General features: G+C 47.8%; 3 protein-coding genes across 3 annotated transcripts; 1 reads left to right on the top strand and 2 right to left on the bottom strand.

Annotated features, from left to right (window-relative positions):
- The first annotated feature begins 11,874 nt into the window (after window positions 1–11,874).
- LOC148473781 (zona pellucida sperm-binding protein 3-like) lies at window positions 11,875–17,656 on the top strand. The gene is made up of 8 exons (XM_088459546.1): window positions 11,875–12,421; window positions 13,452–13,567; window positions 15,889–15,992; window positions 16,061–16,238; window positions 16,313–16,433; window positions 16,568–16,659; window positions 16,738–16,856; window positions 17,392–17,656. The coding sequence occupies exons 1-8, from the start codon at window positions 11,906–11,908 to the stop codon at window positions 17,628–17,630; spliced, it is 1,485 nt and encodes a 494-aa protein (XP_088315672.1). The 5' UTR covers window positions 11,875–11,905; the 3' UTR covers window positions 17,631–17,656.
- Window positions 17,657–29,936: 12,280 nt separating this feature from the next.
- LOC148473780 (zona pellucida sperm-binding protein 3-like) lies at window positions 29,937–36,289 on the bottom strand. The gene is made up of 8 exons (XM_088459506.1): window positions 35,775–36,289; window positions 34,641–34,759; window positions 33,471–33,574; window positions 33,225–33,402; window positions 33,030–33,150; window positions 30,920–31,011; window positions 30,710–30,843; window positions 29,937–30,202 (listed from the first exon to the last, which is right to left on the bottom strand). The coding sequence occupies exons 1-8, from the start codon at window positions 36,255–36,257 to the stop codon at window positions 29,961–29,963; spliced, it is 1,473 nt and encodes a 490-aa protein (XP_088315632.1). The 5' UTR covers window positions 36,258–36,289; the 3' UTR covers window positions 29,937–29,960.
- Window positions 36,290–50,078: 13,789 nt separating this feature from the next.
- On the bottom strand, window positions 50,079–56,383 carry LOC148473779 (zona pellucida sperm-binding protein 3-like). The gene is made up of 8 exons (XM_088459541.1): window positions 55,869–56,383; window positions 54,753–54,871; window positions 53,593–53,696; window positions 53,347–53,524; window positions 53,152–53,272; window positions 51,050–51,141; window positions 50,840–50,973; window positions 50,079–50,331 (listed from the first exon to the last, which is right to left on the bottom strand). Exons 2-8 carry the CDS (start codon window positions 54,869–54,871, stop codon window positions 50,090–50,092), a joined length of 990 nt encoding a protein of 329 aa, XP_088315667.1. The 5' UTR covers window positions 55,869–56,383; the 3' UTR covers window positions 50,079–50,089.
- Window positions 56,384–72,089: the final 15,706 nt, after the last annotated feature.

Genomic DNA, 72,089 nt, shown 5'->3' with positions numbered 1-72,089 from the left:
CGGAATATGTGTGCGCTATATAAATAACTGGTAATAAATAAAATAAAATAAATAAATCAACCGCATACCTTTCTATAACAGTTTGTTATCCACTGTGTGTTTTTCACTTCCAACACTAGATGGTGATAGAACCCTTCTTCCAGTGACGAAAGGAATCTTGTCAAAGGGGATCTATAGTGGATAGATCCCCTTCAGTATTTGTACCCTGACGTCATCAGTTACTGTCCAAAGTCATTCCTTACTATCCGCGTGGACATAGATTGTGAATATAAACAAATTTCTTCTATAAGAAACCCAATTCCTATTTACAAATATAATAATTACCCTCTGATGAGTTCAACAGCGCATATCATCCCCGTCTGGGAAACAGTTGATAAATCCAATAGTATATGCACATATATATATAAAAAAAAAAAGTATGACAGTGCAATTCTGATATAAAAAGATTTATTCACATATCGCATATAAAAGAATGCCCTAAAATCGATCCCAGTGGCATAGCCCACCTACCAGATGTACGTAGTAATGTACGTACGTAAAGTCCCGGAAACCACAAGTCCAAAAACTCCACAAGGTGCCCCCTGGTGTGGAGGATCGGTTACCTCCTAGGTGCCGCTATCAACTAAAAATGTGCTGGTTCGGTTTTTCTGAAATACGAACACACCCAAACTTAGGGGTTCCGAGCTGAATCGAGTGGCAGTTCGGAATCACTTTGGGGTTCTGAGTGGCCCGGGTCTGCTGTCAGTTCTGATCGCTGATTTAAAAAAACTGAACTCGGGTTTTGGATCGCATGTAAACATCCAAATTACATTATTTTAGCTGTTTTATTGATTTTTAAGGAATTTAAAATCAAACCAAAATCAAATCCGAAACCTCAACCCTTGAGGGTGGTTTTGACAAAACGAAAAGATAATGATGAATTTGAACCAAAACACTGGGTTCCACGCAGGTCTCTACTATCAAAGCATTTCAGTTCCATCTGTCAATGATGCGGGTGGTCTTCTGTGAATAGAATGCAGCATTTATCCCTAACAGACCACAAATCAGCGCTTTGCCTTCCACAAGTCAGATGACGTAATTTCTGGTCACAGCGCTCCAGTGACAAAATTAGTATTCCTCATGCACCATTCATCCGTACAGAAGTTCTGGTGCGCCAGGAGCTCCAAATGTCCGATGGCACCCGATATGACGTATTTATGCGTTCCAAAGTCCCGGAAATAAATGAAAACAGCGTTCCAGCCTGTAACAATAGAAAATACAATAAGTTAGGATTTTAAACACGAAAAAGCCTTCAGCTCAAAGTCTGCATTAAGGGCCTGATTCAGAGCCGCTCGTAAGCGGCCGCTCGTTCGTTCTGACCGATATTCGCACATCTGCGCATGCGTACGGATTGTAATACGCATGCGCGAACCAGTCAGTGCGGCCAAAAATCGTTTGTTCGCTATATAGCGAATGCCTGCTATTTTGAGTGACAGGAGGAGGCGTATGTGGGTGGTAACAGGGGAAGGTGCTTGAAAACGGGGGTGTGGAATTAGATCGCAGGCGTGCTTAAAGGTCAAAACGGGCGTTTTAAGGGAGTTAATAATTAATACAGCAGTGTCATTGACCACGTCACTTGTTTTTTTTTAACCCCGAAATGCTCGCAAAATAGCGGTTGAAAAAACCAGCCACAAGAATAGCGAGTAGTTCATACGCTGTTCAATGTGCTCGATTAATCTAATAAATAGCGGATATGACGTAGGATGCGAGCGGCCAGGGGGCGTATTTTTCAAAATTACAACCGCACGTTTTGCTCGCTCGTTCAGACTTAGAGGCGTGAACAGACCGCAATTAGCGAACGGTTAATTTGAATAACCACCCCTTGTTTTAGAACGAACGACCGCAAATAGCGAGCGGCTCTAAATCAGACCCTAAGACCTCTGGGTGTTAAAGTTTGTAGGTCACAAACCCACTTTATTTCTCTCCTAGGGCTCTATTTATTAACATTATTTTGACTAAAATAAAGTGAAAAAGGCTGTTTTGTGTTTTCACACCCTTTTCACATTATTTTAGTATCACCTGTAGTTATTACAGGGCAATTGGAGTAGAATTCGTAAAATTCTACTCCAACCCCTAAGTATCACTTATTTTTAGTAATCAGATCGAATTTCCCATAATTGTAATGGGAAATGTGATCTGGCCACAGTTACTAAAAATAAATTGTAAAAAAATATCGGTGAAAGCCCTGTGATAATAACGCCACCCAGTGGCGGGCTGGGCCGGGGGGCAGGGTGCCATGTGCCCCCCGGGCCGCGACGTCATGCGGGACGCGGACGGTGCAGTCTGTGTCACTGTGACACAGACTGCACCGCGTGTGTAGCGCTGACCGGATGGAGTCTATTAATTAAGTCTCTCTCTCTACTGGGGGGGGGCTACTGGGGGCACTATCAAGGGGGGGGATTACTATGGGGGCACTACCAGGGGGGGATTACTATGGGGGCACTACCAGGGGGGGGATTTCTATGGTGGCACTACCAGGGGGGGATTACTACTGGGGGCACTACCAGGGGGGGTGGACTACTACTGGGGGCACTACAAGGGGGGGACTACTACTACTACTGGGGTCACTGCATAGGGGGGAGGGGACTACTACTAGGGGCACTACATAGGGGGAGGGGACTAGCACTGGGGGCACTGCGAGGGACCACTGCTGGGGGCTCTATATAAAGGGCAATACTGGGGGTACTGCATAGGGGGGAGACTATAACTGGGGCCACTATTTAAGGGACATTGCATAAGGGTTACCACTATTGGGGGCACTGCATGGGGGGATGGACTGCTACTGGGGGCACTGCATAGGGGGTACCACTATTGGGGGCACTATATAAGGGGCTTACTACTGGGGGCACAAGGGGCACTGAACAGGGGGGACCACTACTGGGGGCACAAGGGGCACTGCATAGGAGGGGATCACTACTGGGGGCACTACTGGAGGCCTGCATAAGGGTGTTATCTCCTGTGGCACTGCATATGGGCACTACGACAGGGGGCTGCCCCTAATCTTTATTTTTACCTTACATTAATCCCATATGGACCCGCCTCCTCCCTGAAACACTTGAGGGGGGGCGGCGCCGAAGCACGCACGTTCTTCCGACACCCTGGCTACACGCTACTCCTCTGCCAGGGCCGCCTGCATGCATTTACCCCCCAAGCTAAAAGTTGGCAGCCAGCCCCTGACGCCACCTGGAGGTGGCGTCATCCAGGGTCTCCCCCGGTTACCGGACTCCTACTCTGCTCTAACGGGGAGAGCAGAGCCCGGAGCTGGCCCCAGTGATCAGCTGTGTGGTCTAGAAAAAAAATAGTCAATAAAAAATTCACTTATCTGACTCCAGGGACTGGTGATAGGGGCTCCGGTGATGTCCTCACTCCGGTCAGCTGGTCTCCCATACTGCACTGCGGCCCGGTCATCAGGTGATCGAGTCCCAGTGCAGTATGGGATATCAGCTGACCGGAAACATGGAAGACATCACCGGAGCACCGATGACTGCAGGTACTGTAAGTGCTATTAAAGAAGGGGGGTTGCGGGGGGGGGGGGGCGCGATCGTAGGGGGTGGGGCTTAATGACGGGGCAGGGCTTAGCGCCGGGGGGTAGCAGCGACGGTCGGTCGGCTCATACGCGGGGCACTAGTCACGGTATTTTTTTCCGAAAATACCGCGACTAGAGTGCGGATGGGATCCGCAGGGACAGAGCTTTATCACAAACTCTGTCCCTGCAAGGGATTTGTAGTAAATCCCTGTGATATTGCCTGAATTCGCAATGCGAATTCAGTCGATAATATCACACTACAATCCGCATTCAATATGCGGATTGTCGTAAATAGAGCCCCTAGACATACAATTAGCTGCGAAAAATTTTCGGACGCAAAAGATTCTTTTTTTTTTGCTGTTTTTATTGTATTTTCACTGTCGCGATAGGGAGGCAGGCGAAACAAAATCGCCAATATGTGCCGGCATCGGGGCTAATTGGATAGCCCCGGCCGAGGTAATTAGCCGCGGTAGTTTACAGCGGCTAATTGGATACCGGCCTAAGGGATTGATTCAGCAGTGTACGCAAGTGCACTGCTGAACGCAGATCCTTGATTATCGGGAATCTGCGCGTACACAGGACCCATTCTGCAAGTGTGCAGAATGGGGCCTGATCAATCGCACGCAAGCCCTTGAATGCCTTCGCCTGATTGACAGACAGAGGCATTTAAGGGGCAGTGCGGGGGCGTGGTCAGCCGGCAGCTTCGCAATTCCGTCATTGTAATTATGCAAATGCAGTGGGAGGTGTATGACACCCCCTGCTGATTTGCGATCCCAGCACTGCGACAGAGGTCGCAAGCTGATTTTACCGAACATCAGTGGTTGATGATTGTGATGGTGGACGACGCCAGGCCGCTGGGCAGCTGTGTAAGTCTCAGCTTACTCAGACTTGCCGGGCTTGCAAGGCCAGGAAGCTGCGTCGTTCGACGCAGTCCCTGGCCTTGCCACTCCCTGGAAATGGGTCGAACGTGCCCCCATTTCCGGGAACGGCGGCCGACCCCCGCACCGTCCCTTAAATGCCTCTGTCTGTCAATCAGCCAGAGTCACAGAAGGGGCTGCGTGCGATTACGCATGACCCATTCTGCACGCGCAGATTCCCGGTAATTGTGAATCTGCGTTCAAGGCTGAATCAGCCCCAGAGTAGGGTTTGGAAATGGGAAGACAAAGGGTGATAGACAAGCAGATCCTGTACGCAGTAAAAATAGTTGGAACCATTGGCGGCTCCAGAGCTCAAAATCCAAACAGGGGAACCACACCAACTGCCACCCCAAACGTTAGACTCACTGGCAGTTGGTGTGGTTCCCTTATTTGAAGTTTGGACTGGGCTGCAGCCCCTCCACTGGTTGGAAGTGTGTGCCCAAATTGGGGTTCTGGCAGTTGAGTTGTGTACACACCAGTGGATATACATAAAGAACCCAAGCAGCCAGTCCAATGGTACTTAACCAGGGTGTGTAGTTTATATGTGTACAGCAGTACTCACTGTAACACTGGTTATGTCCAAGCATGAGGCGGAGCCGGCGGCTCACCAGCCAGTGACTGTCTCATATGCTGCGGTCACGGTGCAGGCGCTTTAACAGCGGAGATGGCGGTTTCTGGTCTCAGGAGATAATTGGAGGACAGCTGTCCTCCACTGTGTCGCTCATACACAAGATGGCGCAGTGCGTGTGCATATAATACCCCGTTATGTGAGGTATTATGTCAGACACTGTGCATCGCGCTGCTTGTGTATTCCTATGAGCGGTGAAGTCTAACCCAGTTTGCCTGGTGTAGCTGTATATGTGACTTTTATTACCCAAACTGTCTGAAAAATAGTTTCTTTGAATTAAATAAGTTCAGTTGAAATGAAGGGTACAATCACGTGTGCCTGAATCAATCCTCCTTAGCTCTCTGGTGGAATAAGAAGAAGATAACTTAGCACACCTATACTCCACCCGGCGGGGCATCACACGCTGCTAGGGTATCAGCGGCCACCTTGGAAAGTGTCCCTTGAGCGGCCATGTTACTGGAGGCTGTGCAGGAGTGCACTCCACTTCTAGCAAAAATGGCTTCGTCGTCTCAGCTCCCGAGGCCATTCCGGCATAGAGTTATTCAGAGGCCCAATATTCGACTGATCTACGACGGATGCTCCGGCTTTGTACCCAGCCGCTTGGATTTGCGAAGCCGCCGCTGGGGCCTTTCAATACAAACTCAGACGGCCGTGACATTTGCATATTTCTGCACGACCGATACGTACAAATTTGCAGCTGTGGCGGCATTAGCACAAATGTCTGCATCAAGCCCATTATCCAGTCCACAAAGTAAGCGAGTCTGTGGCGGCTTCAGTATCCACACTGGCACCACTAGAATTACTAGTAGAGCCGGCGGATGGGGAGGGCATGTATCAGCCCCGATCTTAACCATCTTGGCACGCACGCTGTACAGGAAGGATTCGGAGTCCGCATATAGCAGCTGCTGCACCCATAGGACGGCAGGGAGGAGAAGACATGAGGGTGGCGGAGGAGGGTGCGCTCAGGAGGAAATGTCTCCCCATAGGTGCCGGCTGCTGTGGCTGGGGTTATGTGGGCGGGGCGCCTCCTGCAGATCACATAGCCCCGCCCATAGCAACTGGCACCAATGGGGAGAGACTTCCTCCTGAGTGCACATGCCCCCTGTCTTCACGTACCCTCCTCCTAGCCGCTGTACAGGGGGCATGGTGGCCGCCAAGGTGTACAGAGCCCCCCTTAGCAGCTGAGCCAGGCCCCCGCTGGGTCCTTCTAACAGTCCTGGGAAGGGTAATACGTACCCAACACCCCTTCCTCTCGTGCCCCTGTCTACATATTCTATAGAACCCTTGTTAGAGAGTTGGCAGTCGCTTCTGTAACATGATGTGGGTCCTTACTAGTTATTATCTGCGATTACCACAAAATAATACTCTGCACTACAGAACGTTAGGAAATCCAGCGATGGGGGGTTCTAATGCCCAAATCCCCCCCATCCAGGCACAGAGGGGTCCTCTCAATTGATGCGTTAGTTGCCTATTTTTGTAATTTATTATTATTCCTCCTACACAATTTAAACCTGGATAATAAAATGGAAATTAATTATTGTTTCCAAGGGCAGATTTTATCATGAAAACCTGAGTGTGAAATCCTTTTTTTTTTGTAATTTCATTTGCTGATTTGGATAAGTGGATTCATGCTGAAGCCTGAGGCGCGGGGCATTTATTGGTGCTGGTTGGAAAGAAAAATGCGCACATTTGCTAATATGTCACTTTCTTGTAAGTTACATGAAAGAAGCAGTCTTTGACCCTTATGGCTAGTGTGCCTTTGTCGTGTGAGGAGAATTAAGTAGAGATGTGTGCCGATCCCTTTGTTTTGGATCTGTATCTCCTTGTGTTTTGGATATGGATTTGGTTTTGCCAGAACAGCCCCTTGGGTGTTTTGGTTTTGGATCTGGATTTTTTTTCAAAAATTTATAAAATCTGATAAAATCACATAATTTTTTTTTTTTGTTCCTGCAGTACTATTAACCTCAATAACATTCATTTCCACTCATTTCCAGTCAATTTTGACCACTTCACAGCTCACAATATTGTTTTCATGCAGTTTAGGCCCAAAATGTGCACCAAGCTAGCTGGCTGACTAAGCTAAGCTGCAGCAGTGGGCGGCACAAACACGTGGCAGTTCAACTTCCAATATGGCATTGGAAAACAAATGTTTTTATTATTCAAGAGGCCTGAGGGAGTTGGAGTATGTATGTAGTTGAAGGCAGGGACAGGAAGGGTTGATTGGTAGTAAATTTTATAAAATTTTTTGTTTCCGAAGCAAATTCATGAGGGAGGAGGGGAGGCATTTACAAAAAATATTTTTCTCATTCACATCAGTCCTTGCCCCAGAAGAATCCTTGAGTGCTATGCCTGCTGCTGCTGGGAGTGGATTTTCATCCCAGAAGGGGACCAGGAAGACTACTAGTAGTGCTTTCAAAAAACAATTTACTGTTAATCAATCCTTTGCAAAGATTCCACTTCACTATGCTGTTGAACCTACTGTCTACTCAACCACAGATATGTGGACAAGAAGAACAGAGAAAATGCAAGATTTAAGGTTTAAGTCTTACGTTGTGTCTTTCTTGAGAATCCTTGAGCGCTATGCCTGCTGCTGCTGGGAGTGGATTTTCATCCCAGAAGGGATGAAGACATTGTGTCTTTCTTTCCAATAGACACAGATCTGAAGAGATGCAAACAGCTGTTTGTAAGCAAATTGTCAGCTCAAGTGGCACATGATGCTGCAGTGGCTTCTTCAGTTTCTCGAGCAAGTGCATCTGCCGAGAAGAAACAAAACTTTCCCAAAAAACCCACTGGTGATGCAGATGAGTCAACACAACCAAGTTTTTTTGTCTTGTGCCCAGGCATGACAATAGGCTTTTCCTTATCATGGGCAACAACTGTGTCATCCACTGGTGCCTAAATAACACAAACAACATCCTCATCATCAACATCCTCATTAGCGTCAGCTACACAAATATCATGCTCATCCTGGTGCACTTCCACAGAAGCATGTTCACTTGTGTTTACATCATCATCATAAGAGGCAGAACCACCAGTCATAAATAAAGGCCAAGGCCTTAGCCTTTCCTTTCCACTTCATGTTGTGAAACTGGCATATTGCCAATTTTATGTCTTTCTGCAGCTAACTTTCCTTTTGATGTTTTCTTTACCACTGTAAAAGATTGGATCTTGATTTTAGATGCCCTGACTTAAGCCCTGTATGCCCTTGGGCATCGGCTTTAGTAGATGATGTTGATGGACTAGTATCGTCATGACAGGTGGCACTGACAGCAGCCCCAGCACTAGTATGTAGTTCCTGCTCTCCTCTCAAATCTCAACTGATCATTCTCCATATCAACAAACACGCATGAAGTGGGGTACAGCACACACGTAAATTTGTGCCAATTTTAAATATTATACTGTGGTATCAATGACCTACATTGTCACAAGCTTTTTTTATGAATAAGAATAGAATAACACACTACGCTGCCACTTACAGTGTCACAAGATTATTTATGGATAAGAATAACACACTGCGCTACCACTTAGTGTCACAAGATTAATTATTTATTAATAAGAATAACAAATTGCGCTAACACTTACAGTGTCACAAGATTAATTATTTATGAATAAGAATAACACACTGTGCTACCACTTACAGTGATGTCATTATGTTTTATATATACAGTAACGCATGTTATTTAGCACTTTGTTGTGGTCTTGTAGTCGGCGTGTAGAGTAATCATTTATTCACAATTGAGGACAGAAGTGAAAAGTTGAATATTAGACTGCGCCACCACTTACAGTGTCACAAGATTTATGAATAATAAAAACACACTGCGCTACCACTTACAGTGTCACAAGATTAATTATTTATGGATAAGAATAACACACTGCGCTACCACTTAGTGTCACAAGATTAATTATTTATTAATAAGAATAACAAATTTCGCTAACACTTACAGTGTCACAAGATTAATTATTTATGAATAAGAATAACACACTGTGCTACCACTTACAGTGATGTCATTATGTTTTATATATACAGTAACGCATGTTATTTAGCACTTTGTTGTGGTCTTGTAGTCGGCGTGTAGAGAAATCATTTATTCACAATTGAGGACAGAAGTGAAAAGTTGAATATTAGACTGCACCACCACTTACAGTGTCACAAGATTTATGAATAATAAAAACACACTGCGCTACCACTTACAGTGTCACAAGATTAATTATTTATGAATAAGAATAACACACTGCGCTACCACTTAGTGTCACAAGATTAATTATTTATTAATAAGAATAACAAATTGCGCTAACACTTACAGTGTCACAAGATTAATTATTTATGAATAAGAATAACACACTGTGCTACCACTTACAGTGATGTCATTATGTTTTATATATACAGTAACGCATGTTATTTAGCACTTTGTTGTGGTCTTGTAGTCGGCGTGTAGAGAAATCATTTATTCACAATTGAGGACAGAAGTGAAAAGTTGAATATTAGACTGCGCTACCACTTACAGTGTCACAAGACTTATGAATAATAAAAACACACTGCACTACCACTTACAGTGTCACAAGATTAATTATTTATGAATAAGAATAACACACTGCGCTACGACTTATAGTGTCACAATACGTGGACGATAAACTGCGGTCTGGCCGGCAGTGTCACCAAACAGTAATAGCGCAGCTAAGTTGCTAACGCACACACAAAAAAAAGCACTTTATGTTTTTTTACACTGGGGAAGAGCACCCCTGATTGATAGAGCGCCCCCCCCCCCCTGGACAACACAGAATCCCTATATGGACTGCAGCCCTAGCCTGATGGACAGGAAAACAACACAGCAGCAGCCCCTTGATTGACAGGACAAGTGACACAGCAGCTGCAGCACCCACTGAAGCCCCCCTTTATATACTGCAGCCCTAGTCCCTTTATGGACAATACAGCAGCAGCCTTCAGCCCAGGGGCGTCTTAAGAGAGGAGGGGGCTCGTGTGCATTCTACTTGCAGGGCCCCCTCCTCTCTCCACCGCAGAAGCAGTAGACTCTGGGCACTAGAGTGTGCCCGCAGTCTACTGCCCATGTGCAGAATGCAGGAAAGATGGCCGCGGCGGCCATTTTCGGTGTTCTGTGCAGCGCTGACACCTGACGCGGGACCACGGACAGGTGAGTTGTAAATTATATGGGTGCAGGGTGTGCGTTGCGGGACCCCCCTGGATCCGAACACCCTGCACCCATTATAGATACGCCCCTGCTTCATCCCCATATCCCGACAGGACAAGTTGGTCAACGCACTGACACAGACAATGACAGCAACACGTTTGTTCAGTTCACCATCCATGCCCGGAGTGAAAATGGCGCCGATCACCGGGACCTTTATAGAATTCAAAACCCGCGAGATTCCAACAGCGGGAGGATGACGTTTTGCCTCGTTTTTGAGATTCGAGTCAGACGGGAAAATCCGAGCCTAGCTCGGTTCTCGCCTCGGATTTGGAAGTTCGGGTGGGTCCGGTTCTCTGAGAACCGGACCCGCTCAGCTCTAGAAATAAGCAAACTAGTGCTCCGGTATTGTCTGGAAAAAGTTATCTTTAAAAAAAAAATTTAAATTAAAAAAAATGTATCATTTGGGCGGGCACTGCATAAATAACATGATGTTAATGTTGGAATGTGACAAGCCCAAAAAGTGCCAAAATAGGCTCAGCGATGAAAGGGTTAACAGTACCCGCTTACGGCACAATCTGAATGTTGTTTATGGAAGTAAGTTAGGTATACCTTTTTGGCATCGATTGCACCCGGCTCTAAATGAGCTCCTGGGTCAGCCGTGAAAATCAGTGTTATTTTGCCAGGGACTAATTCGGCATGGATCGCAACTGCTAAAGCGCACACAGACGGCCGATTGTTGTGTGCTGCGTATGCTATCACGCAGACCACGGAGAGAGTGATTGATGTATACGCAGCTTATGTACTTACTGCGTGCAACGAGGTTACCAATTTCTAAGTAAGGTCAGGGCTGATGTAATTCTATATGAGGAACCGATGGTACTCGATGTTATCGATGTATACACAGGACTGCCAGTATTACGGATGTGAGATAGTGGTAGTGGGAGGCAGTGGGCGTCTCTATGCTGGCAAAGCGACAGCAATCATTAGCATATTTTCGCAGCAGACCTGCGTGCAATTACGGAGCTGCGATCGCAATCAGGCCCTTGCACACTACTTCTATTCAATTAGAAGTGAAAAGTCCCGTACTTTTTGCCTGCCGGGCTTTTCGCCGACATTGCTGGTTATGCATGCGAAAAAGTATCGCGTGCGTCCCCGTATTCAAAAGTTGCACTGACATGAGAGATCACTATGGATACCCCCGACTAGGCCCGCTGAAGGTATTTGAGCTACTCTCAATAGCTGCTAATTAGCGTCTTTGCACACGTGGTGAAGAATAGCATTTAGAAGGTTTTTTTTGCCAAAAATAAGTAGTCCCAGCAAATTTGGGAAATTTGGGTTACATGAAAATGGGTGCTAGAGTGGTTAAAAATTGCTAAAGTGAGGTCTTAAAAAGCGTTAAAAACGCACCTTCAACAAGCACCTGCTAATAATTTCACTTGTGATTCTGTGAAGAGATCTGGAAAACATGCACTGTTTGGGGACCTGAAGACCGAGTTTGAGAACCTGTGCTCTAAATTATCACCTGTGTTTAAGTAGGAAGGAATGTGATCATTATCTGCCCCAGGTGGGGGTATTAGCAGCTGATGGGAGGGGTATAAAGGGCTGATCCCTGCACTCCTGTCCTTGTGCTGTGTGTCCTGCAGGCAGAATGGGGATGTGGGTGAGGTGGAGTTGGCTGCTGGTGGTTGTGCTGGTTTATGGATCAGGATTTGCCAGTGCTGGGGAGCATGTCTTGGTTAGGCGCCAGTCAGACAGTTGGTGGAGGCATTACCAGCCCTCTGTGGGGGGATCTCCTAGAGGGTCTCATGTAGGGGCTGCTCAGCCTGTTTCTGGCTTGGGGTCTTCCAGATGGGGTGCTCAGCCTGTCTCTGGCCTGGGGTCTCCCAGATGGGGGGCTCCATCTGTGTCAGGATGGGGGTCCCCTGTTAGGTTTGTTGGTGGGCCTGATCAGTCTAGAGAGCTGCCACCACCCCAGAGCTCTCCTATCAGAGTGCAGTGTGGTGAGGACACAATGGTGGTGACTGTGATGAGAGACCTGTATGGGAATGGGATGCTGGTGAGAGATGCAGAGCTGAGCCTTGGACCTTGCAAGCCTGGCCCTCAGAGCACTGATACTGTCATGGTGTTTAAAAATAAAGTGCAAGACTGTAGGAGCGAGTTACAGGTAAGTGGGGGTAGGACTTGTCTCTCTCAGGAATATTGACTATTTTCAGTTGTACTGTATTCCGTCATCTCCTGGCTTATATGCTGTAGACTTCAATAGGGAGAATTTACCTTTATATTTCCTCACTTAGCACCTGTGTATGAGGAGGAACTTGATGATAAATAGCCAATTGCAATCCTCTTCCTCCCAGTTAATGGGGCCTCCCTTTATGGTGACCAGTTACTGTACTCGCTCTGCTATAGAGGCCCCTGTGCTAATGATGTGACACAGAGGGGGGGTATATTAACGTGGAGATGTTGCCCATAGCTACCAATCACCTTCTAGATAACTTCTAGAAGGTGCTAGATAAATGTTAAGTAGAATCTGGTTGCTATGGGCAACATCACCACTTCTAAAAACCTGCACTTTAGCAAATATATACCCGCTAGAGTGGTATTACAAGCCGTGCCTGATCCTCAGCCAGTGAGGCTGCATCTACAGATGATTACTTTAGCAGTGTCTGCTCTTTTAAATGTCTCTTGGAAAACTGTACTTGGTGTCAGACACAAGGAGACACTTAGGAGTTTTATGGATTTGCAGATTGGTATCAGCTTCCCCCTGGGTATAAATGCACATAAACTGGAGCCTATAATTTGGTTAGTGATTTGGCCAGAAACTAGCACAATCTGGAGGTTATGGTACATTGGTACTAGGCAGATATTTGACTGATCTCCTGTGATGAGACCCATAAGAGACTGGCAGATGTCAGCATATTGACTCTACTTGATCACCTGAGACTAGTAACATGGCACCCGGTCCCTGCCCACCCCTCCCATACAGTGCTGTACACTGCTGGTTTATAATCTTCCTATTGCCTAATCTTCTAGAGAAGACCCCCCTACAATACTAAGACCAGAGCATCAAAGCTTGGGGGTGGGAATGTGCTTGTGCCTGTAAGGGTTCACCTAGTTACTGGGTAAGTAACGTTCTAACTGGACAAATGTTCCCAAACAGGGTAATAAAGCCTCCTCACTACTACCTTCCTTCACAGGTGACTCCAAACTGGCTGATCTATATAACCAGCTTGGTCTACAACCCAGTTTCCGGCAGCTCAGTCATCATAAGAGCCAACCCTGCTGTGGTTCCCATCCAGTGCTACTACCCCCGGTGAGTACACGCCAGTAGTGTTGAGCCGGCAATACAAGGAGCTATATGGTTTCGCTACAAGGAGTCTACCTTAGTGATGGGTGTTGTCCATTGAATATATTACACTCCAGATGGTGATATTGCTAAGTAGGAGTTGCTATAGATGAAAACCTTTTGCCCTTAGTGTCCATAGTCTGTTATCAGTCTCCTGAACCAAATAACTGATGCACGCAAGTTCTGAGTTGTAAGATCCTATGGGTACATCTGGTATGTATGGCAGGTGAATAAATGTGGGGAACGATGTATGGTAATGACAAACTGCTCATGTGGCTATTATGTGGCCCTTCGTCCTTTCAGACCTACTGGCTAAAGCGGTCTATGAGAATGGGATCACGGGTGGGGGGGGGGTTGCAAGTACAAACTCCAGCTTACAGAGAACAATGCATTTTACTTGGCTTCATAATGTATTTGCCGTAGGCTCTGAGCGATCATTATCTTGCCCATGATATGAGATTAGTATCATCCTATAGTTAAACTGGGTAAAAGATATTTCCCTGTTTTGTGCTGTGAGGTCTATGCTTTTTGTATTGCATCAAGGCCCTCTGTGGTACATTGCACCAGGTTTACATCACAAGTGCCAAAGATCGAGTTTTGGGAAAGGGGTTGGGTTTCAAAGCGCTAAATATCTGTTTGGATACATTTCATTAACTAAGCTACAGCTTCCTTTGAAAATGTAACATGAACTAATGCTGGCCACTGTTGGTTGGGCTTGGCACTAACTACTTTCTGTACATTAGAAGACTTGCAAGTAGTAAACTCTAAAATGTGTGTTTGCTGACAACATAAATGGCCTCTGCAGATTTTCTTCTACACAATGACTCTTGTGCCATGCCTTAATCTGCTTTCTGTGCATGCTGATGTTTTAAGTCAAATCCAACCTAAATGGGGGTGGGGAATTGCCCTCCAGGAACCTCCATGGCTTTATTTGATGAATCCTACAATCCCCTTGATGCCTATTACCTGACTTGTCATTTAATAAATATTAGCATTTGCCCGCAGCTTTGCTTGCGTGGATGTCTGTAAAATTGGTTCTGCTGAACAATGACAAAGTAGTGGCATCTAATATTGTGATGTAAATTTTATATTGACACTAGATATTGATAAGTCTCTGTAAACAATATTTGTAGTCTTTCATTCAGGGAAAAAACAGATGCTTGGGGTCACTAACTCAGGAGCAAGCCTCTAAACCTATGGTAATATTGAAAGGTTGCAAGTAACACGTGCAGCAACTTCATGATGTCTAGTATTTGTCTTGGTGCGCCAGCTACTGGATTGATATGTATACTGTAACTTTGAGTCAAGATAAGCTGCCAGATTAGTGCTATATGTTTTTTCCTGCAATATAGGCTTTGAGATCTATTTATATATGCATACATATATAATTGTTTGCGTTGGAGTGCAATATATGTATATACGTGTATACACACCTTGGACTTGAGGAGCCTGTGCAAATTCTGACACCTTTAAAGTTTCCGTAGTTCACTAACAGTTCCTAAAAGTGTTTAAGAATCTGGTTTATTCCTCTATTGCTCCTCTCCCTGAACTCTCATCAAGAATACATACCTCAGTTTCTTTCTAGGGGCTCTGTTACATATCAGTGTCTGAGTGGACCCAGACAATTGACGTTCTATCTTGCAGCAAGTGCCGGATCAATTCATCATTGGCCTGGCATGGAGACATCTGATCTGAATATCCTGTGTCAGTGAATCTTTTCAGTGCTCCTTTCGGAGCAGTGCACAAAAGTCCCAGTGTCTGGCGGAAGGAGCCAAACAGAGGTGGAGGGATCCAAAAGGAACTCTCTTCACAACCTGGGACTCCTTTCCATAGGGAAGGAGCTGGGTGTACATTGAGTGGGAACAAATGCCATCTGAAGATGGCGAATGCTCCCGCAGCCAAGCTCTGAAAATATTGTATTTTTTTTGGAGCTTGATTAATTTCTGTCCACCTACTAGTGGGCCATTTTTAAGAGATCTCCTGCTTTACCTTTTTTTTTTTATATGAATTTCCTGAAAATGTAAATTTTTCACCTGCTTTTGTAGACATTGAGTGATAATGAATAGACCACTCATTTACTAAGAGATACAATATTGAAAACTCAATCCAAACTATCCTGTATTTTGTGTTATGCCAAAAGACAAATTCTGGAAAATTTGTATCAATAGTACAGAGTCCCAAGGAGTACATTTCTAAAAAAAAATAAAATTCAATGTACAGCCACAACCATTACAACTTTATGAAGTATAGGTTTGGCTCTGAGTAAAACTTTTTTTTTGTTTTCATAGATATGGTAATGTAAGCAGTGAGGCCATCAAGCCAACATGGGTTCCGTTCAGCACCACCGTGTCCTCAGAAGAGAGGCTGTCCTTCTCCTTGCAGCTGATGACTGGTAAGTGAGGTGGTGGCTATGATGGTGCTGGGTCTGGTTTGGTCTCTAACCCTCTGATTACCTTACAGATGACTGGAGTGCCCCCAGACCTTCCTCTGTCTTCCAGCTGGGGGACATGTTCTACATAGAGGCCTCTGTGGACACTCAGAACCACGTCCCTATGATGCTGTTTGTGGATGGATGTGTGGCCACGCTGTCTCCTGATGTCCAGTCTGACCCTCACTATGACATCATTGCCTACAATGGGTATGTTATACCAGTGACTGTCCAGCTGCTGTGGTCATGGCTCCACTTTCTGCTAAACCTGTCCTGTTGTGCAGGTGCCTGGTGGATGCTAAGCAAGAAGATTCCTCTTCTGCCTTCATTTCCCCAAGGACCCAGCTAAACCGGCTCCGGTTCATGGTTGATGCTTTCCGGTTCACTGGGACAGATGTCTCTCTGGTGAGGGACTTTATTTAAACTGCTTTGCTTGACTCCACCATAGTAGAACATCTGACTGCTTCATTGATCTGTGTGCACCTATGGTGGAAACCCCACATTCCCTATTAAACTTTTTACTGTAAATGTCTTCCTAGATCTACATCACCTGTTACCTGAGAGCTGCTGCAGACTCTCAGACCCCAGATCCATTGAACAAAGCCTGTTCCTACAGCAAAGCCTCTAGAAGGTGAGACTCTAGCTGTGTGAACCTCAGCACAATGTGATTGTCTAGTAGACTGCTGCATGACCTCTCCATTACTCTTAGTTGGTCTGCTGTGGAGGGTTCCAATGACATCTGTCGCTGCTGTGACACTGGGAACTGCATTGGTCAGAGCAGGAGTTGGGACTCTGGGAGGCCAAGGAGATTGGGGAAGAGAGAAGTCGGTGAGTTCCTTGGATATCTTATAACTGTCTAATTATAGTGTACATTAAGCCTATTTGTATTGTCCTCGGCTAGTTCTGTCCATAGCCCATATCGCTGTGCTAGAAGCTTTATGTATGATACAGTTACTGCGATGCTGGGTATTGGAGGTGGCTGCCTAGTGTGACCCTTATATCAGGGTGCTGGTGCATGCCCCCTGAGGCCATCTGCTGAAGCCAGATCCATAGCCAAAAGATGAGGGCAATGCATATTGAACTCCTTATTCCAGAGGCTAAATCACTGATGATAAAGGGGAAGCAACTCCTGGATAGCGGCTATTAAACCACCAGCATGGCCATAACTCAATCGGGTTATTTGTGCAGAGTTTAATGTTAACTTGTAAAGCAATATGGTGACATACCGCTGGCATTATTGCCAATGAGGGTATAGGGTGTAACATACAAGCTGTGCCTGGTACACAGTTGTCACATTGGCAGAAAGATCTCATTAAAGTTCTGATTACTCATATTAATGTCTAACCCCCTTCCTCCTATGCAGGTGCTCATCCAGAGGAACATGGACTGGCCACACTTGGGCCTCTTCTGGTGATTGGTGTCGAGTCTAACCCAGCCCCTGAAGGACTTAGCCAGGCTTCCAGAATGACAGCAGGATCCAGGCCTCTAGAACTGTGGGTGTTGGTGGCCATTGTCTCCATCAGCCTGGCTGTTGTAGTTATTGGTCTTGTGGTGGTTGGACAATATGTATTTGAGAGATTCTTGCGCCGTGAAGTTGTATAGAAATAAACAAAATTCAGGGAACAATCTGTCTTGTCCTCATGTATCTAAAAAACAAAAGTCCTAATATAGACCAGTGGGTACTCAAATGGTGAATATAGGACCCCATTGTCTTTGTATCTGTATTAAGCTCCCTCTTGCTTGTTGGATATGTTGTACTGTACACTCTGAAAGCAATAACTTTTTGTGTGCCTGGATGCAGTAGACCTGTCTTGTGAAGGTCCAACGTGCTGGGATCAACTCTTCTGATGGCTACAACTATACAATGACCAAGGCCATGCATAAACTGGGTATACACTATACGACAGGGTTCCTTGACATAGACATCTTTACAATGGGTACAAGGTGTGCAGTGCACACGGGCCCCTGGGTCCACACTGCACACCCATAAGTAATTATACTTCTCCGCCGATTCACAAAGTGCTGCTCCACAGCGCCCGACTGGTGCTGTAGAGCAGCAAACTCACTGGGGAAAATGGCTGCCGTCATTTTCCCACTCTTTTCCGCATGTGCGGAAAAGATGTCCCCGGGAAAGTAGGTGCGGGTTGCCATTTTACCAGAGGCATGTGCTGTAGATTCTGGCATGAAACCAGAATCTACAGTGCTGAGGAGGGGGCCCAAAAGGAGGTTGCACAGGCCCCCCCATCTCTCATAAAGCACCCCTGTTCCTTGAGGACCATGTTTGGGAACCTAACAGTCCAGGGTTTAAGGATCTCCATGCTTGACAACAGGAGACTTAATTAGTACCTTAGTCAATTTGGTTTAACAACCTGTGCTCAACCATGGATCTTTATAACCTCAACTGTTGGAGCCTTGAGTGCCACATTTGGGAACCTCTGCTATAAGATGTTCAGTCTAGTGATCCAGTGAATGCCCATTGCATAATGTGTACACCCAATTAATTTTGACAAATTGCGTGGTTGCATCTTCCTCTTTGATGTGCTCATATCAGAGGGGACTACATGTAAGATTATGTGTAGTTACATTAAGCATGTAACAATGTATCTGAGATGTGACTACTATTCTAGTAGTAGGCATGAGTGGCATTAATGTGTAGTAGACTCTACAGCCAGGTACAGCTTAACCATGGGCTTGACTTATTGTGCTCCCGTTCTCACTGTTATACACTGACGATGGAGTGGAGCATACAGAGGACCATCTGGTCCTGTATGTAGACTGGTTAGTGCATGTAATTTCAGGTCTCTAACAAGGGCAAGTAACACATCATGTGGCACTTTAACACTGTACCTAAGATGGTACGCACCCTGGAGACAGTGCAGAAGTGCCTTCAATATTGCATTGTTGTATGACTACATGATTCTGCAGTTCATGTGTACCCAGCTTTAGACCCCCCCCCCCCCTCTATATAATGCCATTGTGGTGTCACTGGTTCCTAGTGAGTTAGTGTCTGCATTTTCATGTATACTGGCTGGGTCCAGAATCAGTATGCCTCCAGAATACACCTGATATTGGGGTACTAGAGGAACATGACCACCCTTCTCTGCAGCTATAAGTAACTTGATTTTTTTGGGGGGGAAGAGGGCTGTATTATATCCCACATATGTCTATCTATAGATTGTAAGCAAGCCAGGGCCTTCCTACCTATATATCTGTCATTACCCAGTTTTGTTCTATTAATGTTTACAATTGTAAAGCGCAACGGAATATGCTGCGCTATATAAGAAACTGTAAATAAATACTGACCCTGCACCCTACAGTGGGCATTAAAGGCAGATAACAGACTAAACTAGTGCCCCTAATATCTAACTGATGCATGTTAATCTCTACCTATATGCAGCAGCTCCTATTCTGATACACAATACTGGATACTGTAAATCCCCCTACTCACAGTTGCAGCAATACCTGCTGCTTACCCCAGTAATAAAGCTTTTAAGCTGGCCATACACCTTTTTAAGACTCTATCCGACCAGTTGGCTGGTTAGAGTGAGGGCAAATAACAATTTACTGTTTGCTCTGGAAAATTGACGAATGGTTATTCAGACAAATTGGTTTAATCAAACAGACTTGGGGCCTCATTCAGAGGCGGTCGGAGGATGCAAGCGGTCGCTCAGAAACTGGGCAGCCGCTTGCATCCTGACCGCCCGCCTCTGTTGCTCCGGTGATGGTCGCGATGGTCAGACCATCAGGGCTTACGACGAGACCCTAGGGTAGAGTCTCACTTGTCGTAAGCCCCGGAGACCACCTGGCTCTGTCTGAGCCAGAAGCTCTCCATTGACATCAGTAGTGATGTCAGTGGGGCCTCAGTTTGGGCAGCTACTACCCCCCCCCCCCCCGGCCCACCTTACAAACGGGGCGAGCTGTCAATCAACATCGACAGCTCGCCCGCTTTTGGATCGAGACCCGCTACGACCGGTGCTGTTGGTCGTAGCGGGTCTCATGCATGCGCGCGCCGTCGTGCGCATGCTCTGTGGGGGGCCATCGACCCGGTCCGAGCGCATCGGCGCTAATGACCGGGTCTGAATGACCCCCCCCCCCCCCCCCATAATGTCTGACCAACTGTATTGGTTGGTCCAGTGTTTGGAAGCAAATGTCTGTCACTTGTTCCCATACATTACCATATTTTCCAACTAGTTGGACAGAATCGTGGGGTGTGGGGCCAGCTGTTACAGAGCATGGTGCACCTGAGATGCATTATGTAACTTACTACTGTTTTATTTGAAACAAAGGCCTGTATTCAATTAGCTGAGGTCTGCGAAAAAGTATTGTGGGTTGCAACTTTTTGGCAGTTGGGAACTTATCTTTGTATTTAATTCCAGATGGTTTTTGCTTACGTGGAAAGTCAATGCAATGTAATACGCCAAAAAGGTTTGCCTTTGAATAGCAGAAGTGCAAAATTTTATTATTTTTTGGGGGGGGGAGTGAAAGGTGGGGAAACCACTCAGAACCCTTGAGACAGCCATCCAAAGGATAACTGCATCAAAAGTGAGGAACCCCCAAAAAAGTACTTTGAAGGTGGGGGTACAAACGGAAGAACTAGAGACTCTTTGGGGGTCTTGAAAATGGGTGCAAGCATAGTTTTAAAGTACCCCAAATTTCACAGGAATACTTATTTTCACAAAAAAATACTACTTTATTCTTCACTTGTGCAAATACGCTAATTAGAAGCAATTGACACAACTTAAGTCTTTACAGTTTTATTAGGGCACATCTAGACTGGTCCCCAATGTTAGTGCATCTATTTGAGGGTATCAGGCTGATTTCCCCAATTGTGACAGCACTTTTCGCCTGTCCCTCATTCACTGGGACACTTCCGCATCTTCTGGAATGGAGTACGGCAAATAGGGGGGGACATGCACGGGAAGTTTGCACGCCCAAAACACGATGTCGGCAAAGTGCGGCGTGCAAAACTAATTGAATATGGCCCCAAGTGCGAAGGTTGTGTGTGACACTGTGTCCAGCGTGACAGACGGAGGTGGCTGCATAGAAGTTGTGTATGTTTATATACCCAGTGAGTGCAGCCTATAACGGTAATAACAGCAGTCATGTATGTTAGGTTACCATGTCTTCATTAAATAATGTCGGGGTATGGCTGAAACAACAATAAGGTTACGGCCATTCTGTCAGATTTAAGGCCATGGTCTTTCGACTCTAATAAAGTTAGTTGTCTCACTGTGCATACATGCTAGGCATTAGGACCCAGAGTCTGCAGGGAGGTCTGGCCTCCATGCTGATTCTCTAGTGCACATGTGACATGGTGGGAGAAGAGTCTTCTACTCAGCGACTACAGGAGATCCAGTTAATTTCCTGCATTGCAGTTCCCTGCACTGCTACCCATTTGCAGCACACTCTGGCTAGTGAGCTGTATAGAAGCATTCTTCCCTCCATTACCAGGATACATGTACCAGTGGTGTTAGGCTGAGGTATAGAAGGTAAAGTAACTAAGCGGCTCATAGGTTGAGTCATCTACTTGTATGTGTGGCCATGTAACTCTGCAGTAACACCTGTGTGTGTGTGTGTGTGTGTGTGTGCGCGCATAAATTCTAACAGTATCCTTGGGCCCCTACATAGCCTCTGTTGCACCCTCATGAAGGGAGTCATACTCCCCTTGTAAACATATTGGGGCTAAATTTGTATATGCAGGTATGTTACTGCTACTGTGGGTTACAGGCTCCATCTAACTGAGTAGCAGAGTGATCAGAAACTTGGACTATAATTGAGGAGCCCCCCAGGGTCTTTTGCTTGTTTGATGACGTGCTGTGATCAGTGCAATGCTTCGGTCTGGGCCATCACCTCTGTCATGTGAGGTTTGTGTGTGCGCCGCTCACCTGGACGGGTGGAATCCCTATGTGTAGGGTCAGTTTCAGGGCCCTGCACCATGTTTTGTAGCTGTCTGGAAGAGATGCAGTATTTAGAACTGATATCAGAAGTGTGCTTAGGAAATGCTTCTCAGAGTCCAGGGAGACAGGTGAGAGATCCCAGAAGAGCTATTGGATGCATTAATAGGAATGCTGGAACTTGTAGTGCACCAAGTCCAGAATAACTCAGATTAAGTGAAGTCCTAGTGACAGGTATCCAGGTTCCATGAACAGAACATGACATACCCAAGGGACATCATTACAAGGTGGGCAAGTAATCTGCTTTTCAAGACCCTGTTGGGCACCTGAGATTAGGAGGCCACGTACTGTAGATAACACAAAGATGACCTAGAAATCAACCTACCAAGGAATTTACTTGGTCCAGAACAAAATTAATATGTTTTTCAGAAACTGATTATCTTGGTAACTCGATGATCAAGCAGCAAAATCGGCTTTATTCAGTCTGAATCACTAGTGCCCGGTACAGAGTGTCAGAGCCGTACATAGACATTTTGGTGTCCTGTGCAAGAAAGAATGTTGGTGGACATTAGGTGTGCGCCTTCCAAAAAAAAGTGGCGCAGCTTCCTGTGGTAAGGGGCATAACCTCTCTATAACTTTACAGAAGAAGCAACAGGAATATGTGCAGAATGCCCTCGCCCATACCATTTCATTTTATTGAAATGAAGACCGGATGAAACATTTATTGTAATATACTATGTCCTCCCTGGCTTGTGAGTATATGTATGTATTATATACATCTTCCACCCCCTTGGGTCCCTGCTTCCATATCACCCCATTGTACCTCTCACCCACCCCCCGCTTCTCCCTGCCTGCTCCCCTCTCTCACCTCCTGCCCTTCTCACTGATTCCCTCTCTCTTTCACCCCCTACAATACTAACTGCCTCCCTCTGTCTGCCCCTCTCTCTATCCCCCCTCTGACATCCTCCCCTCTGACCTGCGCTGCTGGAATGGATGGAGCACCCCCGGGAGCACCGGGTCATCGTTGCTGCTGCAGTAGACAGTGCACTGCAGTTTACACTAATCCAGCGCCAGTATGAGCCAATGAGAAGCTGCCACTCCAATCGCAGTATCATCGGGGGTTCCGTGCTCTGCAGTGCTTTCGAGGAAAGGAAGATACAGGTGCCGTAGCATGGGACACGGGGGTGCCAGTGGGCGCAAGACTGGTGCTGTCTCTTTCAGGTCAGTCACTCACTGTCTCTGCTTGCCGGAGGTACACCCGTGGGTCGCTTGGTACCGCCCCATGCCCTGCAATATGCTGCACAACAGGCCTGTCACCTGCTGGCCCCGACTGCTCCCTATGCCATTGATTGCTCGCTATGTCCCTGACCCCTCTGACTGCTCCCTATGCCACTAATTGCTCGCTATGTCCCTGACACCTCTGACTGCTCCCTATGCCACTAATTGCTCGCTATGTCCCTGACACCTCTGACTGCTGCCTATGTCCCTGACACCTCTGGTCGCTCTCTATGCCCCTGACTGCTCCCTATGCCACTCACTGGTCCCTATGTCCCTGACTGGAAGCAGTCGGGAAGCCGATGGATGGAATCCCGACCGCCGGCTTTCCGACTGTCTAATCCCGGCTCGGAGTAAAGCGGTAACGGCGCATGTGTGATATCTATAAATTATGTATATAAGAGAGTCGTGTGGATATCTTCATAAATGCACAATTTATTATACATAATAAAACAACACTAAAAATATATATACATATATGCAAAATAAATGCACAATAAAGAATAAAAATTGCTAATTAGCATATATGCAATATAGCATGATTGTTCTTTCTCAGAGCCCGCTGGTATGAACTGTGTTTTTGGAGACTAAGGAAAAAGGGACTGCACAGGTTGCAGGATATTAGTAACCCACCTTGGACACATCCCGTATCTCATCTGTATTTATAAGTGGTAAAACCGGTAACTATATGGAACTTTACATGTTATCATCACATTCTTAAAACCAGTTTTGTGGGAGATGTACCTCCTATGCTCCAGCAAATGGTGAGTAGCTCCCAGATATTTCTCAGAATCACCTTCTGTTCCTGCAGTGTTGGAATATTACCATCAGGTGAAGGGAGCCGTCTCTATCCTCCGTCTCCGCCCTCTCTACTCGCGCCGGCTCAAATGAATGTGCAGGCACGGGTTTGAAGGGTAGTCGCCTGATGTCTGTGGGCGGCTAACTTGTGGAGTTCCAAGTCTGGGAGGAAGCTGGTTTGCCGTGAATTGTAACAATAAGTACTGGATCCTGACAATCCCAAGGGGTACAATCGATCCAAACAGTACCTACGCGTTTCGATGTCACAAACGTCTTTGTCAAGGCAGATGCATTGTGGTACAATCCTAACACTTAAATAGTATTCTAAAAACGTTAATGAATTGCAGCTTTGTCTAATTCAAGCTAATTGACTGGGATACTATGTTTCCATAAAAGGAAAAACAATGAGAGACATTTAGAGGAGAAAAGCATACCACACTGAACCTAGGAATTGCCTTATGGAGCGTACACACGGTCAGATTTGTCAGACTTGTCAGATTTGTCAGATGAACGATTGAACGATTTGAACGATTTTACCAAAGTTTAGAACGATTTGAACGATTTGAACGATTGAACGATTTTTGACTGCATTAAAATGAATGGAATCGTCCAAGTCTGACTGCAAACCCATCAGATGTCAGATATCGTTATCTGACAAACGGGAACGCGCATCGTTGATCGTCCATCGTTCAGGCATGTCAGATATGTCAGATTTTCCTTCAGATATGAATTTTTAAATCGTTATCGTTCATATCTGAAGGAAAAATCTGACCGTGTGTATGCACCATTATACAGTTTTCCTAGATGGAGTGAGATATTATTTATAAATATCTATAATACATAGAATATGAAAGACAGCTCATAAAGTGCATATAAATTGCTCATGATGCACAATATTTTTTATTATTCATTTCTATTCTGTTTTCCTATATGTGTGTTTGCATTTATATTCATTACCCATCATAATAGGCTCAGATGGAATTTCTTTCACACAAAAATTATTATAACAAGCATAAATTTACTCTAATATCTAATAAAAGGAAAGATGAGAATAAATAGATCAATTGGTTACCCACATAGTCTCACCTTAGAATATCACCAACATTTAATACAAATAAGAGGACAGCACAGATGGAATGATTACATATAGCAAAGGACTTACTAATCAAACATAGAACAGGTAGAGTAGTGAAAGAGATATAAATAAACTATGTCAATCGGAGAGAACCCATCATGGTTATAAATTGCCCCAATTATCTTAAATACTAAAACACAGTATTCAGTTCTATTTGTTCGTTTAACCCATCTGGAAACAAACTGTTCATGTTGAATATCCAGAAGATTTCTTGTTTACAGAGGCGCCTCCTGTCACCCTCTATCTCTCGAAGGCATCACTCTCTGTTTCTCATTGTCACCCTCTGACTCTCCCCGTCTTCTCCTCCCTGTCACCCACTTCCTCTCCCGTCACCCACTGTCTCTCCTCATCACCTTCTCCTCCTTGTCACCCACTGCCTCTCCCCATTACCCTTTCCTGTCTCCCACTTCCTCTCCATCTCCCACCGTCACCTTCTCCCTGTCACCCACTATCTCTCCCCTGTAACCCACTGCCTATCCCCGTCATCTTCTTATGTCACCCACTGCCTTCCTTTGGTGTCCCCCTCTGCCTCTCCAACAATGGTGTGGCTTGTGGATACAGCATTCCATTATAGACCACACCCTGTCATGGTGCCCCCTCTGTCATTTTGTTCTAGATCCACCCCTGTATGGTCCCAATATCACCTGATGTGTACCTAGCCTTACTTTGTCACAAACATCCTCCTCCCGTATTGTATCAACTTCTTCTTGTCCAATACATTCATCATCATCCTCAGCGGCATCAGATACACAAATATCTTCCTTAGCCAGTTGCGCTTCCACAAAGGTTACAGAAGATGCCTGACTGTTTGGTCCCAGTGTCAGCTATAGGCATGCTAGTGCATGAACAACTGTAACAGGACCCACCCCACTCACAAGGACAAGCAATGGTCTGAGCCTGTCCTTACCACTGCATGTGGTGTATGGCATACTTGCAATTTTACATTTTTTTAACAGTATATTTTCCTGTTATTGTTAGAGAGGATTTTTTTCTCTTTACATTGTGAAATAATGTTTAGATTTCAGGCATCCTTATTTAAGCCTTCTTTCCCCTTAACCACCTTTAGTAAATGTTGAAGTACTATCATGACTGACAGCAGCTGCAGAACTAGTATGGGGTTGCTCTTCTAGCGACTGATCTGTTCAGTTCTATTTGGAGATGGAACCAGTTCTGCCTTCTTCAGCCCACCTTACTCAGCCCTGCAGGGAGTTGCTGGGCATCCAGCTCCTTCCCTACAGCAGCCGGCGTTCACTCCTGAGCTCCCGCAGTGGGCACTATGGGAGAGCTGTCATGATGTCTCTCCAACAGTTCTGAGGAGCAGCCAGTCAGATAGCCGCAGGGCTTAAGATGAGTATTTTGTTTTACAGTTTTGTTTGTGTAAAGGGCATTACTACAAGAGGCAGGACTAATGTGGACAGGGGCTGGCTGGCAAATGCATGCAGGCGGCCCTGGCAGAGGAGTAACGTGTAGCCAGGGTGTCGAAGAATATGCGTGCTACGGCACCCCACCCCACCCCCCCTCAAGTGTTCCAGGGAGGAGGCGGGTCCATATGGGATTAATGTAAGGTAAAAATAAAGAGTAGGACAGCCCCCTGTCATAGTGCCCCCGTGTGCCACAGGAGAGAACACCCTTATGCAGGCCTCCAGTAGTAGTCCCCCCCTTTGTAGTGCCCCCATTAGTAGTAGTAGTCCCCCACCCCCCTTGTAGTGGCACCAGTAGTAGTAGTCCCCCACCCCCCCTTGTAGTGCCCCCGGTAGTAGTAGTAGTCCCCTTGTAGTGCCCCCGGTAGTAGTAGTAGTCCCCTTGTAGTGCCCCCAGTAGTAGTAGTCCCCTCCCCCTTGTAGTGCCCCCAGTAGTAGTAGTCCCCTCCCCCTTGTAGTGCCCCCAGTAGTAGTAGTCCCCTCCCCCTTGTAGTGCCCCCAGTAGTAGTAGTCCCCTCCCCCTTGTAGTGCCCCCAGTAGTAGTAGTCCCCTCCCCCTTGTAGTGCCCCCAGTAGTAGTAGTCCCCTCCCCCTTGTAGTGCCCCCAGTAGTAGTAGTCCCCTCCCCCTTGTAGTGCCCCCAGTAGTAGTAGTCCCCTCCCCCTTGTAGTGCCCCCAGTAGTAGTAGTCCCCTCCCCCTTGTAGTGCCCCCAGTAGTAGTAGTCCCCTCCCCCTTGTAGTGCCCCCAGTAGTAGTAGTAGTCCCCCCCTTGTAGTGCCCCCAATAGTGCCACACCCCCCCCCCCCCCCGTATACACACGTAATATAAAAAAACTAAATTAAAAAAACACTTACCTGAATCCCCGCTCCCGCCATCTGCTCCTCCGCCTGTCCTCCCGGCCCGGCTCTGCATTATGGGAGAGACGTCATATGACATCATGATGTCTCTCCCATTGCCCACTGTGGGAGCCAGAAGATGAAGTGGCTCCCGCAGTGGGCGCAGCAGCAGCTAATGAGAGTCTGACAGACTCTCATTGGCTGCTGCTTACAACAAACACACAGCTGCCGGTGCCGGCGGCTGTGTGTTTGTCAGTGTAGTGCTGACCGAACTCAGTCCGGTCAGCGCTACACACGCGGTGCAGTCTGTGTCACAGACCAGTTAGTGGCTTAGTTCCATGTCTCCTGGACCACTAAGCACAGCAATATATACTGCATCAGACCTGAGCACGCATATTTCTTGAGTGTTGCCAGTACATGAAGAGGGCATAATCACTTTTCCAGCTTTGATGAGTCACACCTACATTGTGTATTGTCATAATTCCAGCATGTAAAGGACCAGTGATCACAGTAACCCATTAGATGCAGCAGTACATAGGCAAACAGAGGGTTTCTGGCTGCCTGGAAAAACACACACTCACAATGAGAAATAGTAAGAGAATTTTACAAATGCTGCATGTTCTGCTCAGTATCACAAATGATATAATTACCACCACATGTGGATCTTTTAACATGTATCATGTGCACCAACTAGACGATCTGGAAAACATTCACTGTTAGGGATGTACTGCTATAGAGCCCAATATGTACATATATTTCCAGGGCAGTGCTAGATCATTCTGCTGCTCCCCCAGACTTGCTCGAATGCTCTGGAAAGGTGCCTACATCTTAAAAAAAAAAATTCAAGGTTAGCCCTACAGCTGTATTTAATGGCTTACTGTGATCACTGGCCCTCTATATTCTGGAATCTCACACACACAATATACTTTATATGACGCATATTAAAGCTGGATAAGTGCTATTATTCTACCCTCTTCATGAACTGGCCACACTCACTCAAAAAAAAATCAAGCCTTTGGAAACCCTCCCTCCCTCGGGCCTGTCTGAGCTGAATGCTTTTATTCATGGGAGCAAGTCAGAGAGAGCAGCAGAAGAGCCTAGCACCAGACTGGGCATACATGTACATATTCGTCTCCTTATGCACTGGATAACAGTATTAATAATTAACCCTATGGTATATAGGCATGCACCCCTAACAGTGCATGTTTTCCAGATCTTCTAGTTGGTGCATAGTTTTATTACTGGTTGACAAGTTTAAAGATCCACAGGCGGTGCCTATTTAATTTGTGATTTGAACATGCAGCTCTAGTAAAGTTCTATTATATTACTTTCTATGTGGTCAAGGACTGCATTTGCCTATAAATTCCCAGACACCTACTCCCATCTCCAGGTCTGTAAAGGGGCACATCCACTAGATGATCTCCAAACGATTTTCCCTTGAAATTTTATCTTTCAGTCTGAACAATTTGCAAACGATCTTTAATAGATCAAGTGAAATTGACAGGCATGTTCAATTGACTGACGAGATGATCAAACGACCAGCGGGAGCACGCATTTTTGACTATCAAACTGCACGATTTATAAACAATTTTTGAAAGATTGAACGATAACTGTCATTATCCTTCAATCACCTGCTAAAATAGTGTAGTGGATGCCCCCCTTTAGACTCCTAACAGCCCTGGAGACAGGTGGGGAGGGGGTGGACGGTTGCTTATACCTCATTCCAAACTGGGTGGGAAGACCCAAGCCAGCACTAAAGTTCTAGTTGGTTTGGTTTCCAGCCTACTAAGCAAGCATATATACTTATTACAGTCTTGTAGTAGTACTGCTTCCAATTGTAAACTGCAATGAAATATGCCAGCACTATTTTAGCAACTGTTCTTAGTAGTTTTCCGTAAGAGGGTTCCCTGCTTATTAAAGGAAACTCATCCTGGAGCAGGGTAGAGCGATTGTATTTAGAACAGAAACCAACAGCCACTTCCTGCCTCCCAGGATTAGGTTTGAATGTTGCATGGGGTTATGCATTTCATGGTTATAGTCTCGTGTAGCAGATTTGGTGTCACGGTTAACATGACTGCCAATGGTTTGCACTATTTAAAGGACCATGACTTTGACCAATTAACCCAAGTTGTGGACCAACATTACTTAAGGGATTAAGAACACTGGGCCTCAGGGTCACATGTTGACAGTCATTTAGGACAAACAATGGCCAGGCTGACAGACCAATAGGGGGAATATGCACCCAGGGTGCACCGACTCCCAACACCTGCTGAACCAACTGTTAGACCAAGAGACATTAAAGTTGTCCGATGGCCCATTATGCATTTGTTAAACCCCTGAAGCCTGACAGTTTCTAAGCCTATGGTCCTAGGCCTTTTTCAGGTGGGATCCCAAGTGTCATTGTGGCAGCAAAATCTATGGTTGTCAGAATGCATTACATATCCAACACGCAGGAGGGGGGAGCTATAGAAAGAAACTGTAAAGTCCTTGTCAGTTACAAAGTCCTATTATATGTTGTACCAGGTTTATAGGATACACAAGGATGCAGAAATGGTTTCCTGAATATTTTTTATTGCTATACAGCTTCTTTGTGAGAGAATCTCCTTATGACACATTTTGCAACCACCACAAGACCAACAGCTACAACAGCCAGACTGACGGAGACAATGGCCACCAACACCCACAGTTCTAGAGGCCTGGTTCCTGCTGTCATTCTGGAAGCCTGGTTAAGGGCTACACCGGGGGCTGGGTTAGACTCAGCTCCAATCACCAGAAGAGGCCCTAGTGTGGCCAGTCCATGTTCCTCTGGATGAGAACCTGCAGGGGAAGAGGTTAGGCTTTAATACAAGCTGCCAGAACTTCTGGTAGAAGTGTGACATTTAGCCAGTGCTATTCTGGTAGATACACTTGCCTGGGACTATTTATATCTAGTGTACATGTAAAGATCCTCATAAGCCATTACTAAGATCCCTGGTCACATGGGGGACTGTTATATCAAAGACTTTCCTAGAACTCAATTCCCAAGGCAGGAAGTGCCAACTGCTATTACATGTAGTGAGGCCATGCACACAGCTCATACAGACCGGGAAGGAACCTCTAACCAGGTGCAATGAGGGGGAAGCTTCCTAAAATCATTTTGCAATAACCACTGAGGAACAAGTTATGTGCATGGTTAAGTCACAAGCTCTTATTGACACCAGTATCTGTATTATAGAAGGGGGTATTTACCAAGCCAAGACCTGGCATTGCCAGGCTTTCATATGCCCCAAGTAGAAGGTAGGCTGTAAGATGGCAGTTAATTGCCTGGCAACATGAAGTACTCACCGACTTCTCTCTTCCCCATTCCTCTTGGTCTCCCATGCACAGCTTCCCATCTCCTGCTCTGACCAGCAGGGGCAGCACAGTTCCCAGTGTCACAGCATTGGCAGATGTTATTGGCGCCCTCCACAGCAGCCCAGCTAAGAGAAATGGAGAAGTCAGCCAGCTTACCCATTACACCAGTAACGTAACTCAGGGCACTACACAGTGTCTCACCTTCTAGAGGCTTTGCTGTAGGAACAGGCTTTGTTCAATGGATCCGGGGTCTGAGAGGCTGCAGCAGCTCTCAGGTAACAGGTGATATAGATCTAGGAGAAGACAGGTACAGTTTAGGTGATTAGATGGGAGAAGGCAGTGCAGGGCTTCTGCTAGGGATGCACAGTCACAAGTCTTAAATATTCCCCTGATTAGATCATGAGCTAAGCTATCAATTTGACTACTGTAACCAATAGCCGAGTAATTCTGCAAAAAAAAAAATCCCGATAGATATCTGCAGGTTATGGTTGCTCATACACACTGAACCACCATCTGCGGTTCCACTGGGCAGGGGTGACAGTGACCCCCTCCCCATCAGCCTCTGCAGCAAGTGTGGCTGATCGCCCATACACAGCACAATGGGTAGAAATACTGCCAACACGATATGTCTAAACATTGTTCTCAGACATACCGTGTGTATGGGATACATTGGGAATCCTGGTGGTCAGGATGCCGACACTTACATTACTGGCATCGGAATCCTGAAGGTAAGGGGCGGGATTGGGTTTCAGGACGATTGGTTCAGGCACCAAAGAGGGAGGGTTCGCATACCAGCCAAGTATCGGTATGCTAACCCTGTCGGAATGCCGGTGTCAGGATTCTGACCACGGGGATCCAGAACACACACATTCCAAGGAAAGTACTTGTCGTGGTGCGCATTTAGAGGTAGATAGAACAGGTATTGGTGTCACTCTCCGGTCTTCTCAATAATTCACGTTGGCAAAAGTCAGCATTTTGAGTTTATTATAAAAATCAGGACATATGTCCCGATGACGAGTTTTATAACAAACTCAAAGCGTTGACTTGACACATTTGCCATTGTGAATTATTGAAAAGACCGTAGAGTGACACCAATACCTGTTCTATAAATATATTACGCTAGTCTGCGCCCCTTTTGTATGTACTTTGTGTTTATCTGACACTTCCATCATAATATGATTTACACCCCCAAAATATACTCCAGACATCCCTCACCAATCATAATACACTCCAGACACCCCATCATAATTATATGCCTTAGACATCCCCTTTGTCATATGTTCCATACACCTCCTGTCACAAAAAGTTCCTCAGTTAGGGGGTGCTCAATACCCCCGACTGTCAGAACACGCTCCACAAACAGCCTTACACTCCCCAGACATAACATGCTCTACACCCTGTCATAGTATGACACTTGGCATAGCATGCTCTATACCCCCCTGGCACAGCATGCTGCACCCCTGTCCCCCTAACTGACATTGCATCCTGTACACACAGTGTCAGAAGACGCTGTGCAGAGACTGCAGCAGATTTCCTGGCCCCCCTCTTCTCTGGTGTCTGCCTTCTGATGCTCTGAGCCTCTGGTCAGATCATGGGCGGCAAATACGGAGCCAGAGCCGTCTGTCACTCATAGCTCTGCAAGAGACCACGGGAGGAGTGGCCGCAGCTGGGCATGCGCAGTATTGCCTTCCTGCAGCCATCTTCCTTGTCCCATGTAGCCAGCCCAGAATGAGCTTCTGTGCAGAAGCCCATTCTGATCTGTGGCTGTCACCTGACTGCTGAGCTCCGGCAACGGCAGGGGGAAGTGCAGAGCCGTGGAATGCCCCCAGGCATTTGCATAGAATGCCTATGGCCGGCTGTGTATATATGGGGTCCCCTCCACGTTAGATCACAAAATCAGCTCCCATAGGTTTCTAACTTGTGACGTGTACCCAGCTCTGGAACATGAAGCTTTCTGTAGCTTGACCCTGAAGAGGGATCCTTGGCCGGCATCCTTGCCAGCCTATACTGGTACATACACAGTAAGTGCATTATGCTGGCTGGGTCCGGAAGCAGTGATAGCAGTAGTAACCACTTTGATACCAACTCTGTAGTGATACAGGGCTCTCTGAAGCTCGGTCCCAACACAGGAATAAATGCAGTAGAAAAAAGATTTGCAATTTAAGGTGATACTGTAACAACTTCAGTAACAATATTGTGCGATGAATATGCCCCCAGATGTTTATACTCTGTGCACCCTTAGTTGCCTCTCAGAATGGAGATTATGCCCCCACACTAGAAGGTGTAACCAGTAGAACAGATCAGTCCTTACCAGAGAGACATCTGTCCCAGTGAACCGGAAAGCATCAATCATAAACCGGAGCTGGCTTAGCTGGGTCCTTGGGGATGTGAAGGCGGAAGAGGAATCTTCTTGCTTACCGTCAACCAGGCACCTGCAGAACAGGACAGGTTTAGCAGAAAGTGGAGCCATGACCACAGCAGCTGGACAGTCCCTGGTATAACATACCCATTGTAGGCAATGATGTCATAGTGAGGGTCAGACTGGACATCAGGAGACAGCGTGGCCACACATCTATCCACAAATAGCATCATAGGGACATGGTTCTGAGTGTCCACAGAGGCCTCTATGTAGAACATGTCCCCCAGCTGGAAGACAGAGGAAGGTCTGGGAGCGCTCCAGTCATCTGTAAGGTAATCAGAGGGTTAGAGACCAAACCAGACCCAGCACCATCATATCCACCACCTCACTTACCCATCATCAGCTGCAAGGAGAAGGATAGCCTCTCTTCTGAGGATGCGGTGGAATGGAACGGAACCCATGTTGGCTTGATGGCCTCACTGCTCACATTACCATGTCTGTATAAGACAAGGGGGTGGGGGGTGTTTGGGGGTCAGATTTCACTCCATTAGAACCGTAAAAAAATGGTCACATGGTGGTAAATTTATTTTTCATAAAATATGGGGAGGAGAAAAAAAAAAAAAAAAAAAAAAAAGAAGAGGAATGGGACTAGGTATAGCAACATAGGCACCAACATTAAAGTTTTCACCAACATTTCTTGATCCATTTGTGTAAAGTCAGGTCCAAGGACAAGAGGATCCAACTCTGGTAGCTTGCAAGGTTGGACACTGGTCGTTCCAGAGCCACCCTGCAGTGTAGACAGCAGATCCGGGTCACTCAGACCCAGCTCTGGTGTGAATGGTGTCAATCCGGCCATACCCTGGGTTGGTGCTGCAGTAGGCAAGTGTCTGGCCCTTGTCTGATCCGGGATGGAAACATGTCCCAAATCCCAATTCAGACCTGGAACTTCAGTGTAAAAGCAGCATAACTGATATTTCCCCCATAGACATTGGGGGGGGGCATCTATTCTTCCTGAGCCCCTTAGACCTGTCATATTACATCCGGTGGGAAACATGCACTGCACCAGGCATATCACTGCAGTATGGCATCGCTATCAGAGTGCCAGCCCCTGTAACCACACAATAACGCTGTCAGCCATACTAAGAAGTGTGATGGACACTCAGGGTATAGTAAGGAGGCCTTAATCTGAGAGTCTCCTTGTGCACAGAAGTGAGGAAGACGTCTGGTGTCAGATCCCAACGTCACTGCCTCATAGGGGAACATGTCAGTCACCAATACAGCATAATAGCTGGTGCAGGAGGGAAATCACTACATTATACAGGATATACGCTGGTGGTGCCCTAATCTGTACAAGGCACAGACCTGATACTGGGATCAGAGGAATCATTGGGGGGGCTGGGGTTGTACTGTTGTCAGAACGCTACATTTTTGGCCAACAGAAGCCAGAACCCGTAATGTTACACAGGAGCACAGCTTCTCCATCACAGACCAAGGCTGAGAGTCACTAGTGTGGCAGCTCCCACTCGTTAATAAGCTATAACCCTCCCTCTGACCCACACTCACCGGGGGTAGAAGCACTGGATGGGGACCACGGCAGAGTTGGTCCGGGTAATGGGGACACTGCTGGAGGGCTTTGGGTTGTAGGACAGACTAGTTATGTAGATCAGAGAGTCTGCAGTCATCTGAGGACATGAAGAGTAATATTAACCATTTATTACACAGACACCAAATACTACATGCAGATCAGTTGTCCTCCCTGACAGATAATACAAGTTATGTCACTGTAATATTAAATATATATCTCTCAAAATATTATGTTCCAGGTCACTCCTGCCTGGTAAATGAGACTCGTCAAATTCCTTTCTCAGCATTTGTTAACATTACCAATCCGCACCAGGGCATCTCAGGTAATAAGTGTCAGCTTTGTAAGGAACTGGTCAGTACCCGTGTATGGGAAGTGCAGTATATACTGGCCAGACACAAAGATAATATGTACATAGATCACTGCCCCTATTACTCACATTCAGAAGCGCAGTACAACTAGTTTTATTCTATATTAGCTGCATAGTACTCAGAGCTGCTCATCGCATGTAGGGCAAAGACCATGACAACAATTCATAAGCTGCAGCTAGGAGAGACTACATACCTACAACAGATACGGGACATGGGGGGGGGGGGGGGGGGGGAGGGGTGTATTACAGCAGAACGTTAAGCGACACCATATTGCTTCCAGCGCCTCCTCTTTACCAAGGCAAAGCAGGAAGCTCTATGAGATGTATGAGCATCTCATCAGCCAGGGAAGGGGAGCGTTAACTTCCCCCTCCTGCAATCTCTGCCTGAGTACACAGCGCATCAGCCTAGTGCCGATGCGCCATGTCTCAGTCGGCTCCACCGAGCATGCGTGGGATCTCGCAAGATCCCACATGCAGCCCTGAAGCCAGTAGTCACCGCAGCAGCAGGGACAGCGCTGTCCCTGCTGTGGGGACAGGGCATTGCCAGGCTGTAGAAGTCAATAGCTACAACAGGCAGAACAGTCAGGCACACTGACCGGTCATACGTTGCGCTGCCAATCAGCACTGCCATCTTGTAGATAGCAGCACTGATAATGACAGGGGCAGATAGCGCTTCATACATCTCCCCCCCGCCCCTCCTACCCCATAAGACCACAGGAAGGAACCCCCCCCATCCCCCACTTACCTGTACTGCATTCCCACACTCCTGGAGGCCAATCTCAAAGACCACACTGGTATCGGTGCTCTGGGAACCAGGTTTGCAGGACTGGGGTCCTAGGCTCAGATCTGAGGCCTTCACCAGCTTCCCATTCCCATACAGGTCTCTCATCACAGTCACCACCATTGTGTCCTCACCACACTGCACACTGATAGGAAAGCTCTGGGGTGGTGCCAGCTGTCTAGAATGAGCAGCCCCCCCATCATACCTAACAGGGGACCCCGCTCCTGACACAGGCTGAGCACCCCATCTGGGAGACCCCAGGCGAGACACAGGCTGAGCAGCCCCCACATGAGACCCTCGAGGAGATCCCCCCACAGAGGGCTGGTAATGCCTCCACCAACTGTCTGACTGGCGCCTAACCAAGACATGCTCCCCAGCACTGGCAAATCCTGATCCATAAACCAGCGCAACCACCAGCAGCCAACTCCACCTCACCCACATCCCCATTCTGCCTGCAGGACACACAGCACAAGGACAGGAATGCAGGGATCAGCCCTTTATACCCCTCCCATCAGCTGCTAATACCCCCACCTGGGGCAGATAATGATCCCACACACCTGAACACCTTTCTCAGCAAAGATATGGTGGATAGATTTTATATGAAGACAGATTAGATGATAGATTAGCTACATAGATGCACTTAAACCTACGCTTACCATACTATCCCTTTAAACCGGGACATTCATGAATTACACAGGCTCTGTGGCTGGCTGATTTCAAGCCTGCATTTCACCTGGTATTAATGAGCCACAGAACCTGTGTAATCCATGCATGTCCCAGTTTAAGGGATAATATGGTAGGCCTACTTTTATCTGAGTTTTTAAGTCATCCTCCTATAAATCCTTCTATCTGACATACTCCAAAAAAAAAATGATTGGTCTAAAGCTACATACACACGTAAAGATTTTCTGTCCAACCATCCAACTAGTTAATTGGTTGGAATGAAAATCTGGTAAGGCATGAAAGCAAATGACAATCAGCAATTTGCTCCCAAACGCCGGAAAATGGACAAAAACTGTTGTTTGAACAAATTGTTTAGATCAAACATTTAACAAACTTGTCTGACGTCATTTCCATCTGTTTTCTGGCATTTAGGAGCAAATTGCTGATCATCATTTACTCCCATACATTACCAGATTTTCATTCCAACCAATCAACTAGTTTTATGGTTGGACAGAAAATCTTTACGTGTGTAGGCAGCTTAATGGTGCATACACACGGTCAGATATGTCAAGGCCCCCATACATCAGAGATTGATTGCAGCAATCGTGCAATTTGCAATCGATTGTGTATAGAAATCTTTCCCTTTTTCAATCGATTGCAGAATCGCCACAATCGATTGAAACCCAGCTTTTCAGTGACGCACATACTTAGAGAGTAAATTTACACCAAGAAAATATAACGTTTATTAATTACATTAAAAGGCCTATTACTGTGAAATATTAAAAACAAATAAGGTGAGAATCGTGAAAGGAGAAATAGTGACAAAAAAGTGATATTAAAAAGAAACTCTCTGTATCATAGTGTGTATACAATGTCCTTTTACAAATTATTATATTATTGGTAATTATAGCCTCCCAGGAATTTCTTCTGTGATGTCAGAGTATATAATTATATTTATAGTTTTGCATACATGAAAATTATTTTATTAATATAACTATTATCGCTTATGTCTTTAGCTGCCTAAACACGTAAAGATTTTCTGTCCAACCATCCAACTAGTTGATTGGTTGGAATGAGAATCTGGTAATGTATGGGAGTAACTGATGATCAGCAATTTGCTCCTAAATACCAGAAAACAGATGGAAATGGCGTCAGACAAGTTTGTTAAATGTTTGATCTAAACAATTTGTTCAAACAACAGTTTTTGTAAATTTTCCGGTGTTTAAGAGCAAATTGCTGATTGTCATTTGCTCCCATACATTACCAGATTTTCAGTCCAACCAATCAACTAGTTGGATGGTTGGACAGAAAATCTTTACGTGTGTATGCAGCTTTAGAAATATGATGGTAAAATTCAACTGCTGATGTGTTTTAAATATCCATTCCCAATTAGGATAGAAATCACTGATGTTATAGTGTCCACTATGAAATCATTACACCGAGATATACTGTATATCCTGATTAAGTTCTAGAATGAGAAATTAATTATTGTTGCTGTTGGCAGGAACCCCGCACTATCAATAGTACAGCAAAATGATAGGTCTCAATTTATGCTGCTGGTAGGTATTATCTTATTTATCTGTAATGACATATGAGAGCCCAGTATATTTGTATGTTTATGTTGATCTTTATATCATACTTACCGACATTCCTGGGCACTTTTTTGGGAGCATCCAGAGAGGACCTGCTGCTCTCCGCTTTTTGGGTGTGGGGCCAGACGATAGACGCCAGTAGGCCCTGCCCCTTTACAGAAAACCCCTACGATTCATGGATCCATGAGGAGGGGGCAGGGCTTAATGCCCCAATTTGCGTAATTTAATCCCACCCCTTCCCTACGGAACCGAAAATTCCACGCAAAATCTCCCCGTCCTGCCCACTTCACTAGAAAGTGGGCGGGATGTGGGAGATACGCCTACTCTTCTGGGGGTCTCACCGTGCATACGTGCTAGGCTTTAGGACCCAGAGTCTGCAGGGCGGTCTGGCCTCCATGCTGATGTGACATGGTGGGAGAAGAGTCTTCTACTCAGCGACTACAGGAGAGTCGGTTAATTTCCTACATTAGTTCCCTGCACTGTTACCCATTTGCAGCATATACTCTCTGGCTAGTGAGCTGTATAGAAGCACTATCCCCTCCGTTATCAGGGTACATGTAACAGTGAGTACAACTGTACCAGTGGTGTTAGTCTGAGGTATAGAAGGTAAAGAAACCAAGTTGCTCATAGGTTGAGTCATCTGCTTGAATGTGTGGCCATGTAACTCTGCAGTAACACCTGTGTGTGTGCGCATAAATTCTAACAGTATCCTTGGGCCCCTACATAGCCTCGTGAAGGGAGTCATACTCCCCTTGTAAACATATTGGGGCTAAATTTGTATATGCAGGTATGTTACTGCTACTGTGGGTTACAGGCTGCATCTAACTGAGTAGCAGAGTGATCAGAAACTTGGACTATAATTGAGGAGCCCCCCAGGGTCTTTTGCTTGTTTGATGACGTGCTGTGATCAGTGCAATGCTTCGGTCTGGGCCATCACCTCTGTTATGTGAGGTTTGTATGTGCGCCGCTCACCTGGACGGGTGGAATCCCTACGTTTAGGGTCAGTTTCAGGGCCCTGCACCATGTTTTGTAGCTGTCTGGAAGAGATGCAGTATTTAGAACTGATATCAGAAGTGTGGTTAGGAAACGCTTCTCAGAGTCCAGGGAGGCAGGTGAGAGATCCCAGAAGGGAATCTGTATTCCCTGGACCCATGCCCGGCGGTTCAAATACAGACACTGGCATCCCGACAAGGAGGAAAATCCTGATTGTCCCCAGGTAAGTATTCACTAACCTATTTCTACCCTTAATCCTCCCTTAGGGATGGCTAACCACCCCCCCCAGTGCCTACCCTAACCCCCCCCTCTAAGTGCCTAATCCTAACTTCCCCTTCCCCGCTGCCTAAACCTAAGTGCACCCTGGGGGTGCCTAACCCTCCCTCCAGCCTAACCCTAACCTCCTGGGGGGGTGCTTCACCCCAAGTCCCCCCCCCGGGAGCCCTAAACCTATCCCACCCCCCCACGGCTGTCCGCGCCCGGCATCAATTCGATCGGGATGCCGTCATTGATTTGCGAGCTGGGCAGGGTGCCATGTGCCCCCCCGGGCCGCAGCACCATGCGGGCAGTTTGTGTGACACAGCTGCACCGCATGTGTAGCGCTGACCGGACGGAGTTCGGTCAGCGCTACACAAGTGACAAACACACGGCCGCCGGCTCCGGCAGCTGTGTGTTTGTTTTGATCAGCAGCCAATAAGAGTCTGTCAGACTCTCATTAGCTGCTGCTGCGCCCACTGCGGGAGCCGATCCATCTTCCAGCTCCCGCAGTGGGCAATGGGAGAGACGTCATGACATCATATGATGTCTCCCATAATGCAGAGCGGCCCGACCCGGAGGACAGACGGAGGAGTGAATTGCTGGAGCGGGGATTCAGGTAAGTGGGTTTTTTTATTATTTATTACGTGTGTGTGTGTACTGTGGGAGGGGACCACTACAAGGGGGGGGGGGCTACTACTGGGGGCACTACAAGGGGGGGCTACTACAAGGGGGGGGCTACTACTGGGGGCTACTACAAGGGGGCTACTACTGGGGGCTACTACAAGGGGAGCTAATACTGGGGACACTACAAGGGGGGCTACTACTGGGGACACTACAAGGGGGGGGAACTACTGGGGGCACTACAAGGGGGGAGCACTACTGGGGGCACTACAAGGGGGAGAGCACTACTTGGGGCACTACAAGGGGGAGAGCTCTACAGGGGGCACTACAAAGGGGAGAGCACTACTGGGGGCACTACAAGGGGGAGAGCACTACTGGGGGCACTACAAGGGGGGGCTACTACTGGGGACACTACAAGGGGGGCTACTACTGGGGACACTACAAGGGGGGCTACTACTGGGGACACTACAAGGGGGGGAACTACTGGGGGCACTACAAGGGGGAGAGCACTACTGGGGGCACTACAAGGGGGAGAGCACTACAGGGGGCACTACAAGGGGGAGAGCACTACTGGGGGCACTACAAGGGGGAGAGCACTACTGGGGGCACTACAAGGGGGAGAGCACTACTGGAGGCACTACAATCGGGGGGGCAATACAAGGGGGGGGCTACTACTGGGGCACTACAAGGGGGGGCTACTACTGGGGGCACTACAAGGGGGGGGCTACTACTGGGGGCACTACAAGGGGGGCTACTACTGGGGGCACTACAAGGGGGGCTACTACTGGGGGCACTACAAGGGGGGGCTACTACTGGGGACACTACAAGGGGGAGAGCACTACTGGGGACACTACAAGGGGAAGAGCACTACTGGGGACACTACAAGGGGAAGAGCACTACTGGGGACACTACAAGGGGTAGAGCACTACTGGAGCACTACTGGGGCACTACTACTGGGGACACTACAAGGGGGAGAGCACTACCGGGGGCACTACAAGGGGGGAGTACTACTGGGGACACTACAAGGGGGAGAGCACTACTGGGGGCTCTACAAGGGGGGACACTACAAGGGGGAGAGCATTACTGGGGACACTACAAGGGGGAGAGCACTACTGGGGGCACTACAAGGGGGGGGCTACTACTGGGGGCACTACAAGGGGGGGCTACTACTGGGGGCACTACAAGGGGGAGAGCACTACTGGGGACACTACAAGGGGAAGAGCACTACTGGGGACACTACAAGGGGGAGAGCACTACTGGGGACACTACAAGGGGGTCTACTACTGGCGGCACTACAAGGGGGAGAGCACTACTGGGGGCACTACAAGGGGGAGAGCACTACTGGGGACACTACAAGGGGGGTGGGGCTACTACTGGGGGCACTACAAAGGGGGGGACTACTACTGGGGGCACTACACGGGGGAGAGCACTACTGGGGGGCCTACTACTGGGGGCACTACAAGGGGGAGAGCACTACTGGGGGCACTACAAGGGGGGGACTACTACTGGGGGCACTACAAGTGGGGGACTACTACTGGGGGAACTACAAGGGGGGGACTACTACTGGGGGAACTACCAGGGGGGGACTACTACTGGGGGCACTACAAGGGGGAGAAAACTACTGGGGGCACTACATGGGGGGGCTACTACTGGGGACACTACAAGGGGGAGAGCACGACTGGAGGAACTACAAGGGGGGGACTACTACTGGGGACACTACAAGGGGGAGAGCACTACTGGGGCACTACAAGGGGGGGGGACTACTACTGGCAGCACTACAAGGGGGAGAGCACTACAAGGGGGGGGCTACTACTGGGGACACTACAAGGGGGAGAGCACGACTATGGGCACTACAAGGGGGGGCTACTACTGGGGACACTACAAGGGGGAGAGCACGACTATGGGCACTACAAGGGGGGGCTACTACTGGGGACACTACAAGGGGAGAGCATGACTGGGGTCACTACAAGGGGGGCTACTACTGGGGACTCTACAAGGGGGAGAGCACGACTGGGGGAACTACAAGGGGGTCTACTACTGGGGGCACTAAAAGGGGGAGAGCATGACTGGGGGCACTACATGGGGGGGCTACTACTGGGGGCACTACAAGGTGGAGCTACTTCTGGGGGCACTACAAGGGGGAGAGCACTACTGGGGGCACTACAAGGGGGAGAGCACTACTGGAGGCACTACAAGGGGGGACTACTACTGGCGGCAATACAAGGGGTGGGACTACTGCTGGGGACACTACAAGGGGGAGGGCACTACAAGGGGGAGAGCCCTTCTGGGGACACTAGAAGGGGTGGGACTACTACTGGGGAGACTACAAGGGGGAGAGCACTACTGGGGGCACTACAAGGGGGGGGACTACTACTGGGGACACTACAAGGGGGAGAGCACTACTGGGGCACTACAAGGGGGCTACTACTGGTGGCACTAGAAGGGGGTGGCGACTACTACTGGGGACACTACAAAGGGGGGGCTACTACTGGGGACACTACAAGCGGAAGGGCACTACAAGGGGGAGAGCCATACTGGGGACACTACAAGGGGGAGGGCACTACAAGGGGGAGAGCCCTACTTGGGACACTACAAGGGGGAGGGCACTACAAGGGGGAGAGCCCCACTGGGGGCACTACAAGGGGGGGACTGCTACTGGGGGGGACTATAAGGAGGGGACAATAAGAAGGGGGACTGCTACTTGGGGCACTGCATAGGGGGTACCACTACTGGGGGCACTATATAAGGGGCTTACTACTGGGGGCACAAGGGGCACTGCACAGGGGGGGACCACTGCTGGGGCCCCCCCTGGGGCACTGCATAAGGGGGATCACTACTGGTGGCCTGTATAAGGGGCACAGGGGGCACTGCATATGGGCACCACTACAGGGGGTGTGCCCCTCTTTATTTTTACTTTACATCAATTCCATATGGACCTGCCTACTCCCTGGAACACTTGAGGGGGGGGGGTGGTGCCTAAACACTCATGTTCTCTGGGCACCCTGGCTACATGCTACTCCTCTGCCAGGACCACCTGCATGCATTTGCCCCCCAGGCTAAAAGTTGCCTGCCAACCAGCCCCTGGGCGCCGGTTTCCCGGCGTCAGTAAAATGACAGGCGTCTAGATTTAGACGCCTGTCATTTAACCTTCGCCGGGATTAAGCAGGCAGAAAGCCGGCTGTCGGGATTAGGTCCGCTGCCTTCCCGACTGCATACCCCCAGAAGATGCATTCATAGGAATGCTGGAACTTCTAGTGCACCAAGTCCAGAATAACTCAGATTAAGTGAAGTCCTAGTGACAGCTATCCAGGTTCGATGAACAGAACATGGGGACCCATAACATACCCAACGTAAGGGACATCATTACAAGGTGGGCAAGTAATCTGCTCTCAAGACCCTGTTGGGCACATGTGAATAGGAGGCCACTTACTGTAGATAACATGAAGCTGAGTTAGAAATCAACCTACCAAGAAATTTACTTGGTCCAGAACAAGCCCTCGCCCATACTATTCAATTTTATTGAAATGAAGACCGGATGAAACATTTATTGTAATTTATTATGTGGGGAGGGCGCATGACTGGTGATGTTGCTGACTCTTTCAGGTCAGTCACTCACTGTCTCTGCTTGCCGGAGGTACACCAGTGGGTCACTTGGTACTACCCCGTGCCCTGCAATATGCTGCACAACAGGCCTGTCACCTGCTGGCCCCGACTGCTCCCTATGCCACTGATTGCTCCCTATGTGCCTGACACCTCTGACTGCTCCCTATGCCACTGATTGCTTGCTATGTCCCTGACACCTCTGACTGCTCCCTATGCCACTGATTGCTCCCTATGTCCCTGACTCCTCTGACTGCTCCCTATGCCACTGATTGCTTGCTATGTACCTGACCCCTCTGACTGCTCCCTATGCCACTGATTGCTCGCTATGTCCCTGACACCTCTGACTGCTCCCTATGCCACTGATTGCTCCCTATGTCCCTGACACCTCTGACTGCTCCCTATGCCACTGATTGCTCCCTATGTCCCTGACACCTCTGACTGCTCCCTATGCCACTGATTGCTCGCTATGTCTCTGACTGCTCCCTATGCCACTGATTGCTCGCTATGTCCATTACACCTCTGACTGCTCCCTATGCCACTGATGGCTCGCTATGTCTCTGATCCCTCTGACTGCTCCCTATGCCACTGATTGCTCGCTATGTCCCTGACCCCTCTGACTGCTCCCTATGCCACTGATTGCTCGCTATGTCCATTACACCTCTGACTGCTCCCTATGCCACTGATTGCTCCCTATGTCCCTGACACCTCTGACTGCTCCCTATGCCACTGATTGCTCCCTATGTCCCTGACACCTCTGACTGCTCCCTATGCCACTGATTGCTCGCTATGTCTCTGACTGCTCCCTATGCCACTGATTGCTCGCTATGTCCATTACACCTCTGACTGCTCCCTATGCCACTGATGGCTCGCTATGTCTCTGATCCCTCTGACTGCTCCCTATGCCACTGATTGCTCGCTATGTCCCTGACCCCTCTGACTGCTCCCTATGCCACTGATTGCTCGCTATGTCCATTACACCTCTGACTGCTCCCTATGCCACTGATTGCTCGCTATGTCCCTGACACCTCTGACTGCTCCCTATGCCACTGATTGCTCCCTATGTCCCTGACACCTCTGACTGCTCCCTATGCCACTGATTGCTCGCTATGTCCATGACCCCTCTGACTGCTCCCTATGCCACTGATTGCTCGCTATGTCCCTGACCCCTCTGACTGCTCCCTATGCCACTGATTGCTCGCTATGTCCCTGACCCCTCTGACTGCTCCCTATGCCACTGATTGCTCGCTATGTCCATGACAACTGTGACTGCTCCCTATGCCACTGATTGCTCGCTATGCCCCTGACTGCTCCCTATGTCCCTGACACCTCTGGTCGCTCCCTACGCCCCTGACTGCTCCCTATGCCACTCACTGGTCCCTATGTCCCTGACTGGAAGCAGTCGGGAAGCCGATGGATGGAATCCCGACCACCGGCTTCCCAACTGTCTAATCCCGGCTAGGAGTGAAACGATAACGGCGCATGTGTGATATCTATAAATTATGTATATAAGAGAGTCGTATGGATATCTTCATAAATGCACAATTTATTATACACAATAAAACAACACTAAAAATATATATATATGCAATATAAATGCACAATAAAGAATAAAATGCTAATTAGCATATATGCAATATAGCATGATTGTTCTTTCTCAGAGCCCGCTGGTATGAACTGTGTTTTTGGAGACTAAGGAAAAAGGGACTGCACAGGTTGCAGGATATTAGTAACCCACCTTGGACACATCCCGGATCTCATCTGTATTTATAAGTGGTAAAACCGGTAACTATATGGAACTTTACATGTTATCATCACATTCTTAAAACCAGTTTTGTGGGAGATTTACCTCTGAGAAAGAACAATCATGCTATATTACATATATGCTAATTAGCATTTTATTCTTTATTGTGCATTTATATTGCATATATATATATTTTTAGTGTTGTTTTATTGTGTATAATAAATTGTGCATTTATGAAGATATCCACACGACTCTCTTATATACATAATTTATAGATATCACACATGGGCCGTTATCGCTTCACTCCTTGCTTATGTATATTTTCTCCCAGAGAGACTACTTTGGTATACGGCAGCAATTTTTAGAGTGTGAATAATATATCAATTTGGATTATTTTTTTATAAAAAATATTTGATATATATGTTTTTTAAATTATTTGTTTATTTTCATTAAGACACATCTAGAGTGATTCTAATAGCGCCTTACAAACGGTATCGGTTTTCTAATCCCAGCAAGGGTTAAATGACAGGCGTTGCACTTGGGGAGGAAGGTTATGGGTTGGTGGTGGTGGTGGTATTAGGGTAGAAAATACTTATCTTACACGATTGGGATTTTCACCCCTGCCGGGCAGCCGCAGTCTGGATTTAAACCGCCATCCCTGACTGCTCCCTATGTCTCAGAGGCACTGTCCAGCCCAGTGTACCTCACCATTACTGACCCGCCTACTGTGCCCATCTCACTCCCCCCCTACCTAGAATCCCCAGCTAGTCACAGTGATCCTTCCTCATTCAGCCCAGTGTTCCCCCCTCCCACCTTCATTTCCTGCTCAGTGTCCCACATTCACAAAGTGTCCCCCCCATCCAACCAAGTGTCCTCCACCATCTCACTGACCCCCCATCACAGTGTCTCCCCTTTACCTCCCCCAACCAGCCCACTGTCCCTGAACAAGAACCCCCCCCAAGCCAGTCCAGTCAGTTCCCCCCCTCATTTAGCCCAGTGTACCCTCTATCTCAGCCTAGTGTTCCTCCCCTCCCACCACCATCTCCCTGCCCCCTTTCCATGCAGCCAGTGCCCCCCTATATATCACCCACTGTCCACATCACCCTCTCCCCCATTACCCTCTCCCTGTAACCTACTACCTTTCACCCTCTACCTGGCATCACCCACTCTCTCCATGTCACCCCACAGCCTCCCCGTGTCACCCTCTGCGTCATTATCTTCCTATCACCATGTCTCTCCTGTCACCCTCTATCTCTCCAAGGCATCACTCTGTTTCTCATTGTCACCCTCTGACTCTCCCCGTCATCTCCTCCCTGTCACCCACTGCCTCTCCCCATCACCCTTTCCTGTCTCCCACTTCCTCTCCCGCTGTCTCTCCCCATCACCCTTTTCCTATCACCCACTGCTTCCCACTATCACTCCCTGTTACCCTTCTCCTGTCGCCTTCCCCCGTCATCTTCTCCGTCACCTTCTCCCTGTCACCCACTATCTCTCCCCTGTAACCCACTGCCTATCGCCGTCATCTTCTTATGTCACCCACTGCCTTCCTTTGGTGTCCCCCTCTGCCTGTCCAACAAAGGTTTGGCTTGTGGATACAGCATTCCATTATAGACCACACCCTGTCATGGTGCCCCCTCTGTCATTTTGTTCTCGATCCACCCCTGTATGGTCCCAATATATCACCTGATGTGTACCTAGCCTTACTTTGACACAAACATCCTCCTCCTGTATTGTATCAACTTCTTCTTGTCAAATACATTCATCATCATCCTCAGCGGCATCAGATACACAAATATCTTCCTTAGCCAGTTGCGCTTCCACAGAGGTTACAATAGATGCCTGACTGTTTGGCCCCAGTGTCAGCTATAGGCATGCTAGTGCATGAACAACTGTAACAGGACCCCTCCCCCACTCACAAGGACAAGCAATGGTCTGAGCCTGCCCTTACCACTGCATGTGGTGTATGGCATACTTGCAATTTTACATTTTTTTAACAGTATATTTTCCTGTTATTGTGAAATAATGTTTAGATTTCAGGTATCCTTATTTAAGCCTTCTTTCCCCTTAACCACCTTTAGTAAATGTTGAAGTACTATCATGACTGACAGCAGCTGCAGAACTAGTATGGGGTTGCTCTTCTAGCGACTGATCTGTTCAGTTCTATTTGGAGATGGAACCAGTTCTGCCTTACTCAGCCCTGCAGGGAGTTGCTGGGCACCCAGCTCCTTCCCTACAGCAGCCGGCGTTCACTCCTGAGCTCCCGCAGTGGGCACTATGGGAGAGCTGTCATGATGTCTCTCCAACAGTTCTGAGGAGCAGCCAGTCAGATAGCCGCAGGGCTTAAGATGAGTATTTTGTTTTACAGTTTTGTTTGTGTAAAGGGCATTACTACAAGGGGCAGGACTAATGTGGGCATTGTGAGGAAAGGGAGGGGGGGGGGTGGTTTAGTTCCATGTCTCTTGGACCACTAAACACAGCAATATATACTGCATCAGACCTGAGCACACACACATTTCTTGAGTGTTGCCAGTACATGAAGAGGGCATAATCACTTTTCCAGCTTTGATGAGTCATAGTGTATTGTCATAATTCCAGCATATAAAGGACCAGTGATCGCAGCAACCCATTATATGTGCCATACATAGTGTATCATAATTCCAACATGTACAGGACCAGCAATCACAATAAACCATTAGATGCAGCAGTACATAGGCAAACAGGGGGTTTCTGGCTGCCTGGAACCCACCCCCCTCCCCAGCCCACACCAAAACCACAAGGAGAAATAGTAATAGAATTTTACTAATGCTGCATGTTCTGCTCAGTATCACAAATGATAATTACCACCACATGTGGATCTTTTAACATGCATCATGTGCACCAACTAGAAGATCTGGAAAACATTCACTGTTAGGGATGTGCTGCTATAGAGCCCAATATGTACATATATTTCCAGGGCAGTACTAGATCATTCTGCTGCTCCCCCAGACTTTCTCGAATGCTCTGGAAAGGTGCCTACATCTTAAAAAAAAATATTTCAGGTTAGCCCTACAGCTGTATTTAATGGCTTACTGTGATCACTGGCCCTCTATATGCTGGAATCTCACACAATTATACTTTATATGACGCATATTAAAGCTGGATAAGTGCTATTATTCTACCCTCTTCATGAACTGGCCACACTCACTCCAAAAAAAATCAAGCCTTTGGAAACCTCCCTCCCTCGGGCCTGTCTGAGCTGAATGCTTTTATTCCAGATCATGGGAGCAAGTCAGAGAGAGCAGCAGAAGAGCCTAGCACCAGCCTGGGCATACATGTACATATTGATCTCCTTATGCACTGGATACCAGTATTAATAATTACCCCTATAAATGGTTTATAGCCATGCACCCCTAACAGTGCATGTTTTCCACATCTTCTAGTTGGTGCATAGTTTTATTACTGGTTGACAAGTTTAAAGATCCACAGGCAGTGCCTATTTAATTTGTGATTTGAACATGCAGCTCTAGTAAAGTTCTATTATATTACTTTCTATGTGGCCATGGTGTGGGCAGGGCCTGCATTTGCCTATAAATTCCCAGACACCTACTCCCATCTCCAGGTCTGTAAAGGGGCACATCCACTAGACGATCTACTCCCTGTCCAATCTCCAAACGATTTTCCCTTGAAATTTTATCTTTGTCTGAACAATTTGCAAACGATCTTTAATAGATCAAGTGAAATTGACAGGCATGTTCAATTGACTGACGAGACAATCAAACGACCAGCGGGAGCTTGCATTTTTGACTAACACTGCACGATTTATAAACAATTTTTGAAAGATTGAACGATAACTATGTCGTTATCATTCAATCACCTGCTAAAATAGGAGTCTAAAGGGGGGCATCCACTACACTAACAGCCCTGGAGACAGGTGGGGAGGGGGGGGGGGGGTGGACGGTTGCTTATACCTCATTCCAAACTGGGTGGGAAGACCCAAGCCAGCACTAAAGTTCTAGTTGGTTTGGTTTCCAGCCTACTAAGCAAGCATATATACTTATTACAGTCTTGTAGTAGTACTGCTTCCAATTGTAAACTGCAATGAAATGTGCCAGCACTATATTAGCAACTGTTCTTAGTAGTTTTCCGTAAGAGGGTTCCCTGCTTATTAAATGAAACCCATCCTGGAGCAGGGTAGAGTGATTGTATTTAGAACAGAAACCAACAGCCACTTCCTGCCTCCCAGGATTAGGTTTGAATGTTGCATGGGGGTTATGCATTTCATGGTTATAGTCTCGTGTAGCAGATTTGGTGTCACGGTTAACATGACTGCCAATGGTTTGCACTATTTAAGGACCATGACTGACCAATTACCCCAAGTTGTGGACCAACATTACTTGAGGGATTATGAACACTGGGCCTCAGGGTCACATGTTTACAGTCATTTAGGACAAACAATGGCCAGGCTGACAGACCAATAGTGGGAACATACACCCAGGGTGCACCGACTCCCAACACCTGCTGAACCAACTGTTAGACCAAGAACATACACTGAGACATTAAAGTTGTCTGATGGCCCATTATGCATTTGTTAAACCCCTGCAGCCTGACAGTTTCTAAGCCTATGGTCCTAGGCCTTTTTCAGGTGGGATCCCAAGTGTCATTGTGGCAGCAAAATCTATGGTTGTCAGAATGCATTACATATCCAACAGGAACGGGAGCTATAGAAAGAAACTGTAAAGTCCTTGTCAGTTACAAAGGCCTAATACAGGTTATACCAGGTTTATAGGATACACAAGGATGCAGAAATGGTTTCCTGAATATTTTTATTTCTATACAGCTTCTTTGTGAGAGAATCTCCTTATGACACATTTTCCAACCACCACAAGACCAACAGCTACAACAGCCAGACTGACAGAGACAATGGCCACCAACACCCACAGTTCTAGAGGCCTGGATCCTGCTGTCATTCTGGAAGCCTGGCTAAGGGCGGCACCAGGGGCTGGGTTAGACTCGGCTCCAATCACCAGAAGAGGCCCTAGTGTGGCCAGTCCATGTTCCTCTGGATGAGAACCTGCAGGGGGAGAGGTTAGGCTTTAATACAAGCAGCCAGAACTTCCAGTAAAAGTGTGACATTTAGCCAGTGCTATACTGGTAGATACAGTAGATGATAAATAGTCCCAGGCAAGTGTATGTGTAAAGATCCTCATAAGCAATTACTAAGATCCCTGGTCACATGGGGGACTGTTATATCAAAGACTTTCCTAGAACTCAATTCCCAAGGCAGGAAGTGCCAACTGCTATTACATGTAGTGAGTCCATGCACACAGCTCATACAGACTGGGAAGGAACCTCTAACCAGGTGCAATGAGGGGGAAGCTTCCTAAAATCATTTTGCAATAACCACTGAGGAACAAGTTATGTGCATGGTCAAGTCACAAGCTCTTATTGACACCAGTATCTGCATTATAGAAGGGGGTATTTACCAAGCCAAGACCTGGCATTGCCAGGCTTTCATATGCCCCAAGTAGAAGGTAGGCTGTAAGATGGCAGTTCAGTGCCTGGCAACATGAAGTACTCACCGACTTCTCTCTTCCCCATTCCTCTTGGTCTCCCATGCACAGCTTCCCATCTCCTGCTCTGACCAGCAGGGGCAGCACAGTTCCCAGTGTCACAGCATAGGCAGATGTTATTGGCGCCCTCCACAGCAGCCCAGCTAAGAGAAATGGAGAAGTCAGCCATCTTACCCATTACACCAGTAACGTAACTCAGGGCACTACACAGTGTCTCACCTTCTAGAGGCTTTGCTGTAGGAACAGGCTTTGTTCAATGGATCCGGGGTCTGAGAGGCTGCAGCAGCTCTCAGGTAACAGGTGATATAGATCTAGGAGAAGACAGGTACAGTTTAGGTGATTAGATGGGAGAAGGCAGTGCGGGGCTTCTGCTAGTGATGCAGTCACAAGTCTTAAATATTCCCCTGATTAGATCATGAGCTAAGCTATCAATTTGACTACTGTAACCAATAGCCGAGTAATTCTGCAAAAAAAAAAAAACCCGATAGATATCTGCAGGTTATGGTTGCTCACACACTGAACCACCATCTGCGGTTCCACTGGGCAGGGGTGACATAGTGACCCCCTCCCCATCAGCCTCTGCAGCAAGTGTGGCTGATCGCCCATACACAGCACAATGGGTAGAAATACTGCCAACACGATATGTCTAAACATTGTTCTCAGACATCCCGTGTGTACGGGATACATTGGCATCCTGACCACCAGGATTCCCGACACTTACATTACTGGCATCGGAATCCTGAAGGTAAGGGGTGGGATTGGGTTTCAGGACGATTGGTTCAGGCACCAAAGAGGGAGGGTTAGCATACCAGCCAAGTATCGGTATGCTAACCCTGTCGGAATGCCGGTGTCAGGATTCTGACCATGGGGATCCAGAATACACACATTCCAAGGAAAGTACTTGTCGTGGTGCGCATTTAGAGGTAGATAGAACAGGTATTGGTGTCACTCTTCGGTCTTTTCAATAATTCACAATGGCAAATGTGTCAAGTCAGCATTTTGACTTTATTATAAAAATCAGGACATATGTCCCGATGACGAGTTTTATAATAAACTCAAAACGTTGACTTGACACATTTGCCATTGTGAATTATTGAAAAGACCGAAGAGTGACACCAATACCTGTTCTATAAATATTACGCTAGTCTGCCCCCCTTTTGTATGTACTTTGTGTTTATCTGACACTTCCATCATAATATGATTTACACCCCCCAAAATAAACTCCAGGCATCCCTCACCAATCATAATACACTCCAGACACCCCATCATTATTATATGCTTTAGACATCCCCTTTGTCATATGTTCCATACACCTCCCCTGTCACAAAAAGTTCCTCAGTTAGGGGGGTGCTCAATACCCCCGACTGTCAGAACACGCTCCACAAACAGCCTTACACTCCCCAGACATAACATGCCCCACACCTAGCTGGCACAGCATGCTCTACACCCTGTCATAGTATGCCACACTTGGCATAACATGCTCTATACCCCCCTGGCACAGCATGCTGCACCCCTGTCCCCCCAACTGACATTGCATCCTGTACACACAGTGTCAGAAGACGCTGTGCAGAGACTGCAGCAGATTTCCTGGCCCCCTCTTCTCTGGTGTCTGCCTTCTGATGCTCTGAGCCTCTGGTCAGATCATGGGCGGCAAATACGGAGGCAGAGCCGTCTGTCACTCACAGCTCCGCAAAAGACCACGGGAGGAGTGGCCGCAGCTGGACATGCGCAGTATTGCTTTCCTGCAGCCATCTTCCTTGTCCCCTGTAGCCAGCCCAGAATGAGCTTCTGTGCAGAAGCCCATTCTGATCTGTGGCTGTCACCTGACTGCACTTCCCCCTGCCGTTGCCGGAGCTCAGCAGAGCCGTGGAATGCCCCTAGGTCCCCTCCACGTGAGATCACAAAATCAGCTCCCATAGGTTTCTAACTTATGACGTGTACCCAGCTCTGGAACATGAAGCTTTCTGCAGCTTGACCCTGAAGAGGGATCCTTGGCCGGCATCCTTGCCAGCCTATACTGGTACATACACAGTAAGTGCATTATGCTGGCTGGGTCCGGAAGCAGTGATAGCAGTAGTAACCACTTTGATACCAACTCTGTAGTGATACAGGGCTCTCTGAAGCTCGGTCCCAACACAGGAATAAATGCAGTAGAAAAAAGATTTGCAATTTAAGGTGATACTGTAACAACTTCAGTAACAATATTGTGCGATGAATATGCCCCCAGATGTTTATACTCTGTGCACCCTTATCTGCCTCTCAGAATGGAGATTATGCCCCCACACTAGAAGGTGTAACCAGTAGAACAGATCAGTCCTTACCAGAGAGACATCTGTCCCAGTGAACCGGAAAGCATCAATCATAAACCGGAGCTGGCTTAGCTGGGTCCTTGGGGATGTGAAGGCGGAAGAGGAATCTTCTTGCTTACCGTCAACCAGGCACCTGCAGAACAGGACAGGTTTAGCAGAAAGTGGAGCCATGACCACAGCAGCTGGACAGTCCCTGGTATAACATACCCATTGTAGGCAATGATGTCATAGTGAGGGTCAGACTGGACATCAGGAGACAGCGTGGCCACACATCTATCCACAAATAGCATCATAGGGACGTGGTTCTGAGTGTCCACAGAGGCCTCTATGTAGAACATGTCCCCCAGCTGGAAGACAGAGGAAGGTCTGGGAGCGCTCCAGTCATCTGTAAGGTAATCAGAGGGTTAGAGACCAAACCAGACCCAGCACCATCATATCCACCACCTCACTTACCCATCATCAGCTGCAAGGAGAAGGATAGCCTCTCTTCTGAGGATGCGGTGGAATGGAACGGAACCCATGTTGGCTTGATGGCCTCACTGCTCACATTACCATGTCTGTATAAGACAAGGGGGTGGGGGGTGTTTGGGGGTCAGATTTCACTCCATTAGAACCGTAAAAAAATGGTCACATGGTGGTAAATTTATTTTTCATAAAAGATGGGGAGGAGAAAAAAAAAAAAAAAAGAAGAGGAATGGGACTAGGTATAGCAACATAGGCACCAACATTAAAGTTTTCACCAACATTTCTTGATCCATTTGTGTAAAGTCAGGTCCAAGGACAAGAGGATCCTACTCTGGTTTCTTGCAAGGTTGGACACTGGTCGTTCCAGAGCCACCCTGCAGTGTAGACAGCAGATCCGGGTCACTCAGACCCAGCTCTGGTGTAAATGGTGTCAATCCGGCCATACCCTGGGTTGGTGCTGCAGTAGGCAAGTGTCTGGCCCTTGTCTGATCCGGGATGGAAACATGTCCCAAATCCCAATTCAGACCTGGAACTTCAGTGTAAAAGCAGCATAACTGATATTTCCCCCATAGACATTGGGGGGGGGCATCTATTCTTCCTGAGCCCCTTAGACCTGTCATATTACATCCGGTGGGAAACATGCACTGCACCAGGCATATCACTGCAGTATGGCATCGCTATCAGAGTGCCAGCCCCTGTAACCACACAATAACGCTGTCAGCCATACTAAGAAGTGTGATGGACACTCAGGGTATAGTAAGGAGGCCTTAATCTGAGAGTCTCCTTGTGCACAGAAGTGAGGAAGACGTCTGGTGTCAGATCCCAACGTCACTGCCTCATAGGGAAACATGTCAGTCACCAATACAGCATAATAGCTGGTGCAGGAGGGAAATCACTACATTATACAGGATATACGCTGGTGGTGCCCTAATCTGTACAAGGCACAGACCTGATACTGGGATCAGGATTCATGGGGGGGGCTGGGGTTGTACTGTTGTCAGAACGCTACATTTGAGGCCAACAGAAGCCAGAACCCGTAATGTTACACAGGAGCACAGCTTCTCCATCACAGACCAAGGCTGAGAGTCACTAGTGTGGCAGCTCCCACTCATTAATAAGCTATAACCCTCCCTCTGACCCACACTCACCGGGGGTAGAAGCACTGGATGGGGACCACGGCAGAGTTGGTCCGGGTAATGGGGACACTGCTAGAGGGCTTTGGGTTGTAGGACAGACTAGTTATGTAGATCAGAGAGTCTGCAGTCATCTGAGGACATGAAGAGTAATATTAACCATTTATTACAGACACCAAATACTACATGCAGATCAGTTGTCCTCCGACAGATAATACAAGTTATGTCACTGTAATATTAAATATATATCTCTCAAAATATTATGTTCCAGGTCACTCCTGCCTGGTAAATGAGACTCGTCAAATTCCTTTCTCAGCATTTGTTAACATTACCAATCCGCACCAGGGCATCTCAGGTAATAAGTGTCAGCTTTGTAAGGAACTGGTCAGTACCCGTGTATGGGAAGTGCAGTATATACTGGCCAGACACCAAGATAATATGTACATAGATCACTGCCCCTATTACTCACATTCAGAAGCGCAGTACAACTAGTTTTATTCTATATTAGCTGCATAGTACTCAGAGCTGCTCATCGCATGTAGGGCAAAGACCATGACAACAATTCATAAGCTGCAGCTAGGAGAGACTACATACCTACAACAGATACGGGACATGGGGGGGGGGGGGGGTGTATTACAGCAGAACGTTAAGCGACACCATATTGCTTCCAGCGCCTCCTCTTTACCAAGGCAAAGCAGGAAGCTCTATGAGATGTATGAGCATCTCATCAGCCAGGGAAGGGGAGCGTTAACTTCCCCCTCCTGCAATCTCTGCCTGAGTACACAGCGCATCAGCCTAGTGCCGATGCGCCATGTCTCAGTCGGCTCCACCAAGCATGCGTGGGATCTCGCAAGATCCCACATGCAGCCCTGAAGCCAGTAGTCACCGCAGCAGCGACAGCGCTGTCCCTGCTGTGGGGACAGGGCATTGCCAGGCTGTAGAAGTCAATAGCTACAACAGGCAGAACAGTCAGGCACACTGACCGGTCATACGTTGCGCTGCCAATCAGCACTGCCATCTTGTAGATAGCAGCACTGATAATGACAGGGGCAGATAGCGCTTCATACATCTCCCCCCCGCCCCTCCTACCCCATAAGACCACAGGAAGGAACCCCCCCATCCCCCACTTACCTGTACTGCATTCCCACACTCCTGGAGGCCAATCTCAAAGACCACACTGGTATCGGTGCTCTGGGAACCAGGTTTGCAGGACTGGGGTCCTAGGCTCAGATCTGAGGCCTACACCAGCTTCCCATTCCCATACAGGTCTCTCATCACAGTCACCACCATTGTGTCCTCACCACACTGCACACTGATAGGAAAGCTCTGGGGTGGTGCCAGCTGTCTAGAATGAGCAGCCCCCCCATCATACCTAACAGGGGACCCCGCTCCTGACACAGGCTGAGCACCCCATCTGGGAGACCCCAGGCGAGACACAGGCTGAGCAGCCCCCACATGAGACCCTCGAGGAGATCCCCCCACAGAGGGCTGGTAATGCCTCCACCAACTGTCTGACTGGCGCCTAACCAAGACATGCTCCCCAGCACTGGCAAATCCTGATCCATAAACCAGCGCAACCACCAGCAGCCAACTCCACCTCACCCACATCCCCATTCTGCCTGCAGGACACACAGCACAAGGACAGGAATGCAGGGATCAGCCCTTTATACCCCTCCCATCAGCTGCTAATACCCCCACCTGGGGCAGATAATGATCCCACACACCTGAACACCTTTCTCAGCAAAGATATGGTGGATAGATTTTATATGAAGACAGATTAGATAATAGATAGATTAGCTATATAGATGCACTTAAACCTAGGCTTACCATACTATCCCTTTAAACCGGGACATTCATGAATTTCACAGGCTCTGTGGCTGGCTGATTTCAAGCCTGCATTTCACCTGGTATTAATGAGCCACAGAACCTGTGTAATCCATGCGTGTCCCAGTTTAAGGGATAATATGGTAGGCCTACTTTTATCTGAGTTTTTAAGTCATCCTCCTATAAATCCTTCTATCTGACATACTCCAAAAAAAAAGAAAGATTGGTCTAAAGCTGCATACACACGTAAAGATTTTCTGTCCAACCATCCAACTAGTTGATTGGTTGGAGTGAAGATCTGGTAATGTATGGGAGTAACTGATGATCAGCAATTTGCTCCTAAATGCCAGAAAACAGATGAAAAAGGCGTCAGACAAGTTTGTCAAATGTTTGATCTAAACAATTTGTTCAAACAACAGTTTTTGTAAATTTTCCGGTGTTTAAGAGCAAATTGCTGATTGTCATTTGCTCCCATACATTACCAGATTTTCAGTCCAACCAATCAACTAGTTGGATGGTTGGACAGAAAATCTTTACGTGTGTATGCAGCTTTAGAAATATGATGGTAAAATTCAACTGCTGATGTGTTTTAAATATCCATTCCCAATTAGGATAGAAATCACTGATGTTATAGTGTCCACTATGAAATCATTACACCGAGATATACTGTATATCCTGATTAAGTTCTAGAATGAGAAATTAATTATTGTTGCTGTTGGCAGGAACCCCGCACTATCAATAGTACAGCAAAATGATAGGTCTCAATTTATGCTGCTGGTAGGTATTATCTTATTTATCTGTAATGACATATGAGAACCCAGTATATTTGTATGTTTATGTTGATCTTTATATCATACTTACCGACATTCCTGGGCACTTTTTTGGGAGCATCCAGAGAGGACCTGCTGCTCTCCGCTTTGGGGGGTGTGGCCAGACGATAGACGCCAGTAGGCCCTGCCCCTTTACAGAAAACCCCTACGATTCATGGATCCATGAGGAGGGGGCAGGGCTTAATGCCCCAATTTGCGTAATTTAGTCCCACCCCTTCCCTACGGAACCGAAAATTCCACGCAAAATCTCCCCGTCCTGCCCACTTCACTAGAAAGTGGGCGGGATGTGGGAGATATGCCTACTCTTCTGCGGGTTACCCGAAATATCGGGAGCCTCCCGCGACTCCCGGGAGAGTAGTCCTGTATGCTTTATATTGATCCGGCATCACAGGATTGGTGAAATCCAACATGTTGGATTTCACAGATTTGCAGATCACGAGTAAAAATCTGATATTATTGGCACATCGGTGACATTTAACTTGGTGGATTTCACCGATCCTGCGACAGATTGCGGAACATATCTATGGCGGCAGGTCGGAGTTTCCGATCCGATAGCAGGATCGTGCAATCCACTGGCATGTGTATGGGGGCCTTTACACAGCAGTGATCAGTGCAGTGGTTCTCAAACTCGGTCCTCAGGACCCCACACAGTTCACATTTTGCAGGTCACCCAGCAGGTGCACAGGTGTAATTATTACTCACTGACACATTTTAAAAGGTCCACAGGTTGAGCTAATTATTTCACTTGATTCAGTGTGGAGACATGGAAAACATGCACTGTTTGGGGTCCTGAGATCCGAGTTTAAGAACCTGTGAGATAGTGTAACCAAAGGATCTACAGCTTTTTGTGATGCCTGGAATAATGTTGCTGACAGGTATCACCTGATACAATGCTACACTCCTTATGAGGAATCTGTAATGTCTGTAATGTGCTTAATACACAGGTTCTCAAACTCGGTCCTCAGCACCTTCTGGGAGACCTGTAAAACATGACCTGTGTGGAGTCCTGAAGACCGAGTTTGAGAACCACTGGCTTAATATATCACATGCTGCTGGCACATAACATTGCTCTATAGCACCGGTTCTCAAACTCGGTCCTCAGGACCCCAAACAGTGCATGTTTTCCAGATCTCCTCGCAAAATCGCAAGTGAAATAATTAGCTCCACCTGTAGATCTTTTAAAATGTGTCAGTGAGTAATGAATACACCTGTGCACCTGCTGGGTGACCTGGAAAACGTGAACTGTGTGGGGTCCTGAGGACCGAATTTGAGAACCTCTGCCTACAGAGCAGTGGTTCTCAAACTCGGTCCTCAGGACCTCACACAGGTCACGTTTTCCACCTATTGACATTTTAAAAGTTCCACAGGTGGAGCTAATTATTTCACTTGTGAATCTATTAGGAGACCTGGAAAACATGCACTGTTTGGGGTCCGGCGGACCGAGTTTGAGAACCTGTGCTCTATAGAGTATAGACCTGTACTGCACTATAATGTCTATCTATCCAGACCATCCTAAAATAAAAGTTTTTTCTACTCTTTTTTATGGTGCCCTGTGTTAATGGTTTGTTAGGATAATACCGCACTAATTATACAGCACCTAAAAAAGCAAATATCTTCTGAGAAAGAATTAGTAGACACCAAAATTGTATTAATTCAGGGAATGGGCATATTTAAATTCAAACAAAGGCCCTCATTCAGAGCCGGACGCTCTGAATCAGGGCCCACCTCCATTAATATGGAGCGTCCTCCTGGACGCTCGTATAGCTGTGGGTCACCACCCACAGCATATACGAGTGTGCAGGATGATGGTCGCGATGGTCTTGACCATCGCGACCATCGAAACTGCGAGCAACAGCCTGCGGTTGAGTTTTTCAACCGCAAGGCCAGGAGTGATTTTGGCTCTATCAGAGCCAAAATCACTCCCATTGACATCACTAGTGATGTCAGTAGGGCCGGCTTCGGACGGTAGGCGTTCCCTTGGGAATGCCTCCGTCTGGCAGGCACGCCCCCGGCACGCCCACCAAAGGGGGCGTGCTGTCAATCAACATCGACAGCACGCCCCCTTTGATCAGACACTAGGAGCGAAGGAAAGTCCTTCGCTCATCGTGTCTCGCGCATGAGCACGACGGAGCTCCCTCCGTCGTGCGCATGCGCAGTGCAAACCATCGACCCACTTGCGAGCGGGCAGCCGCTCGCGAGTGGGTCTGAATCAGGGCCAAAGTTCTCAATTCTATATAACAGATTATAATGTTTCAAATAAAAATCCAGCTGATTTATATAATATCCACTGAGCTTATTGCTTGTAATGATAATTGCACAATCTCAGGATTTCTCCTATTGAGTGATACACTTGTATTTAATAGTTGGTTAAATTGTGTGCAATGTCACTCCTTTGTCATCCAGTTAGTTATGGAGTAGGGTCTTCAACCTTGGCCCTCCAGCTGCTGTGGAACTACACATCCCAGCATGCACTGCCACCTTTTTGATATAACAGCATGCTAAAACTGTGGCAGGGCATCCTGGGACCTGTAGTTCCACAGCAGCTGGAGGGCCAAAAGTTGAAGACCCACAGACTCTGCAGCTTGCAGCTTATTTCCAGAGCTTGGTCAGGGATTGAGGCCTGATTCAGCAAGGATCGCAAATGCTAGTACGCACGCAGACGGCCGATGCTTGCTTCCTGCGCATGGGTACGCATCGCAAAGCACGTGCACGAGCGTCTCACTGTGAACGGGAAAGTGATTGCAGAGATCGTGCAGATTCATTGTATAGTGATTGACAGGAAGAGCTGTTTGTGTGGGTGGTTACGGGGAGTGGTCGGCAGAACGCAGGCATGCCAGTGCGTTTGAACTCCGTTACCGGGGCGTACATAAATTAGCAACTGTGATGCTTTACGTCGCTTCAGTGTTCACTATGTACAAGAAAGTTAGCTATTTATAAGTGAGGTCTGAACTGCCTTATTTGTGCGAGTGGCTCAGATGGTACTCGATGTTACCGATGTTTTGGCTGGATTGCAATGTATTACAAATGTGCGAGAGAGGTAGTGGGCGCCTGCATGTTGTCCGTTTATCAGCCACGACACATTAAAGCATCAGAAGGTTTCCAAAGAGGGATTATGAAAGCAAAAAAAAAAAAGTTTTAACACGAAAAAAATAACTCCTCTCAAATCTAGAGAGGCTTACCTCTGGTAATAGAGATAGTAACATCATGACCCCCAAGATACCAGAGAGGTACATGAAGATAGTGCAGATGAACATATTCACCATTTTTAGATCTAGCCAGAAAACTAACACCACCGGGGGGGGGGAAATAAATCCAAGAAGCCCCCCAGGTATATTAGCAAAAAAAAGAAAAACAAGACTAAGGGGCCTATTCATCATAACTAAACTTTCTCTGGAGGTAATTAGGTTTAGAACTGGCATGGAGTTCTACCTAATTACCGGAGGATTCATCATTCCCCCTCTCCATAACTATCTATTCCGAAAAGCTGTCATTTTTGCGATGACAGCTTTTCGGGAAATAGATAGTTTTCCCTCTCTACTCTACCTTACCGCAGCTGGAATCTGTTCTGCGCATGCGATATTACATCCGTAAAACCAGCGCATGCGCAGCACTACCTACAGCGGCGGTAATTTAGTCTGTCTTACTACTACACAAGAAAGGGTTTTGACAAAAGGACTAAAATTTACCCCCGACAATAACCTCAATAAATTTGAGACATATATTAGTCTGCACCAATTTGTTAGAAATCCTACCCTGAAAAAATTCTTCCTTAAAGATAAAGTGACGATACCGAAAACATCTGATGATGATCCATATACACATACAACTTTAAAAAAAAAATCAATCAAAGCCAACAAAAGGGACCCTATATAGAGACCTTCCAGCGAATGGTCGAAAAAGAATTAGAAGATTCGAACACTACAACCACTAAACATTGCTTCAATCTATCTAACAAGAAAGACAAGCACTTGCAGATTTAGAAGCGGATCATGAAATCTGCATAAAACCAGCAGATAAAGGAGGGAGAATCGTAATAATGGACAAAACCCAATATTTGGTAGAGGCAAACAGAATTTTAGAAGATACAACAACCTACGAACCCCTAACAAAAGACCCAACAACAGTATATAAAACAGAAATGGATATGATGCTGAGAGAGGCATTATTAATGGGTATACTTAATAAAAAGGAGTATGAATATATCCTAAAAGATCATCTGAAGTTGGCAGTCTTTTATATTTTACCAAAGATCCACAAGGATACAAAGAACCCACAAGGAAAGCCGATAGTGGTGGGGATAGTGTCACTGAAGAGTAACCTGTCTGAATATATAGATCAGTTTCTACAGCCGCTGGTCCTCAAACAAAAAAGTTATTTAAGGGATTCCCTAAACACCTTAGAGGACTTCATTTGGGAAAATGAATACACGTTGGTCACATGAGATATTGCCTCGCTCTATAGTGTAATAGAGCAAGAAAAAGGCTGTGATCTAGTCAAGGAAATCTTGGAAAAAGAAAGTGATCTAAATATGAAACAAATCAACTTTTTCAGTGAAGCCATGAGAACTATCTTGAGTCACAACCATTTCTGGTTTGAAGGTATGCACTACAGACAGGTTCGCGACACCGCGTTGGGTATGCGAACCTGTTTGTAGTGCAATGGGAAAACCAAAGAATTTGGAACAATAATCCCTTCCTGGAACACATAAAGCTTTGGAAGAGATTTATCGATGACGTCTTCTTTATCTGGTCAGGAAGTCAAGAAGATCTAAAGAACTTCTTGTCCTACATAAATGAAAATGCACTGAATTTGCAATTTACTACTATCAACAGTACGGAAAACATCGCGTTCCTAGATTTGGAAATTTAAGTTGAAGGAGGTCACATAGGAACCTGTACCTATATTAAAAAAATAGATTGCAATACCTTTATTGAATACAAAAGCAACCATCACCCTAAATGGTTGCACAATATCTCCAAGGAACAGTTCAAAAGAATCAAAAGAAATTGTTCCAAAACAACAGATTATGAAAAACAAACAACAGAACTTAAAAATAGATTCCTGGAAAATTGATATAAAAGAGACGACTTGGAAGTAGACTTTAAAGAAGTTGCAAAATTAGAAAGGACATTATTTGTCCCGAAAGGAAATAAGAAGATAAAAGGAAACACAGAAAATGAGATATCCTTCATCACTCAATATAGCAACCAAGTAAAAAACTGGAAAAAAGAGTGAACAAATACTGTCCGATCTTACATAAAGATGATAAATTGAATGGTATATTACAATATAAACCACATATGATATACCACAGAGCGTAAAACATCAGATCCAAGTTGGTGAAAAGTGCTTTGCCACTAAAAAAGGTAGTCTCCAAATCTACTTGGCTGGGAATAAATAAGGCAGGTTTTTTTTCTACTGCCTGAAGTATAAAAGATGCAAAAGTACCAAACAAAAAAGCACAAAAAAGGTAGAGAGCTTTGTATTCGAATAATAATAATAAAAAAAGGAGTACAAAATAAAAGAAACCATTAGCTGTGAAACCCAAGGAGTAGTTTATCTACTCAAATGCCCTTGTGGCTTGCAATATGTGGGAAGAAGCACAAGAGCGTTAAAATGTAGGATCGCAGAACACATGCATAATATAAAGAATAACATCGAAACGCACAGCGTTCCGATACACTTTTCCCAACATCATAATAGTGACCCGTCAGATTTGAAGTTTATAGGTATCAAAAAGATACCTATAAAAAGACTTTCCGTAGACTATATCTTTGTTGCATTGTTTTAAAATGTTGGATATAGTCCTTCGCATCCAGACTATTAGATGTGTTTTATTCAATATATATTTTATATGTAAAGTCTTATTTTGCCTTTTATAAGAATCATTATATATTAAACAATTTGATACTGCATTTAAGTGGACTCTTTCCTTTTCCTTATGTCTCTCTATCACTATCTCTCTGCACTTTCCCTATTCTTCACAAGTATGCGCCAGTAACCCATTTTATTGTTGTCTATTGTAGTAATGCGCCAGCAATAGAAATAGGCATCTTGAAAAAACTGTGTGTGGAGTGGTTTGTCTAAGGTGGTGTACATATATATATAGCCAATATATAATATATTAACAATATACCACAGCTATAGTCAATTTACAACATCTATGGAGAGCACGTCACAAAGTACTGAGAGCGGAAATGCCACACAATACACAGAGCATCCTTGTTACAAATACAGAGCCCATAATTGTGACACCACACAATACAGAGATTATGTTTCACCGCATATGTCCTCCCCAGCCACAAGTCATAATGCCCCCTGCAGCCAAATCACCCACCTGCAGCCACATCATGTCCTCCCCAGCCACATTTCATAATGCCCCCTGCAGCCATATCACCCACCTGCAGCCACATCATGTCCTCCCCAGCCACATGTCATAATGCCCCCTGCAGCCACATCATGTCCTCCCCAGCAACATGTCATAATGCCCCCTGCAGCCACATCATGTCCTCCCCAGCCACATGTCATAATGCCCCCTGCAGTCACATCATGTCCTCCCCAGCCACGTCATAATGCCCCCTGCAGCCACATCATGTCCTCCCCAGCCACATCTCATAATGCCCCCTGCAGCCACATCACCCACCTGCAGCCACATCATGTCCTCCCCAGCCACATGTCATAATGCCCCCTGCAGCCACATCATGTCCTCCCCAGCCACATCTCATAATGCCCCCTGCAGCCACATCACCCACCTGCAGCCACATCATGTCCTCCCCAGCCACATGTCATAATGCCCCTTGCAGTCACATCACCCACCTGCAGCCACATCATGTCCTCCCCAGCCACATCTCATAATGCCCCCTGCAGCCACATCACCCACCTGCAGCCACATCATGTCCTCCCCAGCCACATGTCATAATGCCCCCTGCAGTCACATCACCCACCTGCAGCCACATCATGTCCTCCCCAGCCACATCTCATAATGCCCCCTGCAGCCACATCACCCACCTGCAGCCACATCATGTCCTCCCCAGCCACATCTCATAATGTCCCCTGCAGTTACATCACCCTCCTGCAGCCACATCATGTCCTCCCCAGCCACATGTCATAATGCCCCCTGCAGCCACATCATGTCCTCCCCAGCCACATCTCATAATGCCCCCTGCAGCCACATCACCCACCTGCAGCCACATCATGTCCTCCCCAGCCACATGTCATAATGCCCCCTGCAGCCATATCACCCACCTGCAGCCACATCATGTCGTCCCCAGCCACATGTCATAATGCCCCCTGCAGTCACATCACCCACCTGCAGCCACATCATGTCCTCCCCAGCCACATGTCATAATGCCCCCTGCAGTCACATCACCCACCTGCAGCCACATCATGTCCTCCCCAGCCACATCTCATAATGCCCCCTGCAGCCACATCACCCACCTGCAGCCACATCATGTCCTCCCCAGCCACAAGTCATAATGCCCCCTGCAGCCAAATCACCCACCTGCAGCCACATCATGTCCTCCCCAGCCACATTTCATAATGCCCCCTGCAGCCATATCACCCACCTGCAGCCACATCATGTCCTCCCCAGCCACATGTCATAATGCCCCCTGCAGCCACATCATGTCCTCCCCAGCCACATGTCATAATGCCCCCTGCAGTCACATCATGTCCTCCCCAGCCACGTCATAATGCCCCCTGCAGCCACATCATGTCCTCCCAAGCCACATCTCATAATGCCCCCTGCAACCACATCACCCACCTGCAGCCACATCATGTCCTCCCCATCCACATCTCATAATGCCCCCTGCAGTCACATCACCCACCTGCAGCCACATCATGTCCTCCCCATCCACATGTCATAATGCCCCCTGCAGTCACATCACCCACCTGCAGCCACATCATGTCCTCCCCAGCCACATCTCATAATGCCCCCTGCAGTCACATCAGCCACCTGCAGCCACATCATGTCCTCCCCATCCACATGTCATAATGCCCCCTGCAGTCACATCACCCACCTGCAGCCACATCATGTCCTCCCCAGTCACATGTCATAATGTCCCCTGCAGTTACATCACCCTCCTGCAGCCACATCATGTCCTCCCCAGCCACATGTCATAATGCCCCCTGCAGCCACATCATGCCCTCCCCAGCCACATCTCATAATGCCCCCTGCAGCCACATCACCCACCTGCAGCCACATCATGTCCTCCCCAGCCACATGTCATAATGCCCCCTGCAGTCACATCACCCACCTGCAGCCACATCATGTCCTCCCCAGCCACATCTCATAATGCCCCCTGCAGCCACATCACCCACCTGCAGCCACATAATGTCCTCCTCAGCCACATGTCATAATGCCCCCTGCAGTCACATCACCCACCTGCAGCCACATCATGTCCTCCCCAGCCACATCTCATAATGCCCCCTGCAGCCACATCACCCACCTGCAGCCACATCATGTCCTCCCCAGCCACATCTCATAATGCCACCTGCAGTCACATCACCCACCTGCAGCCACATCATGTCCTCCCCAGTCACATGTCATAATGCCCCCTGCAGCCACATCACCCACCTGCAGCCACATCATGTCCTCCCCAGCCACATGTCATAATGCCCCCTGCAGCCACATCATGTCCTCCCCAGCCACATGTCATAATGCCCCCTGCAGTCACATCATGTCCTCCCCAGCCACGTCATAATGCCCCCTGCAGCCACATCAAGTCCTCCCCAGCCACATCTCATAATGCCCCCTGCAGCCATATCACCCACCTGCAGCCACATCATGTCCTCCCCATCCACATCTCATAATGCCCCCTGCAGTCACATCACCCACCTGCAGCCACATCATGTCCTCCCCATCCACATCTCATAATGCCCCCTTCAGTCACATCACCCACCTGCAGCCACATCATGTCCTCCCCAGCCACATCTCATAATGCCCCCTGCAGTCACATCACCCACCTGCAGCCACATCATGTCCTCCCCATCCACATGTCATAATGCCCCCTGCAGTCACATCACCCACCTGCAGCCACATCATGTCCTCCCCAGTCACATGTCATAATGTCCCCTGCAGTTACATCACCCTCCTGCAGCCACATCATGTCCTCCCCAGTCACATGTCATAATGCCCCCTGCAGCCACATCATGCCCTCCCCAGCCACATCTCATAATGCCCCCTGCAGCCACATCACCCACCTGCAGCCACATCATGTCCTCCCCAGCCACATGTCATAATGCCCCCTGCAGTCACATCACCCACCTGTAGCCACATCATGTCCTCCCCAGCCACATCTCATAATGCCCCCTGCAGCCACATCACCCACCTGCAGCCACATCATGTCCTCCTCAGCCACATGTCATAATGCCCCCTGCAGTCACATCACCCACCTGCAGCCACATCATGTCCTCCCCAGCCACATCTCATAATGCCCCCTGCAGCCACATCACCCACCTGCAGCCACATCATGTCCTCCCCAGCCACATCTCATAATACCCCCTGCAGCCACATCACCCACCTGCAGCCACATCATGTCCTCCCCAGCCACATCTCATAATGCCCCCTGCAGTCACATCACCCACCTGCAGCCACATCATGTCCTCCCCAGTCACATGTCATAATGCCCCCTGCAGCCACATCACCCACCTGCAGCCACATCATGTCCTCCCCAGCCACATGTCATAATGCCCCCTGCAGTCACATCACCCTCCTGCAGCCACATCATGTCCTCCCCAGTCACATGTCATAATGTCCCCTGCAGTTACATCACCCTCCTGCAGCCACATCATGTCCTCCCCAGCCACATGTCATAGTGCCCCCTGCAGCCACATCATGTCCTCCCCAGCCACATCTCATAATGCTCCCTGCAGCCACATCACCCACCTGCAGCCACATCATGTCCTCCCCAGCCACATGTCATAATGCCCCCTGCAGCCATATCACCCACCTGCAGCCACATCATGTCCTCCCCAGCCACATGTCATAATGCCCCCTGCAGTCACATCACCCACCTGCAGCCACATCATGTCCTCCCCAGCCACATCTCATAATGCCCCCTGCAGCCACATCACCCACCTGCAGCCACATCATGTCCTCCCCAGCCACATCTCATAATACCCCCTGCAGTCACATCACCCACCTGCAGCCACATCATGTCCTCCCCAGCCACATCTCATAATGCCCCCTGCAGTCACATCACCCACCTGCAGCCACATCATGTCCTCCCCAGTCACATGTCATAATGTCCCCTGCAGTTACATCACCCTCCTGCAGCCACATCATGTCCTCCCCAGCCACATGTCATAATGCCCCCTGCAGCCACATCATGCCCTCCCCAGCCACATCTCATAATGCCCCCTGCAGCCACATCACCCACCTGCAGCCACATCATGTCCTCCCCAGCCACATGTCATAATGCCCCCTGCAGTCACATCACCCACCTGCAGCCACATCATGTCCTCCCCAGCCACATCTCATAATGCCCCCTGCAGCCACATCACCCACCTGCAGCCACATCATGTCCTCCTCAGCCACATGTCATAATGCCCCCTGCAGTCACATCACCCACCTGCAGCCACATCATGTCCTCCCCAGCCACATCTCATAATGCCCCCTGCAGCCACATCACCCACCTGCAGCCACATCATGTCCTCCCCAGCCACATCTCATAATGCCACCTGCAGTCACATCACCCACCTGCAGCCACATCATGTCCTCCCCAGTCACATGTCATAATGCCCCCTGCAGCCACATCACCCACCTGCAGCCACATCATGTCCTCCCCAGCCACATGTCATAATGCCCCCTGCAGCCACATCATGTCCTCCCCAGCCACATGTCATAATGCCCCCTGCAGTCACATCATGTCCTCCCCAGCCACGTCATAATGCCCCCTGCAGCCACATCAAGTCCTCCCCAGCCACATCTCATAATGCCCCCTGCAGCCATATCACCCACCTGCAGCCACATCATGTCCTCCCCATCCACATCTCATAATGCCCCCTGCAGTCACATCACCCACCTGCAGCCACATCATGTCCTCCCCATCCACATCTCATAATGCCCCCTGCAGTCACATCACCCACCTGCAGCCACATCATGTCCTCCCCAGCCACATCTCATAATGCCCCCTGCAGTCACATCACCCACCTGCAGCCACATCATGTCCTCCCCATCCACATGTCATAATGCCCCCTGCAGTCACATCACCCACCTGCAGCCACATCATGTCCTCCCCAGTCACATGTCATAATGTCCCCTGCAGTTACATCACCCTCCTGCAGCCACATCATGTCCTCCCCAGTCACATGTCATAATGCCCCCCTGCAGCCACATCATGCCCTCCCCAGCCACATCTCATAATGCCCCCTGCAGCCACATCACCCACCTGCAGCCACATCATGTCCTCCCCAGCCACATGTCATAATGCCCCCTGCAGTCACATCACCCACCTGCAGCCACATCATGTCCTCCCCAGCCACATCTCATAATGCCCCCTGCAGCCACATCACCCACCTGCAGCCACATCATGTCCTCCTCAGCCACATGTCATAATGCCCCCTGCAGTCACATCACCCACCTGCAGCCACATCATGTCCTCCCCAGCCACATCTCATAATGCCCCCTGCAGCCACATCACCCACCTGCAGCCACATCATGTCCTCCCCAGCCACATCTCATAATACCCCCTGCAGCCACATCACCCACCTGCAGCCACATCATGTCCTCCCCAGCCACATCTCATAATGCCCCCTGCAGTCACATCACCCACCTGCAGCCACATCATGTCCTCCCCAGTCACATGTCATAATGCCCCCTGCAGCCACATCACCCACCTGCAGCCACATCATGTCCTCCCCAGCCACATGTCATAATGCCCCCTGCAGTCACATCACCCTCCTGCAGCCACATCATGTCCTCCCCAGTCACATGTCATAATGTCCCCTGCAGTTACATCACCCTCCTGCAGCCACATCATGTCCTCCCCAGCCACATGTCATAGTGCCCCCTGCAGCCACATCATGTCCTCCCCAGCCACATCTCATAATGCTCCCTGCAGCCACATCACCCACCTGCAGCCACATCATGTCCTCCCCAGCCACATGTCATAATGCCCCCTGCAGCCATATCACCCACCTGCAGCCACATCATGTCCTCCCCAGCCACATGTCATAAAGCCCCCTGCAGTCACATCACCCACCTGCAGCCACATCATGTCCTCCCCAGCCACATCTCATAATGCCCCCTGCAGCCACATCACCCACCTGCAGCCACATCATGTCCTCCCCAGCCACATCTCATAATACCCCCTGCAGCCACATCACCCACCTGCAGCCACATCATGTCCTCCCCAGCCACATCTCATAATGCCCCCTGCAGTCACATCACCCACCTGCAGCCACATCATGTCCTCCCCAGTCACATGTCATAATGCCCCCTGCAGCCACATCACCCACCTGCAGCCACATCATGTCCTCCCCTGCCACATCTCATAATGCCCCCTGCAGTTACATCACCCACCTGCAGCCACATCATGTCCTCCCCAGCCACATCTCATAATGCTCCCTGCAGCCACATCACCCACCTGCAGCCACATCATGTCCTCCCCAGCCACATGTCATAATGCCCCCTGCAGCCATATCACCCACCTGCAGCCACATCATGTCCTCCCCAGCCACATGTCATAATGCCCCCTGCAGTCACATCACCCACCTGCAGCCACATCATGTCCTCCCCAGCCACATCTCATAATGCCCCCTGCAGCCACATCATGTCCTCCCCAGCCACATCTCATAATGCCCCCTGCAGTCACATCACCCACCTGCAGCCACATCATGTCCTCCCCAGCCACATCTCATAATGCCCCCTGCAGCCACATCATGTCGTCCCCAGCCACATGTCATAATGCCCCCTGCAGCCACATCATGTCGTCCCCAGCCACATGTCATAATGCCCCCTGCAGCCACATCATGTTCTCCCTGTCCACTAGTCACACCATGCCACCCCGAGTCAGCAGCATCATGATCTCCCCAGCCACATAATTGTCCCAGACATTTTATTATCATGACAAATAACCATAATAAACATTTTAAGAAGACACCATCTATTCCATCCTGCGGGTGCTGGATTGCAGCTTTTGAGCATCACTGTCTGCAGTTCTCTGCAGCTGCTGTGACATTCAGTGCACTGCAGCTGCTGTGATAGTCAGTGTTCTGCAGCTGCTGTGATAGTCAGTGCTCTGCAGCTGCTGTGATAGTCAGTGCACTGCAATACTGTAACAAGGCACCAGGGCTGGACTGACCCTATTTGATAATGTATGGTCACCCAACCTCCCCTGAATGTGATCCTTCTCCATTATCCTCGCCTGCCTGGCTGTAGGAAACCTGTGCTCTCTGACAGATGCGGCTGTGAGCTGCTCTGAGCCAGCATACGGTATTACGGGCAGCTCCTCAGAGGTTCTGCAGTCCTGACCCCTCCCTCTGTCATCAGGGTGACAGCTGCATAGAGTGTCCCCCTTTGCTTGGCACTTTATGCAGATGCCCACCCAGTGTCTTCATGGAGCCAGCCCTGCAAGGCCAGTAAGAGCAGGGGAGGAGCAAGGTATCCACTACACGATTAAAATGAGCAATTGAACTATAACAACTTTGTTATCGTTCAATCGCTCATTGATCGTTCATAAACCGTGTACTAAAATGTTGGAAATGATCAGCGATGCGCGCTTCCACTGGTCGTTTTCGACATCTATCATCGCCTGAACATGCCGGTCAATCTGCCAATATTGACAGGTTTTCCATGTTCAGGGGTGAGGGAGGGTAACTGCACTGAACAACATATCGTTCAGTGTGTGCACATTATCCACTGCACAGGGTGATGAACGATTGTACGATTACAGTGTAATCGTACAGTCGTTCCACTCTCTTGTAGTGTTTAGTGTCGTGATTCCCAGCAGCAGCAGCAATTCGCTCTCCATCGACTCTTCACTGCCCCCAGTGGTCAGACTACTCACTACACTCCAGCTGCACAGAGAAGAGAGAGAGGAAGACACTGATGGACAAATTGCAGTTGTCGGCCCTTCAGCACTGAGTTGTAACGGCCCGCGGTGCAGATGGCACACTGCCCCCCGGCCCAGTTCGCCCCTGACAATATGGGTAGCATAAATCATTTACCATTACAATTGGGGTGACATTTTTATACTTATCCACCTTGAAAAAGCTACCTGTGGGTAGCGAAACGCGTTGGTGGCTTTCCCTGGTTAACGGCACTTACCATTTGGACACTTACAACATTCCTAATTGAGCACTGAATTGGATTGGGGATGCATTTCCTGGTTCCAGCGCTGACTGTTCAGAGGCATTTGCGGTGGAAGTTCGCCGGTTGTGATGTCATCGCTAATTTTAGGATCCTTTGCGATGGAGGTTCGCCGGTTGTGATGTCATCGCTAATTTTAGGATCCTCAGTCATCTAAGCTGGTAAAACCATCGCTCCACCATTGGAATTTACTGACTATACTCTACTCCCCTTTGAATGACATTTCCATCAGTGTCCATTTTTTCATATTATTGCTGCAGCAATCAGCGCCCTCAGGGTTTATTATTCATTCATTGTGGTTTCATTTATCTTATTTTTCATGTTACAAATGACTTTTTGAAGATACATTTTATTCATGTTTTATTGTATCATATTGCTATACAGAGT

This window comes from Taudactylus pleione, unplaced genomic scaffold (genome assembly GCF_031769625.1).
Source record: "Taudactylus pleione unplaced genomic scaffold, aTauple2 ptg000913l, whole genome shotgun sequence".
NCBI classification, from domain to species: domain Eukaryota; kingdom Metazoa; phylum Chordata; class Amphibia; order Anura; family Myobatrachidae; genus Taudactylus; species Taudactylus pleione.
Note: the sequence above shows the minus strand (reverse complement) of the source record. Positions and strands in the feature narration are given on the sequence as shown.

What these genes read in the sequence shown, in the direction of transcription:
- LOC148473781 (XM_088459546.1), top strand. Translation starts at nt 11,906, where the DNA reads ATGGGGATGTGGGTGAGGTGGAGTTGGCTGCTGGTGGTTGTGCTGGTT. An exon ending in ACTGTAGGAGCGAGTTACAG is followed by an intron (nt 12,422 to 13,451) that starts GTAAGTGGGGGT and finishes CTTCCTTCACAG; the next exon opens with GTGACTCCAAACTGGCTGAT. An exon ending in CTGGGACAGATGTCTCTCTG is followed by an intron (nt 16,434 to 16,567) that starts GTGAGGGACTTT and finishes ATGTCTTCCTAG; the next exon opens with ATCTACATCACCTGTTACCT.
- LOC148473780 (XM_088459506.1), bottom strand. Translation starts at nt 36,257, where the DNA reads ATGGGGATGTGGGTGAGGTGGAGTTGGCTGCTGGTGGTTGCGCTGGTT. An exon ending in GACATCATTGCCTACAATGG is followed by an intron (nt 33,151 to 33,224) that starts GTATGTTATACC and finishes CCTGTTCTGCAG; the next exon opens with GTGCCTGGTTGACGGTAAGC. An exon ending in CTGGGACAGATGTCTCTCTG is followed by an intron (nt 31,012 to 33,029) that starts GTAAGGACTGAT and finishes GTCTTCTCCTAG; the next exon opens with ATCTATATCACCTGTTACCT.
- LOC148473779 (XM_088459541.1), bottom strand. Translation starts at nt 54,871, where the DNA reads ATGACTGCAGACTCTCTGATCTACATAACTAGTCTGTCCTACAACCCA. An exon ending in CTGGGACAGATGTCTCTCTG is followed by an intron (nt 51,142 to 53,151) that starts GTAAGGACTGAT and finishes GTCTTCTCCTAG; the next exon opens with ATCTATATCACCTGTTACCT. An exon ending in TACAGCAAAGCCTCTAGAAG is followed by an intron (nt 50,974 to 51,049) that starts GTGAGACACTGT and finishes CATTTCTCTTAG; the next exon opens with CTGGGCTGCTGTGGAGGGCG.